Source organism: Cupressus sempervirens, chromosome 3 (assembly GCF_028749045.1).
Source record: "Cupressus sempervirens isolate cs-2001-9-10 chromosome 3, ASM2874904v1, whole genome shotgun sequence".
Classification (NCBI taxonomy): Eukaryota; Viridiplantae; Streptophyta; class Pinopsida; order Cupressales; family Cupressaceae; genus Cupressus; species Cupressus sempervirens.
The window spans coordinates 875,884,989-875,957,077 of NC_143120.1; the positions used below are offsets into that span (position 1 = coordinate 875,884,989).

At 34.1% G+C, this 72,089-nt stretch overlaps 1 pseudogene; it reads right to left on the reverse strand.

Moving 5' to 3' along the window:
* Positions 1-15,676: 15,676 nt before the first annotated feature.
* LOC149569584 (uncharacterized) lies at positions 15,677-22,563 on the reverse strand (annotated as a pseudogene).
* Positions 22,564-72,089: the final 49,526 nt, after the last annotated feature.

A 72,089-nucleotide genomic window follows, 5' to 3' on the forward strand; every position in this document is an offset into this window, starting at 1 on the left:
AGAGCGTTTCCATTCGGAGATGAACACATTTCATTTGTTGATGGGTGAGATGACGATTACCCCGAAGGATATATGGAGGATACTGAGGATCCCATTTCACGGTGCTTGGGTCGTCTAGGATACAGTGCCTTGATTAGGGACAGAGGCACTTTCCATTATATTCGGGAGAGAGCTACCAAGAGGCAGGGCCATCAGCTGGGATGAGCTAATGCATACTTATTGACCCATACACAAGTTGGCATCCATGCTGGGTATATTCTTGAGCTATTTTTTATGTCCTGACAGGGGACAGCATGGGTTGGAGTGTGGATGGGGTATCATGCTTCATAGGATGTTGGAGGCACCAGAGATCTTCGGGTGGGGTCAATGCATGCTTGCTCAACTTTTCCATGAGATGCACGAGGTCGTCTTCCATGAGAAGAAGACCATGGCAGCAAGAGTGTATGTTCTACAGATCTGGGCCTAGGAGCATCTCCTTGTATGTAGTCTGATTTTTTAGGATGCTCGAGAGCCGATGGAGCCCTACATATGCAGATATCGAGGGCATATTACCCAGGCCCACCTGGGTAAGACTGAGCACTGGCGGACACATCTTGATGACCTGGTGTCCATTATATGGCGATCCTGGAGAAAGATAGAGGACTGGGATGATGCCCCCAGAGAGTTGCCATGGATGTTTAGTTCTCAACCGCTAGTGGGCAGGATGACATCAGTGATCGAGAGATTTGTCATCTCACGAGTATGGCGGCAGTATGGTCAACCATAGGATATTTCACTTGAGTAATGTGCCTATGCCAGGGTGCAGAGGGATATTGAGTGGGGATGGCCTCCACGAATGGATCCGGGGTGATCTATGATAGATATCCACAGTTTAGCTACTATTTAGTGGGACTACCTGCCAGAGGTAGTAGATGCAGAGATGACGCCTGCATATCAGGCATTTTTGATGAGCCATTTGTTCCTATGCTTCACAGATCCACTAGGGATGGAAAGGCAGGTACAAGGATAGGGACAGGTGCCCCAGCAGTAGCAGGCACAGCCATAGATGCCACCACAAGTCCACCACTGGGTACAGTAGCTGCCTATTCCCCCACATCAGATGCGATCAGACCCAGGTGCTAGGGGCAGTGGGGCAGGACACAGTCAGCAAAGGAGGTAGAGGACAGAGGAGCAAGCCCCTTGGCAGGAGGTCCCAATGCAGTAGGTGCCTCCACAACCACAGGTGCCTCCACCACAGCAGGTACCTCCATAGCAGCAAGCACCAAAGATGGTTGATGAGGATATGCCAAATCAGTCAGCAGGTGGGGTACAAGATGTGGTACAGTGGTACCAAGAGCGGGTTAGTGCGGCCTCCTGACAGTTGGGAGAGTTGCAGAATATAGTGGCGGTCTGGGATGCACAGCTGGTAGAGAGATAGATCGTCAGAGAGAGCGCGTAGAGACTGCAGAGCGGAGGCTGGAGCTGGCACAGGATGAGATCTACTTCCAATCTGCTCGGGCTGCATATTATTATGCTGCATACACCAGCACCATGCCAGATGAGACATTGCAAGTGCAGCAATTTTCTCAGTACGCACGAGAGTTCGAAGGTGCATGACCTCCTGTTAGGCTAGATATGCCACCACCGCATCCGCCACTTGTTGCCTCTGCTCCTCCTTCTCCTCCTAGAGGTGAGAGTTCGGGATAGAGTTAGATGCTTTGTGTCTGATTTTTTATTTTGATCTCTAGCTATGTATTAATTGGTGTGCCAGCACCATATGTATCATTTTTGATCGATTTCTCTTGAGTAGCACCATTTTTTGTACTGACCCATTCTTTTGATATATATATATATATATATATATGAAATTTTGAGCCGAGTGTTCCTGTGTACATGTCATTGTCTATTATTTTTTACTTTGATGTACATGAGATTTATGTTGTACATAGATAGAACGCATATTGATGGACTATCATCTCATGTAGTGTTGCGTGTTTTGCTTGACAGTCACAGGTATTCCATTGAGGAGTGTAAATTGACAAACCAAACGCTTGTATAGTTGTGGAGGAATCTGAAATACAATGTATGTGGAGTATGAATACAATGACCATCGAATTGTGTGCTTATGCAAATGAAGTATGTAATGCAAGACTATGTTTGAATGCAACCCTAGGTCTGGTTACCAAGCCTCAATATTTAATCATCACTGGATATAAAATATAGCTCATATGTTATACAATTCCCACTAACATTGCAATCATGAAAATTTGAATATAACATACGTTATTGGGTTGTCATGATTAAATGTAAGCATTTGAGGCACAAGAAGCCAGAATGACCAAAACATTTGTCCCTTTTAATGTAGCAAGTTAACATAAGCATCAAAGCATAAATGCTAGGATGACCTAAATGTTGCTTGCATGACAGGCACACCAAACACACGGGAGATTCCTCTTATGCTAAGTATTTAGTATTCATTCTGTCTGCAATGACCCTTGCATTCGTAACCTGAGACAGAAGTGTGCTAGATATACTCACAGTGACCTGTACGTTCACTTAATAGGACGAGTATCAGTATGCACTATAGCATGAAGAGTTCACTCCAACAAACAAGGAGAAGAACCAATGTCATTGACATATCTGTATAAAAGGAGTCGAGGTACACACGGTCATTCAATACAAGATGGAGACTCTTATAGTGGACACTCCTCTTATAGGAATAGATCAACTTATTGGAACTAAACTGCAAATAGAAAGCAAAGAAAAAGATCATGTCCCTAGTCATTACTTCTCTAGTTGAAGATGACATCATCGAGTTGCTCGAGGAGATATGATAAAGCAAAACAAAGCAAACAAAGAAAATGCTCAACATATCCAAACAAGTATATCATTTTTTTTGAGTTTAATGTTTTCAGGATTGATGTCAAGTATTAATGTCCAGAATATGTAAGAAAGAAATCTCTTCAGTAGGGTGACAACAGTAGGCAGATGCAGTCAGAATGACTGGTGACTGATGTCAAAGAGGAATCTTCATGATGAAGAACCTAATAAGGACTAAGCGGCAGTAGACAGACACAGCCAAGATGACTGGTGACTGACGCAAAAGAGATCTTCCATAAAGGAATCTTGAGACATGACCCGAGCAACGCTAGGCAGGCACAGCTGAAACAATTGGTGATCGTTGCAAAAGAGATTCTATGAGGAGAATCCCGAAAAGAGTGACACTAGTGACAGTAGGCAGACACAATCAGAATGACTGCTGACTGTCACAAAGGAGATTCTATGAGAAGAATCTCAAAAAGAGAGTGACACTGGAAATAGTAGGTAGACGCAGTCAAAACGATTGGTGACTATCGCGTAGGAGATTCTATGAGGAGAATCTTGAAAAGAGTGACACTGGTGACAGTAGGTAGATGCAGTCAGAACAACTGGTGACTGTTGCATAGGAGATTCTATGAGAAGAATCTCAAAAAGAGTGACACTAAGGAGGAATGCCCCCGAGCTGTGACAAGACTGAATCCATGGATACATGAGCAGGAAGCAGGAAAGCAAAAATATGAAAGCAACTGTACAGAATAGCCAAAAGATGCACTGCAAGATGGAGCATTGGGAACAAGAGGTACCTTTTTACCAGGTTTTCACCTTCTTGGAAAGATTTTATTTTTTTGCTACCATGATGCCTATTTCTAGGTTTTCACCAATGGCGCTTTTCTGTTTTTCAAATTTTTTTGTATTTTTTTTATTTTTTGAATTTTTTTGTATTTTTGATTTTTTACTTTTTTTGGTGTTACCAAGGCACCTATTGCTAGGTTTTCATCAGGGTAACAATTTTTTTCAGGACTTTTTCTAACTTTTAGATTTTTTTCAGGACATTTAGATATGTACAGAGAGCTTGCCGAGATTGAATCAACTGTAAAACCGCTTCAGGTGGAGAGTGTTCATAGGCTCTTTAAGCACTTCTCCCTCGGTTGTGGAAAGTTAATAGGCACCAAATCCATATACTATAGTAATGATGTAAGGACCTAGCCAATTTGGTTCAAACTTTCCCTTTTGCATTCATTGTTGTTGATTCTAAGATTCTCTCTCAAGACGAGATCACCCAGCTAGAAGTCACATGGCCTAATTCTCCTATTTAGCTTTGTGTCATTCTTTGTTGATATGCTCGTAGATGATCATAGGCCACTTGTCATCATTCATCTAGCAACACAAGCTCTTGAAGCCGAGCTATCCTATAGTCATTATCAGTGATAAGACCTTTCATGGAGATTCTCAAAGTAGGAATCTCAACCTCTATTAGAAGTACAGCATCCACCCCATATACCAATGCAAAAGGAGTTGTGCCCATTGGAGTTCTAATGCTTGTTCTATATTCCCATAGGGCTAGATTGATCTGGAGATGCCAGTCTCTCCCTGACTTACTAATTGTACGATGAAGAATTTTGAGGATCGCCTTATTGGATGCCTCGGCTTGGCCATTACCCTGGGGGTAATAAATGGAAGACCAATGTTGTGTAATCTTGAATTTCTTGCACAGTTCCTTGAGGTCTTTATTTTTGAACTGTCCTCCATTATCAATAATAATTGAGGATGGTATACCATATCTATAGATGATGTAGTTTGTGATAAAAAGCGCTACATTTTTGCCATCAGAAATTGCGAGAGGGACTGCCTCTACCCATTTCGTGAAATAATCTGTAGCAGTGATAATGAACTTATGTCCATTGGAAGAGGTTGGGTGAATCTTCCCCACCAAGTCAAAGGCCCATTGTTGAAATGGCCATGTTGTAGTAGAGGGAATCAGCTCTCTGGCTGGAGCGTGAATGAGATTCCCGTATAGCTAACACTGCTTGCAGGACCTAGCATATTTAACAGCTTCTTGTTCCATTTTAGGCTAGTAGTAACCAGCACGAAGTAGTTTGCGAGCTAGTGTTAGGCCATTGGAATGAGATCCGCAAATGCCTTTGTGAATGTCAATTAGTGCACATTTGGACTTGCCGAGTTAAGGAGTGTTCTTTCGAGACCTCTCCTATACAGATCGTCAGCAATAATGACATAATGTGAAGCATTACGAATTAGGTAACATTTCTCATTCTGGGTTAGACCTTTCGGAATGATTTGATTACGAAGGTAGGAATAGATGTGATGGTAGCTGGATGATTCTTGTCCTATAATAGAATAGATCATCCTAGAATCAGGTGTGTCATAGGCTGGGTAGTGTAACGCTTCCATCAAGAACTTGTGTTGGAGATCATTTTTTGGCATTTGTAGAAGGGAGGCCAGAGTGGCCATGGCGTCAACCACTTTATTATCTGCGCATGGAACCTGTTGGAAGGTGATGTGTGCAAAATATTTCATCAATTCATCAGCCATGCGTTTGTAAGGAATTAGTTTTTCATCCTTTGTTTGATACACATCATTTACTTGGTTGATGACAAGCTGAGAGTCACCGAAGATATCCAACTAATCTACTCTCTATTTAGTTACAATTTTCATACCATTGATCAAAGCTTCATATTCAGCAATGTTATTTGTACAAGGAAATAGAATCTTGTACGCTTTGGGCAATGAGTATCTCTGTGGTGTGATGAAAATTAATCCAACACCTGATCCTTGTTGTGTGAAGGACCCATCAAAGAACATAACCCATGTATGGTGAGTGAGTGTTAGAATTGACTCATCTAGAAAATCAATGTTTATTGGTAGAAGACTCTGTATGGGTGCCTCGACCAGCTAGTCTACAATTGCCTGTCCTTTTATAGCTTTACGTTCAACATATTAGATGTCAAACTCACTTAGTATCATGACCCATTTAGCCAATCTTCCTGTGAGAGATGCCTTACTGAGCAAGTATTTTAATGGATCTATTTTAGCCACAAGCCATGTAGTGTGGGCAAGCATGTAGTGTCTCAACTTTTGGGAAGCAAAGACAACTGCTAAGCAAGCTTTCTCAATAATGTTGTAGTTTTTCTCATAAGAGACAAATGTTTGGCTCAAGTAATAAATAGCTCTTTCTTTGTTGTCATTGTCTTCCTGAGCCAACAGGATTCCCAAAGATGTTTCAGTGGCTGAAATGTATAAAAGCAAAGGCTTCCCATGCATAGGAGGCATCAGGATCCATGGATTGACAAGATATTGTTTAATGTGTTAAGCTTTGTTCACAATCCTGGCTCCAATTGAATTTCACACCCTTATGTAAGGTCTTTGTGAAGGGTTGTGATTTATCCGCCAATTGTGAAATAAACCTGCGAATAGATTGAAGCCTTCCCTGTAGTCCTCTCATCTAACTGATGTTTCAAGGTGGTGGCATGTCTATTATTACTTGTACTTTTCCTGGATCTACTTCAATTCCCTTTGCAGAAATAATATATCCTAACAGTTTTCCTCATGTGACACCAAATGCGCATTTCTTAGGATTGAGCCGAAGACTAAAATTTTTCATACGATCTAGGATTGGTCCCATATCATGCAAATGAGTATTGCGTTTAGCGCTTTTGACCAAGGTATCATCAACATAGTCCTCCATAGTTCTATGCATCATGTCATGGAAAATTGTAGTAACAACCCGCTGATATGTAGCTCTAGCATTATTTAAACCAAATGGCATCACATTCCAACAAAAGGTTCCCCATGCACATGTGAAAGCTATTTTCTCTTGATCTTCAGGTGCAATTTTTATCTGATTATATCCAAAACAACCATCCATAAGTGAGTACATCTCATAGCCAGTCGTCATGTCCACGATCATATCAATATTAGGGAGCAGAAAGTCATCTTTAGGACATGCCAAGTTAAGATCACGGAAGTCTGTACAAACTCTGATAGACTTATCGTGCTTGGACACAGGGACAATATTGGATATCCATTCAGCATAATCAATTGCATGAATGAAACTAGCCTTCAAAAGTTTCTCCAATTCGGCTTTGACTAGCAATGCAATATGAGGATGCATTTTTCGAAGCTTCTATTTAACAGGTTTGATACCTGGTGCTATGGACAAGTGATGCATGATAAGATCAGGATCCAATCCTGGCATGTCAAAATATGTCTAGGCAAAATTTATTTTCTTCTCCTTGAAAAAGGCAATGATTTGTTCCTTTTCTTCAGTTGACAATGACTGAGCCAGATGTATCACATGAGGATGTTCTTATGTGCCTAGGTTAATTGGTTGTGTCAACTCTATTAACACTGATGATCTCTCCTGAAAGTGACTGGGAAGGACATCAAATATCTCATCCGCGAGTGCCTCAGAGAGGTTTTCACCCTTGGATACGTCTTTTGTTTTTACTTTTTGGGGATCCAACACTGCCATAATTTGGTTTTCACCATCGGACCTCTTGCATTTTTTTCTTTTAATTATGTGACTGAGATATTTGATGTCAGCCTCAGTCATGTTGACGCTCTGCTTATTGGTGGAAGACATTACAGGTTCGATAGCGTTTAGGTAACAAGCAATAGCATAGTCATTCTGGAACATGGGGACTTTGTTAGATGCATTGGGGTTCCAGTCTATAAGCTCGAGATGTGCGAGTGAGAGAGTAGTGACTAGTTCAATCGCATTCACAGTATAGTCATTAAATGCATGGACCAGCAATTCGAGACCTATGGTGACCTCACTGATAGGTGTATTCAAATGCCTTGGAATACTAACGTCAGGAATTGACGACTCTAGGACACTTAGTTGGATCTGACCCCCGTGACCTATCCCTAGACGTTTCACTCACTTCGATTTGATTTTCATAGACATGCACTTGGTCAATGTCTTTATCAGTAATCACTTCTGAAAGATTGTCAAATTCATATTCATGAGAATCGGTGCTACATGGTGAGAGACTATAAAACTCCCCAACAGTGATAGGGACATACTCTCCTTCAGCCTCTGGATTCATACACAAATACTCAATATGGCATGACTGACTAGATTCTCCCCTTTCTGAATGATATTTGAGTTGCTCAGCATTGTCCTCAGAAGAATCACTAGTATCATCCATAGTGCTAACACGTGGCACAAAGTCATCTGGCTCAGCAAAGAGTTTAGCAAGATCATAAGAAATAGGATGAGGGTAAGAATCCTCATCATCAAATTCTTCCTCTCGAGTACCTGACTCAGATTGTGACTCATTTTCAAATGAACTCTCAGGTACGGGTATGAATTTATTGGATCCCAAATGGAAAGGGACCTTCTTAAACTCTAGGCCAGTTGTGTCACTATTGCTTCAAGCTATTGCTTTGATAGGATCTATTAAACCATTGTTATTGCACCCAATAGAGACAGTTCCCTTGTAACCAAAATGCTTCATAAGCTTAAGACCAGGCCCATACTTCTTAGGAGCGATTTCTCGAGCTTGTTCTGTTAGGTCTATTGGAGCCTCTTCTTTGTAAAGCCATGCAGCAATGGCTCTATTTTCACTTTCCTCTTCTAAGGGAACTATAGCTTTGACAAAAGAGCCACTAAACTTGGTCTGAGGTGTCAACACGAACAGCTTCTTTTCTTCTGAGGGTCTCCCAAAATGTCGAGGGGACTCTGGAATAGATGTTAATGACAACACTGGTTCCATGTGGTACTCTCCCATACCAGTTTCTCTCAATTTAAATGACTGCTCAATTTTTTTCATCTTATTGTTGTGACAATCAGTAGACTCACGGTTAGCAAGGACAAAAGAATCAGCAGCTTTGAGCATATTGTAGGTGTAGCTAGTAGTGGCAGGAATAGTAACTTCAGAGCCATGAAATGGGAATTTAATGCATTGGTGGTATGTGGATGGCACAGCGTGCATCTCATATATCCATGGCCATCCCAATAGAATGTTGTAGGCTAAGGGAATGTCAAGCACCTGACAGGTGACATCCCTTTCGACAAGACTGACACGAATTGGTAAAGTCACAAGAACTAGTGACTTTTGTTCTACTTCATCGTATGCTTTAATAGTGATCTTTCGTCAAGGATCAACAGAGTCCTCAAAATAATCCAATTGTCTAAGCAGAGCAACAGAAACAATGTCTAGGCCAATGTCATTGTCAATGAGTACCCGACGAACATGTGTCTGGTGGATCATAACCTCAATGTGTAGAGGCTGATTGTGTGGGTGATTCAGTGAGTTGTCATCCTCCTCAGAGAAGGTCATAAGATGAGGTCAAGTCAGGTGACCTACCATGGATTGAAATCGCTCAAGATCAAGATCTTGAGGAACATTTGCCTCAGTGAGGGCTTTGTCCAGAATTTATCTGTGAGCAGGTGAGATTTTAAGCAGCTCAAATATGGAAATGTGAGCATTGGTTCATTTCAATTGATCTAGAACACTATAACTGGTTGCAGTCAAGTTCGTTGTGTGTTTTGCACCTTTACCAGATGGACCAGCAAGGGTTTTGTCCTTGTGTTGTTCAAGATTTGAAGTAGGAGGTGTAGGGCCTTTGAGCACCAACTTCGCATGAGAGCGAGTAACAGCGTTAGCACAGTGTTGTAAAGACACATTATCCATGTTATTGGAAGTAGGGCCCCTCAAGACAAATGGTGTCTTGGGTTTATCATTATCTTGCTTCCCCTTTATAGTAATAACATCGCAGTATTCAGAATCTACAGGTTCAACCATGTGAATGACATTGTCATCATTGGAATATGTATAGTTGACCTTATTGTAGGGTTCTAGTTTCAAAGTCTCTCCTTTTTCATAAGCTGAGAAAGGCTCTTTGAACGCCTTGTGGTCCAAGTTTTTTTTATGTCCATCTACCACAAGTTCACTAGCATCAATCATGTCCTGGACTTTATGACGCAATTTTATACAGTTGCTAGTTTTGTGTCCCTTGTTTTGGTGATACTCACAAAATGAGGTCTCATTCCACCATGGTGGACGTGGTTGTGGATCATAGGGACGAGGGTTATCCATTGGTGAGATAAGATTGTGTTGTAGCAATGTTTTGTAAACCACATCCAAAGGTTCTCCCAAAGGCATATACTCTCGCTTGGGTCGTGCTGCCCATGAGTTTCTCAGTTTGTTCCTAGATGCCTTATTGTCAGGAGGAGGCTTCTCAGCATTTTTGGCCACTTTGAGGCAGTCTGTGAGGTTAAATGATGCTTTAGTAGGTTTTGGTGTGACATTATCAACAACCCCATCATGTAGAATTTCTTGGTTCTTGTTGACATGTTTGGTTTTATCCCTGTTGGAAGTGGAACCTTGTTTTGAGTCTCTCTGAAGAGTGAGCTCACCTTTCTTGACCATAAATTCTTTGATACAGATAGCCTGTGTAATCATGTCTTCAAAGGTACGTGGACCTTGTAGTTGGACTCTATACTCAAAATCAGGTAAGAGGTTATCAGTAAAATGTTGAGCTTCTCCGTTTCTGGGATTTTACGGGAATACTTAGTGTAAAGTTGTCTCCATCATTGGAGGAAAGTGAGAAAAGGCTCACCAACCTTCTGTTTAAGGTTGCATAGATCTCGAATATTTATAGGATGTTGAATGTTATGAGAATATTGCTAAACAAATGAACTAGCAATTTCATCAAACGTCTTGATACCAGGAGGTAAATGTGAGAACCACTCCAAAGCATGACCACCTAGGCTTCTAGGGAATAAATGCATGAGGTACGTTTGATTGTGTATAAACTCCATAGACAAAGCACCAAATTCTCACAAGTGATCTTGGGGATCAGTAGTACCAAAGTACTTGTCATATCTAGGTAGTTTTATGCCTCGTGGGAAAGGCGGCATGTTTATACTTTTGTCAAATGGGAATGAACAAAGAGTGTCTAATGTGTATGTCATTTTGGGTTTCTCTTTCTCATGCATCATCTGAGCCAATTGGTCTTGCATAATTTTTAGTTGTTTTTGGAGTTTAGCGGTCTTAGTTTCTTCTTCACACGTGATAATAGTCTCCACATTGAAATGTGTGGGTAGTTTAGCTCCCTCTTGGGCAAGTTTGAGAAAGTACTTTTCTTTCTCTTCATTGAGTAGGATTCCCATGACCTTCTAAAAGTTATTGTCTCTTCGACATTTTTCTATGTGTTCAGGAAGGATTTCCACCTCTTCCTATTCCTCATCAGTGTCATATTCTTTCTCTTTCTCCTTGTCATCCCTAGGTTTTTCTTGATATCGACTATGACTACCCCATTCAGGTTCATGATTAGTCATTATAGGAACTTATTCAATTTTCGTATGTTGTGTTTCAAAAGGGTCCGTGGAGAAAGGATCATACATTGTGTTTGGGAATGCAGGACTTCTACCCGTCTTAGTATCCTCTTGGTAAAAAGGATTTCTAATTTGTTGCAAATTGGAAAATGTTTTTTAAACTTGAGATGACCTTGCAGGTGAGGAAGATCGTGAAGACACCTCACTAGCCAAACTGGATATAGATTGCATAGCGAAAGGTAAGCTACCTCTGTCACGATTACGACCCCTAGCATGACCATGTCTAATGTTATCAGGATAAAACACGTTGTCGCTTCTGGTTGTGACAGTCATAGGCAAGGACAAGAAGCTAGAACCTGGACAAGGACTACACTAAGACTAAGTCTCAAAAAGGACAAGAGAATAGCAAGAATGTTGTTCACTAAGGAACAAATGGTCTGATTTAAAGGCTACAACAGCTAGAGATTATGACAAATGTGACACAAAGTATGACAAGCATTAAGATGAGGACCAAAATTACTTATGAGACGAGACTAGTCAAGGTATAAGACACAAGTCTTAGGCTAAGCGAAGTGTCGCTGTTTCAAGGTTGTTTGCAAATAGAGAGTGATAAATGGACGCAAAAAAGGACAGCGTGCAAGCCGCAGATAGCTAGAATAGACCCAGATTGTTAATGCTGATATAAAGTCTCGTGCAAAAAAACCTTTACGAGTCACGCGAAGAAGTTTTACGGGCTGCATGAAGATGTTTTTGTCTCACGCGAACGTCAGTAACAGTTTTTAATTTCGCGCGAGAATGTTTACCAGATCGCGCGAAGATGAACGACAAAAATTTAATTTCACGCGAGGACAAAATGGCTTCGTGCGAGAGCTAGATGATTTCGCGCGAGACCCAAATGATTTCTTGTGAAAGGACAGAATAGTTTCACAACAGCGACTAATTTTGACAAAAATTTTGATCGTTCCAATAACCAAGCAGATAAATAGGCACGTAGAACAGCAAGCAAGTGATTTCAAGCACGTCTGAAAATAATGAGCAAGAGAAAAAGCAACCTTGCGCATGAGCAATCAAGTGACTTAGTTTGTGCTAATCCATAGGAGAGCTATTTGTGTACATTTTTAAAGAGTTTTGCAATCATGCATACATCTCTAGAAAATAAAAGTTGGCTTCTCTAAGGTATTTAGTAATGGTTTGACTCTGCAACTTTTCTGACTCACAGGGGTGACCTCCAATTCCAGCGCACCGAGGTTTTGGCGCAGTCCAAGAACTTAATCTTCAAGAGTTGCTAGGGAGATTTGACAACCCACAATAAACCACACCTGTGGAGATTTCTTCCACAAGGACATTTATATAGTGGTTGTCACTACCATGGCGAAAATGGCTATTACCGCTTGAGGTTCCGTCAACGCAGTTTTCCCTATAAAGGGATTGTCTGCTACGGTTAACCCTCTTTAAAGGTGACCGACTCACAATAGTGTACCACAAGGGGACTTAGCTTCCAGATTCAAGGTTTTAAAACTTTTTCACCTTTAGCCCAATCAAAGCAGATAGATTAATATGACACGCTAAACTAAGAGTATCTCTTAAAGATCTATGATATCAACTCCCAGTGATCTATCAACCTCTCCAGAGAAAGGATGCCTTAATCAACAAGTTGAAGATTCATCTATCTGCGAGATGCTCAAAGTATCCTCCCCACCTACAAGGAATCCATCTTAGAGAGGAGTTTCACTAGGAACCCACTCCCTCAAGATCCACAAATAGTGTTCATGGGGGGCCTAATTACTATGTGTGTATAGATGTTAATTCCCGAAAGCAAATCTATCCAAAAGCAATCAAAAAGCACAAGGTGGTACACTTAACACTTTAACTAATGTGAGGTGAGTCCAAAGATGTGGAACATTTAACCCCTCACACAAGCCAAAAAGAGTCCACAACCCAGAAACTAGTCAGTTCTAGAAAGCACAAAAGGGTTGCCTAGTGGAGCATTTAACGCTTCTTTCCTATAGACCCCTCCCCTTTCATGTGGTGTTGATCTTGCAACCACAAGGTGGAACGAGGGGCCGGCGGATTAGTGAGTCCAATAACCCAAGATAGCTAATTAGATCTATCTCTAGTAACTAAGCCTGCTAGATGAAACTAATAGAGATCACAACCTAGTATCAAATTATGCATGTGTTGTAAAATGAAAACATGGAAGGAAACACACACAAGCTTGACACGAGAGATGTTTATTTTAGATCCAAATAAATTTTTATCAGCTAAGGAAGGTTACCTTGTGATTTTCACAACACACTTAGTAGATTTTACCTGATTTTTAACAATTCTTGTACTGTTTTTGAAGCTAGCAAAAGCAAGATGCATTTTTTTTTTTGCTTTCTTTTGTCATATTTGGATGGCCTTTCTTTCTTCCTTTCTGTTTTCCAAAAAAAAACCTGCAATAAAAATTATTGATTAAAATTCCAAAATTTGCATCATGAGTTAATAATTTTTTTATGAAAACACATAAAAAAATTATTAAAAATAGAATTATGATCCAAAAAATCTAAAATTTTTACTGTAATCTACAAAAAGCCTCCCAAACATTCAATAAAATTTTCAGATTGAAATTCTTTGATTTATGTCAAGAATTAATTTTTTTATTAAAATACATTAAAAATTTATAAAAAATCATTTTTTACTCAAAAAAATCCGAAATCTTTATTGTAAACTACGAAGCATGTCCCAAACCTACAGTAAAATTTTTAGTTTTAAATCCAATGATTTGCTATGCAAATTAATTTTTCAATGAAAAAACCATTACCGAATTAATAAAAATCCAATTTTGATTCGAAAATTTTTCAATTTTTACTGTACATGCCACACATTGTTTCAAATCTGCTGAAAAAAAATCAAATCAAAACGTGTTATTTTACTTGCTCAAATAATTTGGATATGACAAAATCATTAAAATATATATAAAATAAAGCTTTAGTCAGAAAAATCTGAAATTTTGCATGTGATTTGTTCCTATTCTCTAGAACCTTTAATAAAAAATTTAGACCAAAATTCATCAAGTTGGTCTACTTTTTATGATTTTTATGAAAAATCATAAAAATGATCAAAAATGATTTTTCTTAACAAACTCTCCCACGTATTTCCTCATTCTCATCATTGAGAAATTTGTAAAAAATATTGAGGTAACTATTTGAGTGAGTTTATCTGTGAATCTAAATGGGCCAACCATTTTCTATTGTGTTTTAATTTTTCTCAATTAAAAATCTGCAGTTTAGACCCAGTTCATGTTAGAGATCATGCAAGCCACTCTTCTTGTAGACATTTACAAAAAAACATCCACCATTCATTTGTAGGCTACCTGAAAATGTGCATGCCTTAATTGGTTATCCAAAGGTATTTTGTGTGATCCTGTCAATTGCACAAGTAAATACTAAAAATAGGAATATGAAAGAGAGTAGAAATAAGAGTAACAATTTATGTCTTCTACTTCAGTTTATTGTAATCATAAAATCCTATTCTCCATGCATACATATTCATTTAAATCAGATAACTTATGGTTCATGTTTACTTATATGGTACAGAAAGAATAAATCAATATACCTTATTAAAATTCATTTTCAACATTACAAGAGAAACGTCCTCTTTATACTCTCAGACTAGCACATCCAAATTTTGTGCAAAATTCTCTTTAGATTTAGAGGATTTGTCTGGGTACTTGGTCAAATATTTGTACATGTAGCTAACAAGATTTCTCAAAAATTGGTGAGATTAGCAAGCCTGTAATAAACCATTAGAATTCTAGAATTTCACTATACCCTCTAAAATGTATACTCTCAAAATAAAGATCTGAAAAAGTTTTACCTTATATGCTAGCAGCTAGTCTCACACAAGCTAAAATAAAGCTTCAAATGACTTACTTGAGATGCTAGACTAATACAAGCTAATTATAGTGGCTTTGGGTGCATAACTATTGTTCCTCACAATAAGGATCCTACCAAGATATCGATAATTTGACCAGTTCTAACAATAGGATAATAATTAATGATCTAGTAGTGGTAGTATTCATATATCATAAAATGCAAAGAAGCATATGGGATAGTTCTAGCAATACTAGCCTCATTTCCTCTAAAGCAATTATATAAGAAACTTTCAAAATTTCTTAACAAAACACTCATAACTATTGCATATCAAATTTAACACCAAATATTGATTGGCATCTACTCCTTCTCATTTGTTATGATAATGTCCAATGAAAACTCAAGGTGTTCATACAATGTAATAAGTAGCACAGCACTGTTGCCCTAGATGATTTTTTATAAGATGACATCCATGAGAATTCAACCATGATATAGTCAAAGAAATCTTTAGGTTAACTTAGTTGTAAAAATTACATTTTGACTTCTACTGTGTATTGATTAATTTATCACAGAATACTTGAAGATTTAAAAGTATTTACAGTATAATCTGAAACCATGACTAATCTAGTTCAACTTCATTTCTATAATAGATAATCTATCAGAACTTTCCTCCTCAAACCTCCAATATGTATAATTGCTAGTTATTGTTGAAATATGACCACTATTGATGCATAAAATTATTTCCCAGGAATGGTTTCCATTGTCCAGACAATGAATCACAAAATTTGACAACAACATCATCCATGACACTGTTGTATCTTGTTTGCCATGTCTTTACTCTTAGCAGTCCAAATACTCCCCAAAAACCAATAGCAAAACATATAATGCATCCAACATACCATTACCAAGGATCCCTTATTTCCTCATCTCCCTCATCACCATTATGCACAACCGGGATGGTTGTTGGACATTTGACATCAAGTGGAAAACCACAAAGACAGGGGTTATCGTAGAAATAGGAAGCCCTAAATATGGAGAATTGACCTTCCGTTGGTATTTTACCACAAAGTTTGTTGTTTAACACATTGAAAATAGCCAAGTAATGAAGTCCTTGCATTTCAATTGGGATCTTTCCTTGAAAATTATTATAGGAAAGGTCCAATGATTCTATTAGCTCTAGTGTTCCCAATGTATGAGAAATTTCTCCGCTTAGATTGTTTATTGAGATATTAAGGATTCATAGACTAGTAAGTGCACAATTGCTAAAGGAATGTTACCAGATAGTTGATTTCCAAATAGGTAAATACATGTTACAAGTAGCAAGATAGAATCCACATACACCAAATCATTTTCTTCATTAGTCACAATGATCTCCTCTCTATAGTAGGAGGGCTTTTCTTAAAAGGGTTGTTCCATTAAGCTCTTTAGTAGAACCATCCATGTTGCTAGTTTCTCCATCTCTGGTGGGATGGACCCACTCAACTTGTTCTCTGACAAGTTAAAACATGGAGATTAGAGAGAGAGGCTAGTTCTGGAGGAACTGAGTTCTGTAAAAAGGTTATTCTTTAACACAAGTATCATCAATCAAGAAAACCCTGATAACCAATGTGGTATTTTTCCAGACAAAAAATTATTTCTGATGTCTATGATCTCTAAATTGGAACAATTGGAAAGAGTGTAAGGTAGTTCCCCCTAAAGCTTATTGTCATTCAGGTGCAGTGTCTAGAGTTGATTCAACCCACCAATTGTAGAGGGAATTTCTCCTTCCAAATTATTTTTTGCAAGATTCAATCTTCTCAAAAGTGAGCAATTTGTTATAGTGGATGGTATTTTTCCAGATAATTGGTTATTTGATAGACCCAGCACCTAAATCCTAGGAAGAAGAATGCCAAATTGGATGGGGATAGTCCTAGTGAAGTTATTATAAGACAAGTTCAGTGTTTGTAGGGCCTTTGAGGCTTTGGATGGCAAGGGAAGAGAGTCGCTCAGGTTATTATGTTGTAGGTCTAGGGTCATATATAGTCCAATATCAAAATTCTTGGGAAGTAGACCTTCTAAGTCATTGTATGATAAATTGAGATTGCTTGTAATATTTAGATCACAAAACCAAGTTGGAATAGCTCTAGTAAGATTATTTTTGGAGATATCCAAACCCAATAATTTCTTTTGTGTGGACAAATATGTAGGAATGGGACCAAGTATGTTACATGAGGACAAGTGTAATACCTCAAAGTAAATTGGGAGTTCCCCTTCCAACCCTTAACTAGTACGGATAGTCAATTGATTATGTGAAAGATAGAGACAAACAAGCTTGGGGGTATTTTCAAAAACACCAAGAGAAAAGCTACCTTGCAGATAGTCAAAACTCAAGTCAATCTATTGTACAAGAGGGAGATTTCCAATAGAAGTAGGAATTGTACTATTCAACTTGTTGGACTAGAGTTTTCATGAGAGAAGAAAACCCATCTAGATGATAATGTTAGAATTAATATTCTTTTCTTGGTTGTATTTATTTATTTATTGAGATAAACCAAGGTATCCCTTATGTATTATTTATTTGTCCTCTAGTCCACATGTAAAGGACATGTCATTCTTGTCATATTGTCCACTTGTGAGGACAACTCATTTTTGTATTTTTTTTAATAAGGAAAATAGATATTCCTTCTTAAGAGAAACTTGACACTTTGCACACACCTTTTATAAATGTGGCATTCATAGAAATGGGAGTTACACATGCAAAGACATGCAACTCCTTTCTCATCTCTTTAAAAGAGGTGCTTCTCTCTCTCATTTTCATCTAGTCTTCATTATTCATATCAAGTTTTTGATGCTATTGTAAATGACCTATTTTGCTCCATTTCTTCTCTCTCTCTCTCTCTCTCTCTCTCTCTCTCTCTCTCATTCTTAGGCATTTGCCTCATTCATAATACTCACAAAGGGTTTTCTTTGCTTTCCCCTTATCAAATCCTTGTCTCTTGTGTTGCTTTCTCATTGGTATTGCTCCATTGATCTTATATCATTTGTATGGTAAAACTCTTTTTGCTCTCTTGGATTAAATCTATTATTTCATGCTATTTCATTTTATTATATTTTATCATTTCAATCACTTTTTCTTACATGGTATCAAAGTTACTAATCCTTGTTTTGAGCTTGTGTGAAGGGTTCATTAGAAGAGCTCGATATTGTGAAGATCTTGAAGTTTGAAATATTGAAAGTCTTATCTTATTCTTTTGCAGATTTTCTTCTTTCTTATTCATTATAACCCTCTTTGGAAGGCTTGCTGCCAAACAGTTATTCATTTTTTATTTTTTCTAACCTCCTTTAGAAGGCTTGCTGCCAAAGGATTCTTTATTTTTGATTTTTTTCATTGTATCTAACCCTATTTCTATTGCAGGCTTTTTAAATTTTTGAAATTCAAGTTTTTTTTCCTTTTTTTTTGTTTTAGAAATGAAAGTACAGTAGTTCATATTTTTCTTATATCTCATAATCTATGATCTGAGTTTGGTTGAAATTTTAATAGCATTTAGAAACTATAAAAATTAAAAAACCTTTTCAATTTCATTTGTATCAGAATAGTATTGCAAAAGTTATTTTACTATATGTGCAGTATTATTTATTTTTTCAAGTTTTAAGATGGCAGATCATATTTTTATGATATCTCTCAATCCGTGATCTGGGTTTGGCAGAAATTTTCACAATGTTTAGAAGACATAAAAATGAAAAAAACTCTTTAAATTTTATTGAAAATAGAGTTAAATAAAAAAATTTATCATTCTCTAAAGGTAACACTTTTTTTTAGATTTTCAAATTTTTATTTTTCCTGTTTCTTCAATCTGACCAGTGGCTTTGCAGGGAACATTTTAGTTTTTAATTTTGACTCTCTAAATCTCTTAATAATTATTTAACATTCTTGTGGATAATAAGTCTCACTTTTTTATTTCAAATCTATTATTTAAATTTTAAACGTAATTTTAAATCATGTCAACTTTAATTCCAAAAATTAAGTTAAATAACTCAAACTATCATGCTTGAAAAACTCATATTTCGTTTATATTTCATTTTAAACATATTTTAGATGTTGCTACTGACCTTTCTGTAGTTCCTAGTACCTCAGCTACACAAGATGAAAAAAATGCATGGAATACTAAAAATGAGGAAGCCTTGGGCCTCATTGGTATATCTCTTAACCCAGATTTATATGTTCTAATTTTTCATTGCACTAATGCCCACGAAGCTTGGGATATTTTAAAGCAAACGTATCATAGGCCATCTGAATCACGCAAGATTCAATTGCAAGACAATTTGGAAGACTTAAGGTATATTGATTTCAAATCCGTGGATAAATTTTTACTTAAATTTGATTATATTAAAAGTCAACTAGTTGGATTAGGCGTTACTCTCACTGATATTAGATTAATTACCATTATTTTAAAGAAATGTTTTCCTAGACAATTTCAACAATTTATTACTAATGTTCATTCTCAACTTGCTATTCTTACTTTGTCTAATCAATTAACATATAGTATTTTTTAAAATTTGTTGCGTCAAGAGGAAGCTAAGTTATTACAATTTGGTACTCTTAGATCTAATGAACATGCCTTTGTGTCTAAAAGTCAAAATCAAAATTTCAAATCTTCTAATAATGATTCTCCCAATACTCATAATAATAATAATCATAATTTTAATAATAATAATCCAAGAACACATTGTAATAATACTCATCCTAATCAATCTAATAAAAAATCCCACTGTACTTATTGTGGGAAAGATGGTCATGTAACTAATAATTGTTTTAAAAAATAAAAAGATTAGCAAACTATCAATAACAATAATCAAAACTCTCATCCATCTCGTCATGCTTTTACTGTTAGTTACAATGTTCTTAAAAAATTAGAATGGATTATTGATACTGGTGCATCTCAACATGTTACTTTTCATAAAGAAGTGTTTGATTCTTTAAATCTTGATCCTTCTAATATTCCAATTCAATTAGCTGATAATCATAGTTGCAAAGTTGAAGGATTTGGTAATGTTAGTATTCCAAATGGAAAATTACATGATGTCCTTTATGTTTCTGAGTTGAAATATAATCTTCTTTCTATTGTAAAATTATGTCAAAATTACAAAGTTGAGTTTCATAGGGACATGTGTTGTTATTGATCCTAACACTAATAAAATTGTTGCTAATGCTAAGTTAGGCCATGATAACTTGTTTAAATTTTCTGGGTTCACCTCTTCTAGACACTCTTTGCACAAAGATATTGCTTTTAATATGGAGTATGAAAGGCTTTCTCATTTGAAAAATGAGCATATCTCATCTAATACAGTTGAAAATTTACCTCCTATTGCTTCATCTAGGAATGCATATACAGGGTGCATGAGTGAAAACATGCAAAATACCAAAGGTTATCAAGCTTATAATCCTATTACTAACAAAGTGCATATAGCACGAAATGTTTGTCTTGCAGGAAATGGTGTGCATGATTCTTCTAATGCTCAAAATGAACAATTTAGTGGAAGCATAATTGTGTTAGTGGAGGACCAACCTCCTTCTCTAAACCCTACTCCTCATATATCTACCTTTATTCCTCCTATTCTCTCTTACAGTGGTAATGATAATGATGCATTTATAGATCATGGTAATAATGTTAATATTGATAATGGTACTAATGCTAATGTTGATACAAATAGTACATTCATACATCATGACTCTTCGTCTAGTGATAAATTTGTTAAGAGGAAAAATAAATGGTTTCAAAAAGTACTTAGTAAAAGAGATCAATTTCTAGAATGGTTGGGCTTTAACCTAGAAGGATTAATTATTGCAAATATGGTTTGATGTTAATGATCCTCATTTATCATCTTTGACATTTCTCCTTAGTATGTTGCTTAGAAATTATGTTCTATATATGATCTTAATTTTCTTTGCATGATTTCATACCATGATATTTTAGGTATATTTATTCGTGTATATATATGGGGGCCCACATATATATCCCGATAAATATACAAATTTTTGTGTATTTTGTGACTTGACAATTATGAGTGCATTTTTATATATTTCACATATGCAAAAAAAAATTCGTTGGGATTATGAGCTATTATAAACTATTGCCTTCAACATTTATCTTATTCTATTGATTGGCACGTAAGTGCAGTTTATGCTTTTCTAGCATCATTCTATTGCCATATTGGCACTTTATGGTTTATACCATTTATTCTTGGAGTTTCCCTCCAATTTTAATTAATTTGACCCATCTTGAAGGCATTTTACTCTTATTTGAAGGAAATCTATTGTTAATACTCATACTTCTCCCCTTTGATATCTTTGAAAACATGCCATATAATGTTATGTATACTTCATTGCTTAAATCATGAGTCATGCAAGTTATGGATTGATCACCCATTAACTTGAAGTAAAATGACTTATTAGTGGACTCTCTATATCCACGTGATTGAAGCATTGTTGATGTTGGATTAATTAGCTAGCCTTTTCTATGGTCATTTCTTGAAAGTTTTGATAACATATTTTTTCTTTGCAAGATATGACTTATCTTGATTTCTTTGCGGTACCAAGTTACACTTATATTTACTCTATGAGAGTTTACTTATACATAAAAAAATTCTAACTTGAATATAAGATGAAATTATCCTTGTGGATAGTTGCCTTTTTTCTTGTTTCTATGTTTCAAGTAATCCATCAAGGCACATACAAGACATCATTATTTGTTGTACAGATCCTATGCCACATGAATCCAATTGAAGATATAACACACTTGAAGGACTATCCACTTATCTTGGCTCTCCAACAATGTACTCACAATAATAAGAGACCTCTTGCACAATGAAGATATTTCAAAAATCAAGTTGTAATATTGTAAATTGGGTTTGATACCCTTTGATAAAATCTTCGGAAAGTAAAGATTAAAGGAGGATGTTAGAATTAATAATCTTTCCTTGGTTGTATTTATTTATTTATTAGGATAAACCAAGGTATCCCTTATGTATTATTTATTTGTCCTCTAGTCCACATGTAAAGGACATGTCATTCTTGTCCTATTGTCCACTTGTAAGGACAACTCATTTTTGTATTTTCTTTAATAAGGAAAATAGATATTCCTCCTTAAGAGAAACTTGACACTTTGCACACACCTTTTATGAATGTGGCATTCATAGAAATGGGAGTTACACATGCAAAGACATGCAACTCATTTCTCATCTCTTTAAAAGAGCTGCTTCTCCCTCTCATTTTCATCTAGTCTCTATTATTCATATCAAGTTTTTGATGCTATTGTAAATGAGCTATTTTGCTCTATTTCTTCTCTCTCTCTCTCTCTCTCTCTCTCTCTCTCTCATTCTTAAGCATTTGCCTCATCCATAATACTCACAAGGGGTTTTCTTTGCTTTCCCCTTATCAAATCATTGTCTCTTGTGTTGGTTCCTCATTGGTATTGCTCCATTGATCTTGTATCATTTGTATGGTAAAACTCTTCTTGCTCTCTTGGATTAAATCTATTATTTCATGCTATTTCATTTTATTATATTTTATCATTTTTATCACTTTTTCTTACAATAAGGTATGTTGCCACTTAGTTGATTGAATGACATTGATATAAATTGGAAATAAGCATATCACTCAAACCAAAGCAATAAAAGAAACTCATAGCTAAGCTTGATGAATACATGTATCTTAATTTTGCAAATGATATTGTAGATTCCATTTTCCTTATCCATAAATTATTTATTTTTACAGCTCTAGCCTCTAACCATACTTTTTCTTCACTAACTCGAGTCAATTTGAGCTTTGGAGTTTGCTTTAATTTCCTTACCAATGCTTGTGGCTCAATTAACCTCTGCTTACAAATTATTTTAAATTAATAATAAAATTATATTACATCACGAAGGTAGGATGAAGTTGATGTCAATTCTAAAGTTAACATCCAAAACTCTAGGAATACAATAAAATAAATCTTATTATAAACTAATTTCAAAAAAACATTACACTAATTTATAACTACTTTCACTTTCACAGGAGCATGAAATGGTGACAGTTAACTTCCATTTGCAGTTACTAATTACTTCACATGAAACTGAAAATTAACTGACTAATTCAATAAATATTAAAGCAAATAAAATGATTTAATTGTTAACTTAAATAGAACAAAACCTGCTCATGTTGATCATATTATCCTTTCCTCAAGGTTGGGTTTTTTCCACCCAATCATGGACCTTTCGATCATGACTAACTATCACTTATACAATTTCCAAAGGAAGTAGTCCAACCATTCTCAGGAGTACCAATTATGGTATTTATTTTCTTTCCATCTGAGGCTTGGTGTAGAACCCACAACCATCATAGCTAGTCAACCTAAAGACATTCTTGTCAAATTTTTTATTAGATTTATATGAAGTAGGAATTTCAAAATTTTAATCACTACTCTCCAAATGTATGTGTAGATTCTATGTGATATGTTGTTGTTGTAACTTGTAATAGCACCTATTGATTTCTATGTATTTCAAATTACTCTTCCAATGAATATGTATATGATATAAAGAGTCATATCTCCAATAGAGACATGTATCTTGTTAATATCCTAACTCACATTAGTTATTTCTTTAATATATATTATAAATTATATTTTCTCAATGTATTAGCATGATAATATATATATATATATATATATATATATAATATATATATATATATATACAGTGTGTGTGTGTGTGTGTGCGCGCACACACACACACATATCATTATCAATAATAATAATACTCCATGATAATAATAGTGGAGGATAGATATCAAATATTTAGGGCCTATAAGCCATTCAAACATTTGATTTCATCAATTGGAATCATTCGATCAAAGCTACAATCATTAAAAATTCTTGCCTACTAGGTGACTTTAGTTAGATGTTGCACAATTGGTCCTAGGGATAGATGTATACCACCTATAGTATAGTACTACTTTTGTCAAGTTTTTTTAATTACAAGTACATGCCCAGCGTAGTCAATATCGCCACCAATCTTATCCTGTGGACCTCCTGGTCTGTTTTGTTGCATAATACAATCCATATGGCTTACACCTCTATGCTGGTAAGTCTCTAGAAAGACAATATTCTACCCATCCAGGGTTGCTCTTAGATCAATATAGATAAGAGTTTTAGAGGTTCAACCTATCCTCAAGTTGCAAATTCTCATAGCAATCAGATTTGGCCCAGAGGAATAATAAAAATGGACCCAATAGGTAGACCATAGCTAAAATCATATGCATGTTATTTTAATCCTTAAGAATCTATCCTAACAATTTTTTTCATAGGTTTCATTTACTTAATCAAAGCCATTATTTCCTTAATGAGTGCAACTTGCATAATAATCTACATGATCCAAAATATCCAATAAGGTTGTGTACAAAAAGTTGTGGTTCAAATAAGAGATATTGCTAATATCAAGAATCAATCACATGATGACATGCAAGAAAGATATAATTTCTTGATACTTAAGTGCGTTGTTATGATGCAACTTATAATGCCATAATGCAATTGATAAAAATCTCCCCTTCTGTTGATATAAAAGTGTTCTACCTAAGGCTAGATGTTTTGTGTGGCTTACTTTGAAAAATACAATATTAACAAGCAATAGATTGTTGAAACTTTATATTGCACAACAATTTAAATGTGTATTATGCAATGATGTCAAGGAAACTACTGACCACCTATTGTCAAATTGTTCTTTTGCATATGAGTGTTGGTTTCTTGTGTTTAGTAAGTTGAATTTCAATCTGCCACTATCTCATAAGTTATTTGACTTATTTCAATCCTAGTCTACCTTATATTCTACTGCATTATTTTCATGTATCTAGAGGGGTATACTTGCTACAATGGTGTGGTCTATTTGGTGGGAAATATGTACGTGTAAGAGCAAGGAGAGGCCAAGCTACCGACAGCCATAGCCTTGCAAAGAGGGTAAGTTTTCCTTTTGCCGCATAATTAGGAAGGATTTTTTTGTGAAAGATTTTCTTTTTCATCTCTCTCCATATAATGAGCCTAAAATATTAAAGAATATGCTAAAATGTTGAATTACATCTGAAGTCTTTAGAGTTAAACACTTCAAAGTCCACTGCTTATATGATCATTGAAATCAATTTTTTGCTAACTGTGCATCTGTACTTTCTAGATATCGGATCCAATTAATCATTACATAAACTTAAAAAGTCAAAATAAATTCTCTCTGCACTCTGAATTACAAGTGAGAAGAGAAAAGATCAATGCACATATGAAGCTATTGCAAGATCTTGTTCTAGGATGTAGTAAGGTAGTCATGGCTAAAATTTGATCTCTTATGGGTTTTGTATTCTCTTTGATATATTATCAAATGGTTTGGCAGTTGGTATGTTGAAGTTCAAACTAAAGGAAGACTAATTTATTGTTTGTAGATAACTACTAAAACAATGATGTTAGATGAGATAATTAACTATGTCCAATCATTGTAGCATCAAGTTGAGGTGAGATCAAGAAACAACTGAAATAGTATCTTCAAACTTCATTTTTTATTGCAAATAATGTCTCCTTATTTTCCATAGTTCCTATCTATGAAGTTGGAAGTTGTTAATCCAATACTAGACTTCAACATGGAGAGGTTTATTTCCAAAGATGTGAGTTTAAAGATGGCTTTCATAGCTATCATAGTTTTAATTCCTTGTGTCAAACAAACCAATTTGACTTTTTAGAACTTAAAGACTTCTAAAATTTACAGCTTGATCTAAAATTTGAAGTTCACATGTAGTCAGGAAATTCATTGTGATATAGGCTCTTATAGGGCTTAAAATGTAGTACCCCAGAGTCTTAGTTGAGTGGTTATGAAAAAAAAAAAATTTGAGATAATCTTCATAAAAACCTCTTTTTTAATACCATTTATCGATGTTCTATAAGCCAATTGTAGATCAATATGTAGATCACTTGGTATGGATGTAGAGCTATGTTTAAGAAAAACCTGCAAAGAAGAAAGTGCAAGGCCAGAAGAAGTAGCCAACAACCTATTTCCTCCTAGGGCTATACATGTAACAGTTAAAGAGGATGCAATGCACCCCTAATTGGACATTGAAGAATTACCCAATCTATAGCCCTTAAATCAACAACGTTGACCAAGTTAAGATTAGAAACCTTGTTCAATGTGCTTTTACTTTTTTTTTTTTGCTTCGGCTTCTACATCAATACTCATATAGGGGATAGGAGCCCACAACAAAGATGAAGATCATCAGTCTATGGTGCAAGTTAATTAGTGATGAAGCAAACAATGAAGAAGCACCCTCTCCACAGCCCTTACAACCACAATCTTGACCTTGTGGAGATTAGAAACTTTATATTAATTGGTGGCTTTGACCCCAAAAAATTTGGCTACATCTGCATCACTCAAATAATTGATGGTGCCTTATGCATAAATGTCCATTTGTTCCATGTTGTATCAAGCAATTGTTTCTTATCCAAGCCATTTACTTTACAACCTTTTAAATCTCTGCAAAGATAAAGTTGGAGCAAGAGAATTTTTCTTCTCAAAGGTGTCCTCTAATTGTAAAGCATCCATTTCATTAGCTATTGAAAATCTTGTTGAATAGATAATGGAATGGATGCTTTACAATAAGAGGACACCTTTGAGAAGAAAATTTATCTTGCTTCAACTTTACCTTTGTAGAGATTTAAAGGTTGCAAATTCGATGGCTTGGATAAGAAACAATTGCTTGATACAGCATATAAAAAAAGTTGACCAAACATTGGTAGAAATTTTGACCAATTCTTGATAGTTTTCTACCAAGAATTGGTCAAAATTTCTACCAATTATTTAAAAAAATCAACCAAACATTGGTGGAAATTTTGACCAATTCTTGGTAGAAAACTATCAAGAATTGGTCAAAATTTTCACCAATTATTAAAAAAAATCAACCAAACATTGGTGGAAATTTTGACAAATTCTTGATAGTTTTCTACCAAGAATTGGTCAAAAATTCTTCCAATTTTTTATAAAAATTGACCAAATATTGGTGGAAATGTTGACCTGTATATGAGCAATGTTAGTATGCTAATAGAAACCAAATTTAAATAAAGCTTCTACAAACTAAACACAATTCATAAACTTCAAGATAGACTAAGATGAGCTCTTAATTGAGAATATGAGCCATTAATGAGATCTCTCAATAAGAAGCTCTCTTGTTGAGTGGCTTTGTCTAAATAGATAGGATGTATGCTCAAGCTTATGCTTCAAAAAGGGCTTCAATTGGAGTTGGAATTTGGGTGTGAGTGTATGGTTTTGATGTAAAATGGCTTCTTAAAATGGCATTATGACTTTACTTCATGGATTGTGTTATTTTGCAAAGGGGAAGGATCCAATTTATAGGCAAGAGGCTTGAGGGATTGAGGGCTAAGATGCAAGGATGGGAAAAAGCTCATGGAGGGCTCAGATTGCATGAGAAGAGAGCACATGGATTGTGCTTTCTTACAGCCAATCAGGGAGTGACATATGTCATAGGGTGAGAGGATGGAGGAAAGGGGAAGGATGAGTCAACAAAGGAGGCTCAAGGGATAAAATCTTCATAAAGACCCTCATAATGGCTTGTAAGAGCAATAAAAGGGCTTGGAAGAGTCATTTATGACCTCGTGGGCTTCATAAAGTTTTATGGTTGAGATATTTTGAGGGAGATGAGAGCAATTTTGACTTGGGCTTGATTAGGAGGGTTTTAAGCTTTCTTAGGATTGTGCAAATGATTAGAGGATGGATTAGGATGGTTTAGGATTAGCTTAGGGATAGGCAAGTGGATGGCATTTAATGAGGGTGGGTGAAGGAGGAGATATTTGTTAACTTTGGCTTGGGTTAGTAAGTTTTAACCCATGTACTAGTCAAAGCTAGCAAAAATTTAAAAAAATGATGAATGTACTAGTCAAAATTTCAACAAGAAAATTTACCACGAACTACTTGGTCAAAATTTTAACCAACCTGGGTCAAAATTTTGACCAAAATTCATCAAAAATTGAGTCCAATTTTACTAGTGAGCACAAGATCAAGGTGTAATTGGAACTAGAGAGGAAGAAAAAGACAAGACTGAAGAGTTAAGTTTGACATCCAAGATAGAGGAGAAACTAGCAATTCAAACACTAGTGATATTACTAGAATCTACTACTCCTAGTCAATCTCTTCAGAGGTCGAGCACAGATACTACTAAGGTAGAAGAGGTAATGACATGTGGTAATGTTAGCCTAGATAAAGAGATTGTGTTGCCTCAATTTTATTTGGAAACAATCATAGATGGGTATATTACAAGAGGCCCTAGTAAAGACAAAAAATCAATAACTACTCATAATAGAGCAGGAAGAAGCAAGCTTTGATTGACATCAAAGAGATTTTGTTAGATGCATTCAATCTATTGACTACATATGAAAATAATCCCAACATTGAACAATTAACCAATATAGTAGAAAGGGTTATTGAAATAGACCTAGATACAAATGTAAAACTACTTGAATGGTTTGAAAAGGATGTTTCAAAATAAGGTAAATGAGAAGATATCAAGTGCTATTGCACTAACACAAATTGAACTAGCAATGAAGATAGAGAGTGTAACTAGAGAATATTTTCTCTTTGTACACTAAATTATGTAATCCTACAATCCTCACACAAGAAATAAGGAATCGCATCTTAAGTTTGGAGAGTCATATATAGTCATCTAGCACTACATTTTCCAAGTCACCAACTCAGTGTGAGAAACACTTCAAGTACCTCTTGCAATCCCATAGTCAATTAGCATCTTTACAAGCAGATGAAGCCAACATCAGGGCTAAACTAATTAGGATCTAGTCAACATTGACTCCACATATGGAGATATTGCACAAGGGACTAGGCTTTGCTAAAATTCTTATGAAGAAAGATCCTCATCTTTCTACACTGGAAGTCTTAGTCCACCTTGCTATTGAGCTAGCCATCCAAATCAAGTCTCTAGAGGTAGCTTGTGCTAATTTGGATGCATCTCTAAAGATTATACTTGAGGTCCATGAATCATTTTTGGACAAATACACTATAAGTGTATAACCCATTGACATAAGTATCAAAAAGGGGGAGTAAGAGTAATGAGGTAGCTAATGAGGGAGCCAACAGAGTAAGAAAAATAAAGAGGGAACAAAACCCAAGGGGGAGTGAGTGAATAGAGAAAAAAAAGACCAAAATATCAGCTCAGATAGAAATAGAAATAGAGTATCAGTTTATGCAAATCTACTTAGCAAGAGAAATAATTTGATACAGAGTATAGAACTAAACTAAACAATCAACTCAAGGGGAGTTGTGAAATTTTAAGGTATGACTGATAAGTCATGTGTTGCAAAATTATGATATTCTGAAATTTTGTATAGAAGTCGGATAGATATCTATGTTATACTCATAAGGATAAGATCATTAATGCATGACCAAGTGTTTTTGACACTCATGTGAAAGTGAGAAATTTTTAATCTCATATTGATTTTGACAAGTGAGCATCTATACACTTAATTCATTTACTTAGTTCATGCCAAATAAGTAACGTATGATAACCACAAATTTTAAGTTAGAGCATGTCAAGTAAACAATGAGCATCGAGTCACTCATGTGCCAAGTCATTCAAGTGCCAAGCAGATAGTTTGTGTCGAGTGATTCAGGTATCAAGCAAGCAATGCATGTCATGTCATTCAAATGTCGAGTGACAACATTGAAGTTATAGTTAGTGCCAAAAACTAGGGACTTCAGATGCCAAATAATATAGTTTTGACATAGTTGTTTGTATTGGCACAAACTATTATATAAACCATTTTTAAGCTGACTTAAGGATTGATTTATGATCTTTTGTTGATAAGGATGAATCTTAAGTGTGAACCCTTATGTATTACATGCATCCAATCAGTAAAAGGGAAGGTTTAAGGGGCAATATGGGTGAATCACAACCATTGATTCATACCTAATCCTAAGTCACCTAGGTCTTCTTAAGGAAGAAAAACCCTAAATGTTCTAAAAGTAGAGAATAAGAGTTTTCATGCATAAACAGGACATTCATGGTGACCAAGGTATTATGATTTGAGTTTCGTTGTAGAATCAGTAGAGGAAAGGAAATAGTGGATAGTAGAGGGACATCTAATAAAAAAGGATCAAGTACACATTAGTATAGAGGTGATCTGACAACAAGCAATAGAGTGCTAATCATAGGATCATTGTTGAGATATTATAATAGGTGAATCAATTAAATCTCTTAAAAGAGTAATCCTAATAGGTTTTATTGAAATCCTCTAACAAGGTGCTTACTTAATTGTGAGTTAAAGTCCTTTAATCAGGTACACTTCTAATAGGGTAAGACCTAACAATCTTTGTAAGCTTTTAATAGGGTAGACCTTTCATAGGGTAGATCATGTTTCATGATCAAATACTGAAACCTTCATTGGATACACTTTATTACTATAGTAGTGAAGATTTGTGGGTATCATCCTTACCCCAGTCTTACCTTCTCATTAGGGGGTTTATGGGTAATCATATCTTGTGTCATACATGTGTGAATGCTTACTTGTTTACATACTTTAGATGCATATACTTTATCTGGTATTTTAGTTTACTTGTTGAATTGTGAGATGGATGTATGGTGAATGATTTTATGGGTAAAAGTTTGAAGCACTGATTCATCCACCCCACCCCAGTCAAAGTTTACCTTTCCTATTGTAATTCTAACAAAGAATTCAATAGAAAGGATGTGGAGATTGTGAATCTAAAATTTTAGAATGAGTGTTTGAAGAATGAACTAAAACATGAAAAGGAATTCATTGAAAGGTTGAACAAACCTAAAGAATCTGTGAGATATTATGAAGAGTTGATGAGATCAGAAAGAAGACTACATGACACATCTAGTCTAGGCTATGTCGAGCCCCTGTCATCTTCTAAGGAAGGATAATCATCAAAGAGTGGAGAACAAAGAAATGTAAAGCCAAAGAAAAAACCTATGTGCTATCATTATAGAAAGCTAGGTCATACAATAACTATCTATAGAAGTAAAAATGGCAAGAAAAACCTTAAGCCCAAATTTATTGGTAATTATTTTAATTACAAGAATAAAGTACATTGAACAGATGAGTGTAGATCCAAAGTTATAATACACCAGTTATAATTATGGACATAGAGCTCAAGAATACAAATCAAAGGCAAAACCTAACTAGATACCTAAGAAGAGTGTAAATGTGCCTAAGTAAAAAAACAAAATTAATTGGTATTAAAACACATGCTACATTTTTAAGTTATGTGGTGAGTATGGTCATGTTGTAGTAAATTGCATCAAGACACATTTTAAAGGAAAATAGAAGATTTGGATGAATGAAAGTTTAGCTTGTTATAGTTGTCACAAGATTATACATGTGAGAAAGAACTACAGGGATTAAGCACTAGCACCTAGCAATGAAAAGAATAAATGAAAAGGAAATTTTGATGTAGAATACACAAGAAATGAAATGAAACAAACATCAAGAAAGAAGGATGAAGGCAACAATAGTGGAAATGGTGCTATTGACATCACCCAATCCAATGGATCAGGTGATCACACTACCTCAAATTAAGAAAAGAAGGTATGTGAGGGACTATATTTCAAATGATTGATCATACATCAGTTCCTAACATGAAATGAGGTGAAATTTTAGAAATGTAATGAGAATCAAGTGACTAAGAGCAGGGGGTGAATCAGGAACCACTTAAATTTTTCACTTAGAATAATTTTGCTTTACTTCATTAGATTATCTAATCTACTATCATGCATGAACATAAGGAACTAAATAAGTAAATACCATAACATTTTGACACAATATTTGGTAACCTAGAAACCCTCCAAGAAGAAGGTAAAACTAGGGTGGGGATGATACCCACAATGCTCCACTACTACAGTAATAAAACTAGCCTATTAGGGCTTACTATTGATCACTTGTGGAATATACTCTATTAGGAGTATGAATGACTGTTAGGTCCACCTTGTGAAAGGATTTTACAATACAATGAAGTATGTACTTTATTAACAATTTTACAAAGGATTGTTAGGTCCACCTTGTTAGAAGACTTACCTGATGCAACTATTAGGATGCAATAAGTAGAATAATCATTGTTTGTAGCTAATTTGATGATATAGATCATTTCAATATTTCAATCACTTGATTGTGATAGATATGTCCCATCTCTACCCTTTATATTGCTTGGTAGCCTGCTTACTTAGTTTTTCTCTCTCTTCTCTTTATCCCATATTTACTTCATGTCTTCTTTAGACAAAACAACTCTCGTTCCTTATATATCCATCAAACAATATATTCATTCAAAGTCAGATCAAAAAAGAGATGTCTTCACAATAACCAAATTATACCTTCAAGTTAGCCAAATGTTGATGCTCAGGCAATATAGTGAGCTCAAGTGATAGACTGGCACTCAGGTAACACTTGATGCTTGGATAACACACTAGCACTCAGGTGACACTAAAGCATATTTGACTTGAACTAGATGTTTGGCAAATACTGTGAACTTGGTTCACAATGAGAAATTGGTGGTTTGTATTATGAGCTCAATTTACATTGGATATCCTTGAACTTCTTGGGCTACACAAGAACATGTTGACTAATGGAAAGCTGAGTTGTAGTGTTAGCTAACCTTCCTAGATTAATTAAGTGTTTTGTTACTAATTGATAATATGTCTTTCCATAGGGTCAACAATCTCCCCCTTTGTCATTAATGAAAAAAAAACTTATCATATGTAGTTGTATCAACAATCCAAATTCTCTTCATCAAAATTTTATGTCAAACTCCCCCTTTTCTATATCCTAGGATCTCCAACTCGGTTTGAGCTAAAAATTGTGCCTCGATCACAACTGAATAAATTTTTAGTTTTAAAAAAAAAATGTGTCTATCTATACATCTTCTATATATAGATATATACCTACATGTTTCCTCCTTATACATATTCCTCTACATATTGCCCTTGGACATTTTCTACTATATTTTCTCCCTTATTTTTGTTACAAATGCCACAAACATATCTTTACAAGGTTATACAAAAATGATTGAGGAAATCATGATCATTTTCAAAATTAAAGACATATTTTTATCCCAATTTTCTTTCAATACCTTCAAAATGTGCAATCCATTTTGAATTTTAGTTGATAACTCCATCATGAGATTGTAATTGAAAAATTTGTGTCATGAACTAGTGTCTTTGCATGTCCAAGACGTTTCTACATCACATCCATGTAAGGAAGCATCATACTTTGAATATCTAATAATATTTCCCTAACTTTGGCTTCCTCCTCAATAATTCTTTGTGTAAATATATCAAAAATTTGACCTTTACAAAAGGATTGGAGCTAGAACTCAGGTCAAGTGCTAACTGACTAGCACTATTCTTCAAGTCTTCATCAATCTTGGTCATTTTATCCTTTATTTCCTTGGTGAAAATTGAAGTATAACATAATTTTTTTAAATAAGGAGAAAAAATTATTTACAACTCCCTCTAGTGTACCAATGAGAGTGGACAATTCCACTTGATCAATCATAGTATTCTTTGCTACATTTTCCAAAACTTTATTCTCAAATTTTCTTCTGTCCTTTGCAAAAGTTTATCCTAGCCATCTATATCCTTATTGAATTTATGTACAATATCAATTAATTTCTCAATTATAGGGGACTTATTATTTACCTTAAATTTCATTACATCCAAAAATATGTCCTTCATGTCTTCAAGAACCTTTCCAATGCCTCTTTTTGCCTTTAATTTCCTCTGATGTGCTCTTTTCCTCCATAGTTCACTCAAAATCTCCATCTTTTCAGTAGAGAGATTGGATTGATCCTATTTTTGAATCACAATTTATGTATTAAGGTCAATCTCTTCACAAAATATTTTCCTTTGGCACTTGGATAAATTATGATTTCTTTGCCTTTATCTTCATCCTTCTTGTCTTCTCCACTTGGTTGACTCATAGTTTCTTCTTTGCTTCCTTTTTCAATTGTGACCTCATCCTTTTCTAATTTTTTCTTAGTTATGCTTAGCCTAGAGGTAATCAAAGTCTTTTTCTCGATTGATACTTGGGTGGATGGAAGACTTTCTTTCTCTTTCTCTTTGAGTTATATCTTCTATGTACTTGATGAAGCAATGGCTTGGCTTAGAGTAGTGGGTAGAGAGGCCAATACTATAGTTTCCATCATTTCTATATCTAATTCTTCTATAGTTTTAAAATTTGGTTCTTCATCTTTATCTAACTTATTCTCTTCCTCAAAAATGGTTTTCCATAAATTTGTTGTGGACTGAACAAACTCTATTGGCCAAAATTTGAAATGCTTTGAATTTAGGAGTTTTCATGTTTTCATGCTTAGACATGGCCTTCTTGATTTCTTCCTTGGTGAAGTGTGGCCTGACACTATTCAACGTGTGTTATAATGTCCCTCTCTATTTTTATAAGATTGGTCCATCTTTGTGTTATTGCCTTAAGCAATTTTTCAAGAGCTTGGCTCTTTAGCTCATTTGGATCATATTTCCATCTTGCCATCTTTTCAACCAAAAAATCCTTTATCTATTATTTCTACTTCTTCCTTCTAGATTCATATTTTTCATACTTGAATCTAGCCATACCACTTTCTTCCTTCAATCACTTCAATTGTTGCTCAAAGGATAGTGGCAGCTTCTTCAGTTGAATAATAGGAGTGGTTTCTTCTTCTTCATCATCACCTTGAAGCTTCAATTTTCTCCTTGTCTTCCTTGCTGTGGTAACCATAGGGATGGCTATCTTATTTGGTGTATCTTTCTTAGTTTCATACTTGATTACTTTCCCCTTCTTCTTTGGAGGTTCTTCATTCTCTTCTTCTTCTTCTTCATCTTCTCCTTTTCCCTCTATGAGCATAAGAGGGTCATCCTTCTTCTCTAATTTCTTCTTGATGCTTTCCATTCTCTTCTTTTCTCTCTTCAAAATTTTAGGAATCTCTATTTCTAGAGATATATTGGTTTTGGCATCTTCATAGATGCCAAAATATGTGGCTTTACGATCAACTAGCTCATTCAGTAGAGCCTTAATGATATCCTTAGTATCATCAATGTCCACTTCATATCCCAAGGGGTTTACCCATGTTTTCCTAGGTACAAGTGCTTGAATATGATTAATATCACACTCAACTAGGAAGAAAATTTCTTGTTCATACTACTCAACCAGTTGTTAAGGAATTCTAAACCTATTCTACATCTTTTCCTTAAAATTTTCCAAGTATGCATCCATAATGCGATCATAATTTTCTCCTAAATTATTGATGAACTCATTGATTTGGTATATAATTGGTCTATCCTTACTCTAGAACACATTTCCCTTAGATGGAACTAACTTTTACATAGAAAAATAAGCATACAAGAAGAGAGCCAAACTTACAAACATTCCTCTTTGATACCTAAATGCTTTCCATGTTGTTGCCTAGTTGGCTCAACTAAAACTTGACAAGGTCAAAGAATAAGTTATTCTTCACAACCTTGTAGGCTAGGTAAACTACCTCAAAGGGTACATTATTTGGCTTTATAAAACAATAGATTTTGTGCACAATTACATGGATTTCAAATTTGATCTCCATGTTTGAGATGTTTTTTAGCTTCATGCCCCTACTATCCTACTCTTCTAGGGTTTTCTTTTCAAGCTCACCAAAAGATAGAGTTTTGGTTGTCTTAGGTTTTTCTAGTATTGGGCAACACATAACTCGGTGAATCATCTTCTTAGTGATCTTAATAGGTTTCTCAAGCTAGAAGGACATGTCATGAACTTAGAATGTATCTAATCTAGTTTACTTAAAAATTCTATGGCATGTGCAAGGCATGAGTCAAACCCTTGACTTCCAAATGTCTGTACTCGGGCTTCAACACTTCATTCTCACATAATGTATTGTAGGCCTCATTCAACTTTATAGAACCTAATTATTGAATCATGCAGTGATAAAATGACATAATGTCATTGATTAATAGTACCTCTAGAGGAATGACTATGTGGGCTCCCAAAGGGTCTTTATGTTCACCTCCGCACGGGAGCTAGAAGTCATTTCACTTAGTGAATGAAGAAGTTCACTGATGGATAACCTTCCTAAACATACTACTATAATTTTTCTCCACCAACATAATAAATTTCTCTTGATCACCTAGGGTTTGAAGATTTCTTAGCTCAAATTGATCTCTAAATTCATGGTGAGAAAATGATCTTTCGATTTTATCTTCTATAAGAATTTCAACTTTTAGGGCCTCATAAATGCTCTATATATGGTAGGTGGGATAGCTTGACAATGTCTTCAAATCATATGCTTGATATGAATTAAGCATCAAAAAAATCCATTAGAACTTATTTCCAACTTGACTTTGCTCATAGATGATTGATGGCTTGGTTACAGCTCGGTTGTAACTCAATTAAATGTAGCTCCCTTGCTTGACCTTGTGCATCTAAATATGTAGGTTTGGACTACTCTTTTTTGCATATCTACAACTATTGTAGGATCTTTCTTTAATTCTAAGTTCCAACCATCCCCTTGACTACTTAGTTGGATGTGGATGCTTCACCCAACTCATTGGATTGGATTATAATAGCTCCATTTTCTTTCCTTGTGTTTTTCTCTAATTTCCTTACCCATTTCTAATTCATCTGATTTTTTATCTATTCAACCTTGGATGTTCCTTTATTTTCTTCACCAAAAATTTGTGTATCTCAATTCATGGAGTTTCTTGCAAAATGACCTATTTCTTTCATACATAAAATCTTGCATTAGTATGTCTTTCTATGGAGTGAATTCTTACACAATTTAATCCAATGTGACCATATTCTCCACATAAATGACATATTCCCCATGTGTTGTAGTCTCAATTAATAAATGCTCTTTGTCTGGTTTTTTTGTGTTAACTAATTGGATTCCATTGATTTTATCTACACTCTAAAGATTTGTGACCATGCTTGTGGCAGGTGAAACAATTCCCTTCAAACTTTAATCTGAATCTACATTCATTTTCCTTGTGTCCATATTTGTTGCAATTATAGCAATGACCTTTGAATTTAGGTTGCATAGTATTACTCCAATAGACATTTGATGTAAGACCTATTTTTCCATAATTGTTGCATGTGGGCCTTTTTTTCTTTTATGCTCCATGTTGTGATGATTCTCCTTGATTAGTATACCCTAAGCCAATAGTCCCTTTAGGTCTATTCAAAGTTTGTTCATATAATTTATCCACACTTTCTTGTGACCTCAATCTTATTTCATTGAGTTCCCTTTTAGCTCTTAGTTCATTGTAGAGTCTATTATTTTTTTCTATTAGATTAGTGATTCCATGATTTGCATCATCTAGCTAATTTTCCATATCTACCTAATGTTGTGATAGTTATTGGACTTCATTGATATTTTCTTCTAATCTTGTTGCAAGTAATCTTTTGTCTTCATCTACCATTTCTTTTTCATTTACTATTTTATTCTTTTGTTCCATAACTTCACATAGCCTGATCGAGTAACTTTCCTGTTCTCTTTTCAATTTTCTTACTTCTTCTTGTAGAGTATAATTCCTTACTAGTAGATCTTCTATGGCTACATCTACTTCTTCTAAACTTCTTTCTCTACAAAGGTCTTATATTCTTTCTTCTATGTATAGATTGGAATTTATCTATATAGCCAATTATTTTCTTCTCTTTAGAGAGTGAGTGGGTTTCTCCTTGAGTTTCTTGACTTGTTCAATAGCCATATGTAGATCAAATCTATCATTATCAATAGCTTTCTCTAACTTATACACTTCTATTTCCTCATATATTTACTCTAAAGTAGTTTTAAAAATTATAGGAAAACATCGCTTTGATACCAATTGCTGGAAATGTAATGACAAATAGGTGATTGAGGGTGGGGGGGTGTAACATTTGGTTTTTTTGAGTCTAAATTAACATCTAACATACTCAAAGAATAAAGTTACTACTTCATTTCATAGTAAGACAATTATATCATTCATGTTCATGTGAATAAGATTTACTATTAAAAATCAATTAGACAAAATTTCTTAACTAAAAACTTGAAATACCATAAAATGAAATTACTACAGAAATTAAAAACCACATACCTTGGAAAATTGAGATCGAAATCAAACTAAGGATGCTTCTGCAACCACCTGAGTTAGACCACAAATACACTATAACAATTTCACATGATGACTATCATCTACAAACTGTTATCTTAAAATCAAATTATAATTTCAATTAAATAATACTATATTTTAAATTAGGGCATCACATACCATTGTATCGATTAGGGTTCTAGTCATCTCTCAATCAATTAGGGCTTCAAATTCCTTTCCTTGTGATTACTTAACTGTGATAGTATCTCAAGATTAGAAATGTGCTTATATTTGATATTTATATAAATGAAAAGAAACCCATAATTCTATCTATTGCATCTAGGTGTAACAATGAAATAAATTCAATTAATCTTACCTTCTTGCATATTAATCATAAAAGTGATAATACCTATTTTTGACAACCAATTGAATGTATAACTTATCTTTGTCAGATGCACATTCAGTAACTTGTGGAGAGATGAAACATTGTTAGGGGCTTAACCACCCAACCTTGGACCAAATCTTATCTCCACATGATCTCTAACCAGAAAGTCCCTCCCTACCCAAAACAGATAGAGGTCATCTTGCCATCCACTGGGCATCCTAGTATTTAACTCACCATATGTCTTGGTAGCAAGAGATTACATTACAGGAATATGCATGAGCTATGATAAACATTGAATTGTCATATCTAATTATTGATTCATGTTATTATAGATTCCTCTTTTTCACCTCATCACCCTTTTTCTTGGCTACAGAGTTGGGTGAGTCTAAGGTGTTAGGAATTCTTAGAACAACTAGTTCTATCAACTATTCAAGAAGATTACATGCATCTAACATCTAACAATCTATGATTAAAAGATTCTATAATTTGATTGTTTATTTCTAATCTCTATTGGTAATAAGATTATGGATTCATACTATATTTTTCTTGACTTCTCTTGCCATACATAGGGCTGAATTAAAGAGATTTTAATTTGTAAATTCAACATGACATCAAACTAGATATCATCATGTTAAATGCTAAAACTTTCTACAAACTACTTATGCAAATAATGTGTTGATTGGGATACTTATCATAATTGTGGCCATAAAGATTATGATCATTCTATTTATTTTACACCTCTTCACCTTTTAGGGCTTCTTTGGTGGTGATTTCCTCAGTGTTTGGACTTTATGAAATTATTATCATTTCAGCATGATTGAGAAAAGAAAAGATCTTGACAAACATTCAAGCAAATTCAAAGGCTTTCATTATTAATTCATTTTCCAAATGCTTGACTAAGATTATATATTTTTAGTGAAACAGAGGGTGGCTTAATTACCGAACCCCATGGATTTCATTTAAAATATAGCTAAGATAAAGTGTCTATCAACATAGTAGATTTAGACCGAGATTGTTTTTGCACATTATTATCTTTTAATGGAAAGGGATATTTAAGTATCTATACTCTAAAATCTATATATTCTTCCCTGAAATCCGGTCTGAAAATAAGTAGATATCAATGTTATGAATTTGATGCAACATGGCACAAGATATAGTTCATGTGATATGGAAATGAATAAAAGATTACAAGTCTATGTATTATTATCAGTTCCCAGATACTTTATGATTTTCGACAAGCTTATCATTACAAAGAAAAAATAAAAAGAACACATACACTAGTTCAACGGCAATCTGACTTGACACTTCAATTTTTGTTCAAGAAGCTCTAAGATTGAGTTTTGGGCTCCACTACTAGTTTGGATTCCCACAGCAAGAAACATGAAGGAGAAATAAAACAAAGGCAATAGACTCAATTGAAAATTATTCATAGTCAGATTAAACCACAGACAAAACTATTCTCAATTTCCTTAGAGACACCGACAGCAATGAGTAAGAATAAAGATCTCCTAAAATACAATTATAAGACTCTATAATATAGAGATGAGCTTGATTCTACAGCTTCCTTTAGTTACAAGAATCCATTTGAATTCTCAAGATGACCATTAGGATTGCAATTATTAAATTGATTATGAAGAGAGAAAAGAATAAAAGAAAAATAAGAAGTTGGAAAGAAGAATTGGAAGATTATAATTTGAAATTTATAATAATTTACTTATTGTAATTCAAACATTATTATAATGTACAACTAAACATCACTCTATTAAATTATTAAATGATAATGGTGCCAAGTCATTTTTATATTATATTAATATGCACGTATATAAATACTTATTAAAATAATATGATGAAAGATAAATTAAAATACTTTAAGATACATTTTATATTTTAATTAAATTATTTATTAAATAACTCATGCAAGTCTTGTAGATGTATTATATTCCAAATCGCTAGGTCCTCTACCCATCTGCTCAATGATGGTGATGCTCCTACCTAATTCTTTTCTGACAATGCTTCCACCCCACTAACATGCTCCCTACAAGGAAATTCTCCATCGAAATTAAATTATCATAATAAATTATTTTAAAAATCACAATGGTTAACCATCTTCTTAATTCCATGAATTCATGATTAACGATCAACTAACATATCTTCACTTGAAATCATAATGACCAACTATCTTATCATTTCACCAAATATAAGAAATTAAAATACCAACTAACTTCATGAAAACCTCATAGGCTATATTTCAAGTTAGGTCAAAGATTGGGATGTAACAGGGAGGTTGGGGGGAGTCAAGAACCACGTAAAATTTTTACATAGAATAATTTTTCTTTACTTCATTAGATTATCTAATCTACTGTCATGCATGAACATAAAGAAATAAATAAATCAACACCATAACACTTTGACACAATATTTGGTAATCTAGAAACCCTCCAAGGAGAAGGTAAAACTAGAGTGGGGATGACAACCATAATGCTTCACTACTACAATAATAAAGTTGGGTTGTTAGGGCTTACAATTGACCACTTCTAGTGATCTACTCTATTAGGAGTATGAAGGACTGTTAGGCCTACCTTGTGAAAGGGTTTTACAATACAATGAAGTATTACCATGTTAAGATTTTTACAAAGGACTATTAGGTCCACCTTGTTAGAGGATTTCCCTGATGCAATTCTTAGGATGCAATTAGTAGGATGATCCTTGTTTGCAATTGATTTTCTAATATGTTTCCTTTGAAGATTTCAATCACCTGACTGTGATAGACATGTCTTTTTTTGGCCTTTATACTACTTGGTAGCCTACTTACTCAATTATGCTCTCTCTTCTTTTTATCCCATATTTGCTTCATGTATTCTTTAGCAAAACAATTTCCCTTCCTTGTATATCCATCAAACAATATCTTCATTCCAAGTTAGATCAAACAAGAGATGTCTTCACAATAACCAAATTATACCTTCAATTTGGCAAAATTTTTATGTTTAGGCCACATTGTGCACTTTGGTGTTATCCTAATTCTTGAGAAATACGGTGAGCTTGGGTGATACTCTAGCACTCGAGTAACATATTGATACTCAAGTGATATTGAAGCATATCTTACTTGAACTAGATGCTCAATTCATACTAAGAACTCGATGAATACTATGAACTTGGTTCACACTAAGAACTTGGTGTTTTATACTATATTGAGCTCAGTTTACACTGGATATCCTTGATCTGTTTGGCCTACACTGAAACATGCTAACTAGTGGAGAGCTTGGTTGTAGTATTAACTGACCTTCCTAGATAAATTAAGTGTTTTGTCACTAATTAACAATATTTCTTTCCATAGGGTCAATAATTAAGTCCATATCTACATGAGATAAGATACATTAGGACAATTATAAAGTGTGAACTGAACAAAGTGCACATATATTGAGTTGAAGCATAGTTGATGTTGAGCATCAGTATTGATGTTTATAGTGATTGAGTCACAATGTTTATTGAGCTAAGATTGAGAACTAAAATTAGGTTGTGATAGGGATAATATATCAACTAAGCTAGTGAATGAATAATGGACACCAAGTTGTCACTAGATGCTGAGACAATTGTTATAGACTATGTGTATACCTAATATATGTACAAAACATTAAATGCAAGGTTATTTTGATTGTTTGAGGTTATATAGTGAATTTTGTGTTCATTTCTTCACTCACCCAATAATTTAGAGTTTTTAGAGTGATTCCAAGGTGATTTAAAGTAATTTTTACGAAGTATGAAGAGATATTGTGTGTGTTGTTGGCAAAAGTAAGAACAAGTAAGTAAAGTATGTGAAGCATATTTGAACTGAGTTCGGTTGCTTTGTGAAATTATTTTTAATTTTCAAAACCTTGGTTCAAAATGGAATCTTATGTGTCTATAAGTGAAAAGGAGGCATTAAAGGATAGTAATGGTCAAATTGTAAGAAATGATACATGCCCCCAACCAAAGCTTAAGGCTCATCCTTAGATCGTGATGATTGGAGATGCATCTTGCACATTGTCATCTATCCCTTTACATGTCATTATGGTACATGATGTACAATATTATTACATGTGAAAGATAGGAGAAATTGGATATTTTGAATTGAGGAATGCTTACAACAGGTTGTGTGAAAATGGAGTTCTAAAGGAAGAAAATAGAGAAGTTGCCAAGCAAGGGCTTACACATGTCCTGGCCTTTTCAAACTTCTTCAAGGTCTAGTGGGTCAAAATATTTTTGAGAAAGATTATTGATATGAGATTGTGGCTGGAAAATGGGCTAGTGAAGATTATAAAAATTGATCAATCATCAAGACACTAGTTACCCTACTATAGACTAAGTGAAGACTGTGCAGTGTTCAATCAGGAATGTAATTGAGGAACTTACAAAGACTAAATGGAATGGTAGTGGGATGTCAATTTATGGTATTGATGATCTTGTTATATGGCTTGTAGTAAGGGTAGTTTCTCATAAATTCTACTAATAAGATGACTAAATAGTATACTTTGTGTAGCTTTTGATATGGATTACAAAATTGTCACGAAGGACCCTAGCTATGATTTTCCCGAGTTTCAGTTGGTTCAACTGGCAGAGAATATGCGAGCCATAAGAAAAGAAAAGAATGCAAATATCAAGATGTTGATGTAGACCAAGGTTCTAAAGATGGAGATAAAAAGAAAGAAAATGATTGAAGATTTACAAGGAAAAGTTTGTGAGGCACCCCTACAAATCATTGAAGGTAAAGGGGAAGACTAGGATAGTCAAGGTGATGAAGACATTGAGTTTAAGGGAAAAGAGTTAGTGGTTGTCAAGCCTCAAGCACCAAAAGGAAAATTGATAGTAATTTTTGATCCTAAGGTCAAGAAGATTTTTAAGAAAGTGGTTACAACACCCTCCTTTGTGCAAAGAAGAGTCACTAGACAAGGATCAAATGTAGTATCTCTTGTCTCTATCGAGCTCAAGAAAGGAACTGTAAATATCATGAAGCTAGCAATAGGAAAATCACCTAAGAAAAGGAAACTAGAGGATAATGAGACTGAGAAAGGTCAAAAGAAGATACCAAAGAGGAAGATGATTGTAAGTCTTGATGATGAAGAGGAGGGTGATGAAGGAGAAAGGACATAATTTGATGATCTGAGTAAATTCCATATTATACCCAGGCAACCTCCTCAAGATATAGACAAGGTATGTGAAAATATTTGAAGTTTAGCAAGCTTTTATGGGTTTAAGCATGTAAAATATAATTCTTTAGACAAAGGAGATAAAGAAAAGTTACAACAAGTATTTTTGGATATGATGGAAAATTTCAAGTATACTCCCATTGAGTTAGGTAGGTAAAGCACTACTTGAGGAGTTCTATAATAAAATGGAATATTTATGGGTATTTTCTACTAAGAGACAAATAAGTGAAGCAACTCTAGCCCAAATTATGCTAGATTTAGGGAAGACTCATGTTTCTATAACCCTAAGAGATTATGCAAAGAAATTTGTGCCCAAGACAAGGGCTTATAAAATTTTGAGAAACAAAATATAGGAAGTAGTTCAAGAAAGTATGTTGGTGTCGAAGAAATCATTTGGATTGTTGGTGTTGATAATAATTGGTTAGTTGTGTATTGTCCTTGATGTTACACAAAATGTCATATTATTGTCAGTTAGTGTATACCAAGCTCACTCTGAAAATGAAGATAGTTTCCTATGTCTATCGAGCATTCCAAAGTTTGTGAAGATCAAAAGATAGTGTCTACCAAGTTCACTCGGGTGATAAAGTGAAGTTCATAGAAGTTGAGTGTTAACCAAGCTCACTTGATTAATGAAGGAAAAGTTGGATGCAACTAGTGTTAACCGAGCTCCCTCGATTACTAAAGGAACTTTTTGAATATGCAGTGTTAACCAAGTTCACTTGGTTAACATAGAAAAATCATTTATGAGTTAATGTCTACCAAGTAGGGTTGGCTAATGAAGAATTTTCTTGTTTTGGCATATTGAGTTTAATTGATTTGTTTGTTGGTTCTAGCTGAATAAGGAGATGAATATTAAGTATTCTAAGTTGTATTCACGATGACTTGATAATGTGTATGATATAAAAATAAGTTCAAGTTAAGGATTGAATGGGTGGGGGTAGGGTATGTACGCCTCATTTGTAGCACCAAGTGCCTCTCGAAAAAGAGTATGAGGTAGTCCCATATCACTGTCACCATATGTAAACCCAAAAACTATGGCATAGTGTCGTGGACTATAAAACCCACTTACTTACTTACTTTTTTAGTATTAGAAGATTTTAAGATGCTTTGAGGAAGCTAATTAAAAGGATAAGAAGAATATCCTTGTTGAGCTCCAAAGATACATTTGATCAAAAAGGATCAAGTATACAAGCCAACATTGAGATCTGTAATTAGCAATATAGTTGCATCAAAAATCAATTCTTTTCATCGTTACTCTCTAACCATTGTAGCAATGATCTAAATCTCTTAACAGAGTTAGCTTAACAACTATTTGTAAATCCTTTAACAAGGTGGCATTTCTAGATTGAAGTGTCTAAAGACCTCTAACAAGGCCACTCCTAATAGGGTGATTAAATCCTTAAATAGGGGCACACCTAATAGTGTGTTTTGTAACTTCTAATAGGGTTGGATCCTAACAAGGCTCACTTTAGAAGAGTGAACACTAGCAACTAGTTGCAATTGGTGGTTTTCCCAAATTGCATTTCCATGTTAAATCTCAATGTCACTTGTGTTCATGTTATTTATTTTATGTGTATACAATTAAGTTAAATAAGGTTATCACTAATAATATCCTAATATTTTAACTTTCTGAGTTACTATTGTTATTTCAGTGTTTCTTGAGTTATAGCATTTACTAGTGTAAATTAACTGCCTATGTATTTACCAAGCATCAATATTTTTAGTGAATTTTATGTTATGTACTGACTTCTAAGGGATCTAGGATTTATTTTAGTGGTAACTAATTCACACCTCCCCTCTAAATTACTCATCTTATATTCCCAACAATTGGTATCAAAGCTTCTTGGTGCTTGTAGAGAAAGGTTTCAAGGACCTAAGTTAAAGATTAGGATATCTTACAAGAGATTTTCTCAAACTGAACAAAGATAACTTCCAGGCATTGTAGGAACTTATCAAGTTACACTTAGCAACCACCAGTGATTTAGGTTTGAAATACTTGGAAAATTCTTACAAGGCTTCTACTAGAACTTTGACTATAGAAGATATTACTAAAAACAAAAATCATAACATCATGATGATTGACATTGCATCAGCCCTCAACTGTGTTGAGTTTGATGAGGTCAAAGGATGTGCTACTACCTATGACATGTGGACCAAACTAAAGGATGTCTATGGAGGTGATGATAATGTAATAAAAGCCAAGGCAAAAACTTGAGAGGTCAATTTGATTAGATGAAAATAAGAGAGGATGAAAACATTGCAAAATATGTTGAGAGAATCCAAGCCAGTGTCAGTGCCATCAAAGCCTCTAGAGGAACAATTAAAAATGTAACACTGGTAAGCAAGGTACTCATAACCTTTTTTCCTATCTATGCAATTAGAGTGTCTTTTATTCAAGAAATGAGATGTGATCTAAATAACAAGATAACTTTGGATGCTCTAGCTGGAAGATTGACTACATTTGAACTAGGTAACTATGATAATTATACTCCTATTTCTAGCAATCTTGAGTCTGCATTTGAAGCCAAGCTATCACTCAAGAAGAAAGATAGAAAGTCTAAAATTAAACAATCTAAAAGTGAAGAGGAAGACATTTGTGATAGTGATCTTGAATCCATTGAAGCATTGCTTGCAAGGAGGTATCCCAAAGGCAAAGGAAAGTATAAAAGTAAAATCCCTTTAATCAATTTCTCTTGTGAAGAAGTTGGACACATTGATGAAAGATGCCAAGCATAGAAGACAAAGATGAAAAGATGAACAACACATACAAAGGCAAGAAGGATTTCAAGAACTTCAAAGACTACAAGGAAAAAGGTAAAAAATCATGTTTTATGGCTAAGGATCAGATAGTAGTAAAGATAATGAAATGGTTTATACTATTGTAAAAGATGAATCTGATGATGAAGGAGATAAAATGGCAAGTATCTCTCATGTTAGTGAAAATGATACATGGATTATTGATAGTGACTCCTCACATCATATGACTAGTGACAAAAAAAATTTGAACATGTGGAACATTATGATGGTGGAAGTGTCAGGTTTGGAAATAATGAACCATAATGTATAAAGAGAAAAGGTTGTATCTCACTAACCAATGAACTTAGATGTGACAATGCTTATTGGGTTGAATGACTAAAGCATAATCTACTCAATGTGGCACATTTGAATAACATTGGATTCAAGGTAGAATTCATGAATGTGAATGCCAAGCTACTAGATAGAAAAGGAAATATGGTTGGGTCTGGCAAACAAACAAAAGGTAACCTATTATACCTAGATCTCAGTGAAAGTTCATGTTTTATTGCTCAAGTAAAAGAAAGTTGGTTATGAAATAAAAGGTTATGTCATGTGAAATTTTATAATCTCATCAAGATAAGCAAGAAAAAAAGAGTAAGAGGTATTCCTAGTCTAAGGAAACATGATATGGGCCTATGCAAAAATTGTCAAATTGGCAAGATGAGAAAGACGGGTTTCAAAAGAAAGGACTATCATTATGAAGAAGTCTTAGAACTAGTTCATACAGACTTATGTGATGCTACTAGAATAAAGAGCTATAGTGGATATAAGTATTTTATTTTTTTTGTTGATGACTATTCTAGAATGAGGACTATAATGTATGTGAAAGAAAAGTCTGAAGCATTACAAAAATTTAAGTGGTATCTAGCAAGAGTAGAGAAAGAAATTGAAAAGAAGCCGAAGTTTTTGAGATCAAACAAAGGTGGTGAATTCATTTCTAATAAATTCAATGAATTTTGCATTAAAAGTGGAATTAAGAGAAAAATATCAGCTTTTGGTACACTACAGTAGAATGGTATAGCCAAAAGAAGGAACATATCCATCATGGATTATGCAAGAACTTTAATGATAGAAAAGAGTGTTGCAATTAGATATTGGAAGAAAGCAATTAGTACTGTAGTGCATACCTTGAACAGAGTACAACTAAAGAAAGACTCAAATCAAACCCCTTATGAACTATGGTGTGGCTACAAACCTAATGTAAGTTACTTGAAAATATTTAGTAGCAAATGTTATATCTTGAAAGAATCTAGGAAAGGTAAATTTGATGTCAAAGGTGATGAAAGCATATTCCTAGGATACTCCTCTAGAAGTAAAGAATATAAATGTTTGAATTTTTCAACTCATAAGATCATAGAAAGTGTATATGTAAGAATTGATGAGTTTGTAGAAAAGAGTGAATAAGAGAGTAGCAAAGAACCTAAAGATTACAAAAAATTTGTCTGCTATGAACTTGATACATTACCAAATCAAATTGGAAGTCAATAGACTTCACCTCCCAAATCCCCAAAACCTCCAAAAGCTACTGAGTTGTAACAAGTACAACTTGAGTCGTAGTTTGAAGGACCCAAGTTGTAGTCAAAAGCTACCAAGTTGTTGCCAAAGTAAATCAAGTTTGATGGATCCAAGTCATAAACAGTGGAACTGAGCATGATACAGAAAATCATGACAAGGTTAGTGGAACAAATTCTAAATCTAAAGTACCTATGTTAGCAAGATATGTTAGAAGGATCCATGCACCTAATCAAATCATTGGAGACAAGGTAGATGGAATAATGACAAGAAACAAATTGAAAGGTATGTGTTTTCTTGCTAAATTTGAACCTAGATTAGTAAAAGATGCTTTAGATAATAAAAGTTGGATTGAAGCTATGAATAAAGAAATAGAATAGATAGAGAAGAATAAGACTTGGACTCATGTTCCTAGACCCAAGGATAAAAATCTAATAGGCACAAAGTGGGTTTTCAAAAATAAGTTGAATGAAGATGGAGAAGTTTCTAGAAACAAAGCAAGGTTAGTATGCAAAGGTTATTCTCAAGAAGAAGCTATTTACTATGGTGAAACTTTTGCTCCTATTGCTAGATTAGAAGGTGTAGAACTTTACTTGGATAAAGGATTTAGAGTTTATCAAATAGATGATGTAAAATCTGTACTCTTGAATGGAATTCTTGAAGAGGAAGTCGACATAGAACAACTTGAAGGTTTTTTGGATCCTAGTAAAATGGATATGGTTTGTAAATTACACAAAGTGTTGTATGGTCTTAAGAAAGCTCCCAAATCTTGGTATGAAAGACTTCATAACTACTTGATAATTATTGGTTTTGAAAGAACAAATGGTAACAAAAGAATATATATCAAAAAAGGACTAGACAAGAAGATTATGTTAGCTAAAATCTTTGTGGATGACACTTTATTTATGGAAATGGTGATTTATGTAAGGAATTTTTAGAAGAGATGAGTAAAGAATTTGAGATATCCATGTTTGGAAAGATAAGATTCTCTGTTGGATTGTAGATCTAGCAAAAGAAAAATGGTATTTATATTACTCAATCCAAATATATCAAGGAGATACTAAAGAAATTTGGAATGGAAGATTCAAGACCAATTGGAACACCTATATCTACTAGACATAAGCCTTCCAAAAATGATGATTCCAAAGAGGTATATCAAACCACATATAGATCAAAGATTGGAAATTTGTAATATGTAGTGCACACAAGGCCTAAAATTTCATTGACAGTTGGTATGGAGGCAAGATTCTCAACAAATCCCAAAGAAAATCACATTATGGAAATCAAGAGAATCATGAGGTATCTAAAGAGTATTAAAGACTATATATTATGATACAAAAAAAGAGGCAATTTGAATCTAAAAACATTCATAGATGTTGATTGGGTAGGAAGTGTTGATGACAGAAAAAGCACCAGTGGTAGAGCATTCTTTCTTGGTAAAAGACTAGTGTCTTGAACAAGCAAGAAGTAGAATTGTATTTCTCAATCTATAGCAGAGGCAAAATATGTGGCAGTAGCAATTAATTGTTCCAATGTTATTTGGTTCAAGCAACTATTGGCAGGCATGAAGATAGAAATCAAGGATCTAGTGGTTATATCTTGTGATAACACTAGTGCAATTAATATATCAAAGAATTATGTGATGCATACCAAAACCAAGCACATTGCTATAAGATATCATTTTTTAAGAGAATTGGTACAAGATAAAGAGGTAATATTGGAATATGTGAATACTAAAGAACAAATTGCAAACATATTCTCTAAGCCATTAGCTAAGGATGCATTTTTGTATCTAAGAGGTAAGTTAGGGGTCATTCTCCTATTTGAAGCTCACTAAAATGGCTTTTAGTGATGCATCAACCAAAGCATATTCAGGATTGTCCAGTTGATGCAATATTGAAAAAGGCATATTGCATATGAATCAGTACATGAGGTACACTTATATTCTATAAATATTGTTTTTGGCATGAGATGTCAAAGAGGGAGAGTTTTTTGTCACATCACATAAATTTTTTTAAAGATGTCAAAGAGGGAGAGCTTGGTCTGATATCAATAGGAAGAATCTGCTATCAAAAGAAGATGTTGAAGAGGTAGAGTTTGCAGATAGAGAGAGTTCACACTAATAGAGGGAGTTTTCATGGATGAGAATTAGAAAAAAACTAAGATATGTTCCTTACTTTATTCTTGCTCTAAAATTTAATTGTATTATGACATGTTTTGTGTTGCCATTGATGCCAAAGAGGGAGATTATTGAAAATAATTGTTTAATTGTATATTGTTTTGATGTTACACAAAATGTCATATCATTGCTAGTCAGTGTATGTTGAGCTCACTCGAGTGATGAAGATAGTTTCCTGTGTCTGTTGAGCATTCCAAAGTTTGCCAAGTTCAGAAGACAGTGTCTGTTGTGTTCACTCAGACAACAAACTAAAGTTCACAGAAGTTGAGTGTTAACTGAGCTCACTCAATTAATGAAGGAAAAGTTGGATGGAATTAGTGTTAACCAAGCTCACTTGATTACCAGAGGAACTTTTTGAATATGCACTATTAACTGAGTTCACTTGGTTAATAAAGGAAAATCATTTCTAAGTTAGTGTCTACTGAGCAGGGTCGGCTAACGAAGGATTTTTTTGTCTTGGTATATTGAGTTCAATTGATTTGTTTGTTGGTTCTAGCTGACTAAGGAGATGAATATTAAGTATTCTAAGTTGTATTCAAACTAACATGACAATGTGTATGATATAAATATAAGATTAAGTTAATGATTGAATGTGTGTAAGCAATAGAAGATTTGAAGATGCTTAGAGGAAGAAAATTAATAAGATAAGTAGAATATCCTTGTTGAGTTGCAAAGATACATTTGACCAAAAAGGATAAATTATACAAGCTAGAATTGAGATTTGTAACCAAAAATTTAGTTGCATCATAAATCAGGTCATCTCATTGTTACTGTCTAACCATTTTAGTAGTGATCTAAATCTCTTAACAAAGTTGGCTTAATAGCTATTTGTGAATCATCTATCAAGGTGGCATTTCTATATTGAAGCATCTAAATATCTCTAATAAGGCCACTCCTAATAGGGGTGATTAAATTCTCTAATAGGGCCACACCTAATGGTGTGTTTTGTAACCTTTAACATGGTTGGCTCCTAATAGGGCTCACTTCAAAAGAGTGAAAATCAATAACTAGTTGCAGTTGGTGGTTTTTCCCAAATTGGGTTTCCACATTAAATCTTGGTGAAACTTGTGTTCATGTTATTTCTTTTATGTGCATGCAACTAAGTTAAATAAGGTTAATCATTGATAATATCTTAAGATTTTCATTTTTTGAGATACTGTTGCTATTTAAATATTTGTCAAGTTACAACATTTACTAGTGTAAACTAAGTGCCTATGTATTTACCAAGCATCAATATTTTCAATGAAGTTTATGTTGTGTAATGACATCTAAGGGGTGTAGGATTTATTTTAGTGGTAATTGATTCACCCCTCCCCTCTTAGTTACTCCTCTTATATTTCCAACAATTGGCACCAACTATAGAGGAAGAAGAAAAAGAAGATGAGAAAATAGACTTGGATAATACAGAGGATTTGCATAGTGATGTTGAATAGTTTGTAAAAATTATAGAGAAGATGGCTCAAGAAAAGCTAAAATAGACAGAGACAATCACCATTGAGCATGAAACTCTTGATGTGACTCCAGTGTCAATTGAACCAAAAAAGGTAATATATGGTGAATTTGAACAATGAGATTGAGCTCCAAAATCTATCAAGGACACTTTGATTGATACGTCCAATCTAATATTAGTTCAAATAAAGGAATATCCTAATATTGGAGAGAAAGGAATGGAGCAATAGGTAACTATAACAATTACTGAAACACCTATTGTTACTATTTACTTGAATGACCAATTAAAACAAATAGAATATAAGACTTCAGTCATAGACTTCGAGGAACTGAGTGTAGAGCTCTCTACACAATCTAAGACTAAGGAAAGTGGTACACCTAAACAGCAAGTGATTATTGTTAGAGAAAAAGGTTAATTAAATTTCATTAATTAAATTACCTTTTCTTCATTCTTAAGATTTCACTTTATGCACCTTTTGCATTCTCTATTTAATAAATAATTAGTAATTATTAAATATATTTTACCTTTTAGGATACCATTTGTAACTTTTTAGGTTACCCTTTAGGGTTTTGATCTCCTTTTATAAGGATTGATCTATTTGTAATTTTATTCATTCACTTTTGATAATAGCAATCTCTTTTTTTGTTCCTCAAGAATGCCTCATCTATGGATCTAGAAATTCCAACCTCCATAGCTTTTGCTTCTCTTTTTCTATGATAGGTTTTTGCATGCAAGTGATTATTGGGAGCTATGTAGTTGATCTTTCATCAACTTCAACATGTATTAGAGCTTCAAATCTTCATACCCATGTTTTGTTCATAAGAAGTTTGGCTTGGCTTTCATATTTGTCTTTTTTTCTTTCAAAGGGTTTTATTTTTTAGAGTTATTTTGTATTGAATATGGGGGGTCACCATTTTTTGGTGCACTTTGAGCCCAAACAGACATTAATGTCGAGCTCAAAGCACCCAAAAAGCCCTATTTTCATTTAAAATTTGTCCAATTTGGAGATAGTTAGAATTTGAGACTAAAAAATATTGCTTCCAGATTGGCACATTTCATGAGGTGACAATGTTCTAATTTTTTGGTACATTTCCTGAGGCAGTGATTTTCAATTTTTGGACACAAAAATTGAGATTTTTTGGCATGTAAGCTGAGATTTTTTTGGCACACAAATTGAGATAGTTTTGGTACAAAATTGACACGCTTCCTAATGTAATTTCTAGTACTGGTTGTTACATTTTTCAAGACATTTTGACATTGATATTGAGGCAATGATTTTTTTAACTTTTCTAGCACTTTTTTGACCCATATGTGGTTTCTTATCCATAACTTACTCATCCAAACTCTATTTTTTGATCTAAAAGAAGTGCTAGAAAGATGATTCTAAGCCAATCATGATGGTGAGTTTTATTTGGATTTTTGATAATGTTTGGTGACCTATTTTGGCTATCAAACTCATAAGTTATATTTCACACTCTGAGAAACATTTTGAGACATTCTATTTTCTAGATTCTACTCTAGGCACATCCCATTTAGTTTTTTGTTTTTCTACATTCTAATGGATATCTTGGTTGTTTCAAGTCCAAGGATCATTTTTTTTGTTTCAAATGATTTTTCATGGGTTATATTATCTATTGTATCAACCTTATGTCGCTTTTGATCTTTGTTGATGTCCTTTTGTAGTATTTTTACAAATGCACTAAGATAAAGTGCCATATTGCATCTATATTTTCATTTCAATAATTTTTCCTTATTTTTCCTTTTGATTCAAGTAGTATCATCTAAGGACACTCATGTAGATTATAATATTCTTGGAATTCACCATATCTTATGCCTTATTGTACATGCACTACTCATGATTAAAGTGCCATGGGGGGTTGATGTGTTGTCTTTGTTTATCATCTTCCTTTGTCTAGTAAGCTTCCCTTCTAAGACATCAGCCTCATGATGTATCTAAGATTGATCACCTTAGTACACACATATATACTCTTTTATGCATCTTGATCATGGTTCCTTGACTTGCAGTTATTTTGGCCCACTTTTCTAGTTTCCTATCACCTCACCCTTATTTGCATTAGGGGGGTGGTTCTATTATTTCTCATGCTTCCTTGGTTCGATGGAGTGAGCTATGTATTTAGTTTTTGTTCCTATATACTAGGTGGATGTCGTGGCTAGGTACCTATGCATCTTAGTGAGATGGATCATTTACCATATAGACACTCTTCTTTTCATTCCTAATTTGGTTGCAACCTTCCATGTTCAATTGATTAGCTCTTCAAGCTTTGATGTTTCATGTCATTTGTATCTTCAAGTTTAGTTGTTTTCCTTTCTGTGCCTCTTGATTTGATGCAGATAATAGTCTTCTCTACCTAGTTAGGTTCTATTTCAATGGAGGTTCTTCATATCAGCAGTTACTTTTGACAGAGCTTTGCAGCTCTACATGCTTCAATGGTTTTCTTCATGATTGCTCTTTGTTCCTATTTTCTATAACAATCCTCTAGTTGGAGGCTTCTATAGTCCTTCACTAGGTTTTTAGCTATCTCTTTTTGGAGTAGAGTTTTTTCCAATGGGTTTTCTATATTTCTTTAATTCATAGAGATTTGATTGTGAATGGGTACCTCATCAAGCCTTGTATTCGGGGCCCAAGTTTGCTTTAAACATAGTATTGCAGTTTCCTTACTCTTTCTACATTATTTTTAATTACATTATTACTCATCTTAAGGGGGGTGTTGGAGAAAAAAATTACCTTTTCTCCCTTCTTAAGATTTTATTTTATGCACCTTTTGCATTCTCTATTTAATAACTAATTAGTAATTATTAAATAGCTTTTACCTTTTAGGATACCCTTTGTAACTTTTTAGGTTACTTTTAGGGCTTTAATCTCCTTTTATAAGGATTGATCTCTTTGTAATTTTATTCATTCACTTTTGATAATAGAAATTTCTTTTTTTTCTCATCAAGAATGTCTCCTCTATAGATGTGGGAATTCTACCCTTCATAGCTTTTGTTTCGCTCTTTCTATGATAGGTGTTTGCATGCAAATGATTATTGGGAGCTGTGGGGTTGATCTTTAATCAACTTCAACAATTATGACTCAAAAGGAGTTAGTCTAAACAAGTATAGATACTAGTGGAGCAAAAAAGCCACAAAAATTGAGTGTTGATATTTCATCGCTCACTCTAGCTAGCACTATCGAACATCAGCACATTAAGGAAGAAATTTTTGAAGAAGAAATAAAGGTCACATTTAAGGCTAGTAACATTAGACAAAGTCATTTTCATACCCAAATTTGACACTGACAATTTGACATTTGAATTGATACAAATTTTGCAAGATTTGTTAGTGAGAAAAACTCACAAGAAGAAATGAGGAGAGAGATACAACAAAGGCAAGTGCAATAAGAGATTAAGGATATTTTCATTAAAGCATTGGATATACAAAACCTTGATGATAATTCTCATATTATAGTTGAATTGGTTCATATTGTGGAGAAGATAAATAACGATGATATTGATGCAAATGAAAAGTTTATGGAGTGGAGTTCTAGAAAATTTGAGAAGGAAGTCATTGAAAAGGTCTCTACTCAATTGCAATAAGGAAAATACACTTGTCAAATCTAATCAATACTATCAAAGACATTGTAAAGAACATTATTTATTTGTACAAAGAGTTGTGTGACGTTGAATTCTTTACAAAGGAGAATCAATATTTTATTGATAGACAGTTAGTAGATTTGAAAGCATTAGCACATTCTTTGAACATGGACCCAAGTTCTAGTTTTAATTATTTCAATAAATTAACTATTGACCAAGGGAAATTAGTTGAGCTAGTGGCTAATGATGAAAGAATTAGGGCTAAGCTCATTTCTATTCAGACAATGTTATTACCTCATTTAGAGGTAATGCAAAGAGAACTTATAATAGCCAAGGAGGTAGCACAAAGAGATCCAAATATCTCAATAGCTAAAAGTTTAATTGATCTATCTACCACACTAGAGATCAAGATTCAATTACTAGAATCAGCCAGAAATAGTTGGGGTCATGCACTAGCCATGATAATGTGACTTCACAAACCATTTTTAGACAAGTATGGTTTGATCCCTACACCTCAACAGTCATAGGTGACAAAAACAAGGAGGAAATATATATGTATGGGGGGAATATGTCATGATGGAGATATGAATACAGAAAGGTATAGGTACGATTCTTTTTTAGCATTTTTGAAAATAGCTTTTGTCAAATTCATGTATATATCTTGTACATATTGAAGTCTTTATGAAGACCAAGTTATAGTCAAAGAGGGAGTACTAATTTTCAAATTTTGAGATGTAATGATCATGAAAAAGTGTTTTTACCACTAATATCAAAGGGTGGGATTGTTGATCCCTATAGTTTGTTGTGTATTAGTGTCAAACACTTGGTTATTTATTTGGCATATTTATTTGGTCATCTCTATGAATAATCTATCCATTGACGATTGACCAATGTATTTAGAATTATTCATATTTTAATTAAGGTCAAGAAATTGTTATTACCAAGAAATTATATGGTTGCCAAGGGCTCTTATAAATTATAAGTAACACAAAGTAAGTTCATGCCAAGTTATACAATGAATGCCAAGCATTAAAAAATTGAGGGACAACATAAATACTAGTCATGACCAAGTGTCAAAGTGTTCATGTGCCGAGTAAACCAATTTTAACATATTTGTTTGGAATTACACAAACACTGAGGTAAATAGTTTTGGCCCACTTATTGCATGTTTTAATGATCAAGGAGTAATTTAAGGAGTTAATTACATGTTTTGAGATGGATCATTAATCCCTATGCAAGGTGTTTAACCAATCAAAAAAATGGAGGGTTTAAGAAGAAAAAGGGAGAAATCTAGATCATTGATCTTGATCTAGAACCTTCTCCAATTAGTTATATAAGGAGGATTTGAACCCTAATTTTTAGTATGGTGAAAGTATATGCATGAGAAGTAAAGTTTAGATGCTTAAAGAAATGTTTGAAGGTGAAAAAAGGAAGAGAAATTGATCAAAGCAATGAAGTATAGAACAAAGTTATATCAAATCAAAGAAGGATCTACTAGGAATACAAATAGGAAATGTATACTTCTAAGAGTGGGCATGAGTCAAAAGTACTAGTCTCTAACCAATAAAACTTTTAACTTTCAAACAAAGCATGCATAAACATATTGGAATAACATTTAAAGTGAATGCATCCACATAAGCAGTTGACACCAAATATGATTACCTAGAAACCCTCCAATGAGAAGGTAAAACTGGGGTGGGGATGATGCCCACAATTCTTCAATACTACAGCAATAAATTTCACTTGTTAAGGTTACATAGTTTAACCATTTTCATGATCTGCCCTGTTAAAGGCTTACAAAGGATTGTTAGATCCCACCCTATTAAAAGTGTTCCTAGCTAAAGGACTTTAGAACACTCACTTGGAATTTCACCCTATTAAAGGATTTCACTATGACTATTAAGTCAACTTTAGTACAAAGGATTTCATCCTGTTGATATAGTTGTTAGAAAGCACAGTAGAATGTTTGATCTGACTACTTATAATCTGGTATTGCTGATTTCAGATCTCAATTCAATCCATCTTGATCCTTTCTAATCTAATATGAAATTTTTGTATGCTCAATCCTCTATTTTGCAAATTTATTCTGCAATTTTGTTCTTCTTCTAAGTCACCTTGAAACTGATCAATTTGCCCTTTCATTTTCTTCAAATCTTCACTACCATCACCTCTTAATTCATATGCACACACTATGAATTATGGAGCTTCATCTCCCTTTAAAAAGAGTTTGGTGGCTTAGGGTTAGGTATGAATCTACGATTGAGATTCATTTATTTTTCTTGCTCAATTCCTTCCATTTTTTTGATTGGTTGCATGTTGATTTCATAGAGAATCCAATAGATTCGATCTTATCTTCAAAGCTTTGAGATCTATCCATAAGTCAGCTCCAAAATGGTTTATATAGTTGTTTCTGCCATCACAAACAACTAGGTTCATTATGTGATGCTTGGCACTTGATAATACTAATGCTTAACACTTACTATAATTTTGTCTTACTTGGCACTCTAACTTGCTCAACATCTACTATTCACTCAACACTTGAAGTTGTTCAGCACTTACTATTTACTCAGCACTTGATTTACTCGACACATGAGTGACTCGGCACTCATTACAACTTAGCATCTATACATATTATACTCGAAATATGTTATTAGCTTGGTATGAACTTAGTAAATATCTTAAGTGTGTTGACACTCAATTGTCAAAACCAATCTAAGATCAAAAATCTCCCCCTTTGACATGAATTTTGTAATGGACTATATAACCCAAAATTTTGTAACTCCCCCTCAGTTGATGTGTCTTTTCTGTATCCAAAATCTCTCTTAGTAGATTTGTCTCTTGTTGATACTCTTTTTCTTCAATCATTCAGATACTCTTTATCTGATATGCCCTATTTCTACTTTTCTGCTATTTAATCCCCCTTTGTTTGCTCTTCTCTCTATTTATTTTATCTCCCCTTTTCACATGTCTTCCCTTTGCATATTTGTCTCCTCCTAGATTTTATCTCCTCCTTATGTTTATCTCCCCCTTTTTTGACACTTATGTCAAAGGGTCTATACACTAATTGTGTATTTATTCAAAAAATTCTTATTGACTTCCAAATATAATCTTTAGAGAAGCATCCCAGTTGTTTAATGCAACATCTAAGAATTTGATTTGTATGGTTATCTCTACCAAAAGGTGAACTAAGCCATCCAAAGTTGAAATATTAGGATCTTTCTATAGCACTATTTCAGCATAGGCTAGTTCCTTCTATAGTATTTCCATGTGGGGGGTAAGGGAGGCTTGAATGTGAACTAGCTTGGCTCTTGTGTTAGCCTCTTCTGTTGTTAGTACAGCTAGTTCCTTTTATGTGTGAAGCATTGTATATAAATTCTTCTCACCTTGAGTTGGATTTTGAGGTAGTTGAGTACTTGAAATCTTAAAATTCCTTTCTAGACTCAAAATCCTATGGCTTGTCTCTTGTGTGAAGAGTGTGGGGTGACACAATTTTGTGTATCGTGAGAATATATTCTCAAGTACCTTCTTCACTTGTTCAATCTTTGTAGCCAATTCCACTTGTGATAGTGTTATTCCATTGGATATCTTCTCATTAACCTTACTTTGAAATTTCTTTTCAAACCATTCCATGAGTTTTACATTAGTTTAATGGTCTTCATTTGTCACCTGCTCAACAATTTCTGACAATTATTCTAATATAGGCTTGGTTTCATCAGATGTTTACAAGCTAAAGGCATCTAAGAAGATGTCTTTGATCTCATGAAGTGCTTGCCTTTGTTTATACTCTTTCCTAAGTATTTCTTGGTTCTTCTTCCTTTCCAATGCCTCTTGCATGATATTGATTTGTTCTAAGTTCATGGTTGCATAGTCATATTTTGGTATAACTATTTCTTCATCTAGTGTTGGGTCTCCATAGTGAAGTACCCTTGCAACCTTTGTTAAGCTTGAGCCTGGTGTACAAATCTAAAGTGGCATTGTGTCAGTGCTCAACTCTTGAAGGACTTTGGTAGGAGTGCTAGTTGTTGGTAAATTAACCAATGTTTGTATGGCTTCCTACTCCTTTTCCTTGGGTATGTTCTTCACTTCATTAGATCTACCTTGATCAATGATGATCAATTATGGTACACCTTGTGCTTGTGCAAAAGGTACAGAAGCATATGTCTATCATGCTTGTTCCTTTGTGGGCTCCTTTGCAGTCTAAGTTTATTGTTCAATCATAACAAATTTTCTATGGTATCAACTTTTGTTGATGTATCCTCTAATGTTTGTACTAGAGGTTGACCATTGGTAGTTGTAGGGATGGTAGAAGGTGGTTCTTGTGTTTTCACCTTGTCGCTAGTTATGTTAGGTACTACTTTCTATAGTTCATCCACACTGACCAACACTAGATTATCACACAATTTAGCCTATAGTGTGGATTGATCAAGGATCTTCTTTAGATCCTTTGCAGTTAGTGGATTAATGTTCTGAGCTGAGCTGTTAGGAACATCTTTCACTTTTATTGTCTATGCAGGTGTGTTTGTATCATGTGGAGGGCTTAATGGTGGCAATTGTTTTTCTTGCACACTTTGTTCTGTTTGTTTCTCCTCAGATGTTACCATTCCATCCTTTTTCTATTATGCCTCCTTCATTTTGTTATCTCCTTTTTCTTTCTCAGTTTTGCCTTCCTTATCATCCTCATCTTCTCCATTATTCCTCCCCTCAAAGGGATCCTCTTCTCCTTCCTTGATAGTAGTCAATCCATATGTCAATTTCCACATTTGCGTAGATTTCTTTACAACATCTTCAATCTTGTTTTGCAAAATGCTAAAGGCTCTATATTTGGGTGCAAATTTGTTGCCATGTTTCTTATTTGCCTTTGTGATTTTCTCTTTTGACTCTATTATTTCCTTCTCCATATTTAGGCAATAGTGCCATTTATCCTCAACAATTGAATATAAATCTTTGGGCAATGTATTATCAAACTCAAGTGGGGTATTCTTGAATTTTTCCATCATGGCATACACTGATTCTTTAATCATATTCAGGTCTTCTCAACTCAATTTATTAAATTCAATATTTTTCAATCTAATTAAGTTTGCATTGTCCCTAAAATTATCACAAATGTTTTCAATATCAGACTTGGGAGTATGACTTACCACTCTAAATTGGCTTATGTCTTCTAACTTAGTCCTTTCATCATCTAATTCTAGTTGTGCCACATATTTTCTCCTTAGTTTCTTCTGCATAGGACCTTGTTATTCAGTAGCCTTTTTCTTTTCTCTAACTTTCTTCTTGGCCTTTTGAGTGGTGGCCCTTGTGCTAGCTCTTGTAGCTAGAGTAGTAGGCTTTGCAGGATTTGGTTTTACAATTTTCTTTCATTTTGGTTGAGCTGCAAGCTATGTCTTAGCCTTTCTCTTCTTTGGCTCTTGTCTTTTTGGTACTTCCTCAGCTTGTTCCTCCTTAGCACCTTCTTCTTCTACATCTTCACCGATGCCTTGGGTTAGGGCAAGAGGTTCTTAGCCTTGCTCTTCTTCTTCCTCTTCCTCTTCTTCATCATCTTCTTCATCTTCAACTCCTCCAAATTTAGCTTTTAGCTTCCTCACCGTTTTATCTTTCTTTTTTAGAGTTGAGGCAGTTTTCAACTCCATTTCAACCTTTGATTTGACAACATCATAGTTACCAAAGATTTTAGTTGACTTGTCAACTTCTTTTTCAAGAAGTGTAGTGATGGTAGTTGATGCTTCATCTATGTTGATTTCATATCCCAAATACCTTAGCCATCTGACTTTAGGTACTACAGCCTGGATGAAGGTGTAGTCAATGTCTACCAAGAAAAAAATATCATTGTAGCCACCTGGGAATTCTCAACCTCTATTTTATTGACTGCTTGAAATCTTCAAAGTAACTAGTCATTACTGACTCAAAATTGTCTCCCATTTGTTCAATGTACTCATTTATTTGCACAGCCACAAACCTATTGGTCTCTCATCCTACTCTACTGAAAGATGGAAATTCATTTAGAACATAGAAGAATATACATATCAATATGGAACCAAACTTACATTGAGCACTTTTAGACTTCCTTATTGCTCCTAAGTTTTTCATTATTTGCTGCAACTATAGTTCTACAAGATCATAAGTATGATGTTTCTTCACAATCTTATATCCTACATCAACTGCTATACAAGGAACACTATTTAGTTAGCTTGACTGATAGAATTTGTGTGATATGACTCTTACTAAAAAATCAAGAAGTGGATCTTTGATAGTATCAATTGTCATTCCACATTTGTTTCATTTTGCCCTAGTATTTCACTTAATCACCTCTTTAGAGTCACTTCTTAGGGTCTTGGGCCAATCTAGGGCTAGGTACCCTATAACCCTATGTACAATTCTCTTTTATAGTTTGATGGGTCCACCTTTCAGCCATAAAAAATCATCGTGTATTCTACACAGGACAATTCTAATCCATTCAGTTTTCAAGACAATGGAGAAATCTAGGGCATGGGTTAGTCCCGTTCTCTTAGCAATCTTGAACTCTTCCCTTAACACTCCATTTTCACATAATTTATCATATGCCTAATGTATTTCCATGTCTCCAATTCCTCTAACCTTTTAGTTATAGCACTTCCTCAAATCTTGTACTATTATGACCTTAGGCAAAATTACAGATAATGCGCCTGTTGGGTCATTTTTGTATGCAACCTCTAGTATGGCCATAAAATCTGGTTGCTTTACCTCATTACTAATTAGTTGAACTTTAAATGGTTCCTTATCTTTTGGATTCTTTCATGACACCTCCTAAAGAGAATCCTATAATTATAATGGGATAAAATATAATAATAATTCTATTATTGATTATATAAAAATAAATAAATATTATAATTATATTATAAACCTATAAGATGACGGTATATTTAAATATTATGACATTTGAGTATAAATACTATTTATAACCAAAGCTTAAATAAATATATTAATCGATATAAATCTATTAATAAATATGGTACAACCATATAAAATGATAAGTACAATGTGAATATATAAATATAAAAGTAAATAGTCTAATATTATATAATAATAATAATAATAGGGATAATATATTACAAAATATATAATGACACATCTATAATGAACTAATTAAAAGACGTGACTACTAGAATTGAAAGCTATATATACATAGAGGATTTTATCATTAAGAGATAAGGAAGGAAGGAAGGAAGGAAGGAGAAACATAAGGGAAATAAAAAAGGAATCATTCGCAATCTGAGATAAAAAGGAGAAAATGTATACTGAGCAATTTTTTAACGCTAATGTCCTCAAAGGGGACATTACAAGTGGTATCAGAGCAGGTTTTCCTGCCAGCCTGTGCACAAAAATAATATTTACATGTCAAGTTGATTTGGAAGTAAAAGTTTTTATCAGATGATATTAGTGGGCAAATTTGTATGAGTGCTTTAAGAAATATTTCGTTATTGTCATCATTATCGTGAATAAAGATAAAAATGACTTTAGAATTATTTAAATATTGTGATCCAAAAGTAAAGGTGACCCATCAATATATGCTTGAAAATTTTGATAAACTTTCATATCATTCTGTGAAGTTTGGTGTCATGGATATATTTGGTGAAGCATTAACTAATTTTTTTTCCATAGCCCAACTTTATAACAGAACCTGATAGACTACGGTTATGAATAACAACTAGAGAGTAGGTACAAAGAACAGTCATTATTGATGGGAGAGCGAGCATCACCGTACTTATAGCTATCAAACATTATTTAGAGAAAGCAACATAATGGCTGAGATGGAGTAGTAGCTCTTGGATTTTGGAGCAAATTAATGTTTATAAACAACATAATCAGCTTTAGTAGCACCATCTTGAACTATTACCAATATAAGATACAATGGACAATAATTATATCAAACTATTTCAAGAGAATCACATCATGTGAAGTAACACATGGGAAGTATAACAAATTGGGATAGACTTCTGGGCAACATGAAGGAAAATATAGGCAAAACATTGAAATGGAGGAATGAGTACCTTCAAGTACTACTGCCACCATTAGAAATGCAAGAACTCCTATTTTCAGGATTGACTCACCATAAGGAAAGATTCGAGATACTAGAGAAGAACCAAGTGATGGATAAATAATATATCTATTTTAGTGGTCATGTACAAGAAGGCATCAAAACCATCGGGTAAAGAAGACCACGTGAAGATATTGTGGATAAGACAGCAATAACTATTGTTCTAAGTGTTGGGCCATGTCAATAATATCATTATTATTTCAAAGCAATATTTATCATGTATTAGATGCTACACAGCGAAAGAAAAAAATACAAGTATCATGGAGAAAATGTTACGATGGTAGATCTAATAAAATGCAAAACACAAAAGTCCAAAATGACAAGAGAGAATAATTACTATGGTTGTTGGTAATACTATTATTCATAATCCTACAGTATATCACAGATTATACGTTGCTTATAGATATCGATAATACCATTGCAAGGGAAAGCTCCATCTCCATTGCTGGATACGGATAATGTTTTGTTAGAGATATTTTTGAAGCCTGCAAAGACATGGTGAAGGGAGAAGTAATAGGATATCCCATATGAAACAAATAAAATATATTTTCTTTACCTTCACAAGTGGTAATAGCAAGAAGTGAAGGATTTAAGAAGACCATGATGATATAACGAGGTCAAATTAACAAGATGATGATGATTATTATTATTATTATTATCTTACTCTATCAATGGAGATGGAGTTAGAAACTATGAGAATTCATTAGCAAGAAAAGTATTAGGTCTAAAGAAACTATAAAGGAATAAATATTTGTATGAAGATGCAAGTTATTCATAAGTGGGAAAAATAAATGCAAAAGATAGCTCAAAAGCTATCATGATGAACTAAAAGAAAAATTTATGCTTTTATTGCAAGGAAAGTTGGGGACTAGGACATATATGTGAGAAGCGAAGGTCAAAGAATGGATGCCACATTTGATGAGGATTATTAAGTTCATACAAAGGAAAAAGGGAAAATATATGCATAGTCAAAATTAAAACCCTAATGTCCTAAAACAGGACATTATATACATAGGACATTTTTCTAAATGAAGACAAGTCCTATTTCCCAAATTATTTTACATTGAATATAAATATCTTTACTTAGAAGATATTGTAATACCTATTTTAAGTCAAAATTACTATTAAATCATTTTCAATCTTATTTGACAACATTATATAACTTATCACTAATATAAATTTTGCAAATAATATTGTGCAGACCTTGATTGGAAGGACTCATCCACCCTCGAATTTGAAGGATGACAAGATCCAATCTTAAGGCATTTGATTTTGTGAGATAGTAAAATATCAAACTAGAGAAGATATAAAGTGGTGAATTAGATTACCTCCTAAGTAGACCACCTTGATGGATGTCATTGGCTGCCATCAAGGCCAAGAGGGCCAAAGTTCCACTCTTGGACTTAGGCAGGAAGAATAAGATTACCATCTAAGAAGGCCACCTTGATGGATGTCACTAGCTACCATCAAGGCCAAGAGGGCCAAAGTTCCACTCTTGGGAATAAGATTACCTCCTAAGTAGACCACCTTGATAGATGTCACTAGCTACCATCAAGGCCAAGAGGGCCAAAGTTTCGCTCTTGGGCTTAGGTAGGTTCCACTCTTGGGCTTAGGTAGGAAGAATAAGATTACCATCTAAGTAGACCATATTGATGGGTGTCAATGGCTGCAATCAAGGCCAAGAGGGCCAAAGTTCTGCTCCTGGGCTTAGATTGATTAAGACTTGACATCATGTCAACTCTATTTAGTCAAGAATTTGCCAAGTAGACCACCTTGATGGATGTTAATGGCTGCCGTCAAGGCCAAGAGGGCCAAAGTTCCACTCTTGGGCTTGGTAGGATATTGATTTAGAACTAATTTATCATGACTAAACTCTTCTTTGGACCTATTATATACATGTACATGCTAATAATTATTTGTGTTGTAGGATCAGATCAAAAGATGTACTGGGGAACTATATGTTATAAATCATTCCCTTTACTCTACATCATTGTGAAAAATTATAAAAAAGTATGATGTGTCTACATCGTGTTTGCTTCGTGTCTTCATCTGTCTGCATCATGTCTTCTCCGTGTTTTCATTCATTAAAGATTTATGTTTTATAAAATCTTCTAGGCCTTTTATATGAAAATATGTTTCTTGTCTATGAAAGAGCTCGTGTATGAGTGATATTGCTTGAGGACAAGCAATTTTGAGAAGGGGAGACTGTCATGACCCCTCCTAAAGAGAATCCTATAATTATAATGGGATAAAATATAATAATAATTCTATTATTGATTATATAAAAACAAATAAATATTATAATTATATTAAGTAAACCTATAAGATGATGGTATATTTAAATATTATGACATTTGAGTATAAATACTATTTATAACCAAAGCTTAAATAAATATATTAATCAATATAAATCTATTAATAAATATGGTACAACCATATAAAATGATAAGTACAATGTGAATATATAAATATAAAAGTAAATAGTCTAATATTATATTATAATAATAATAATAATAATAGGGATAATATATTACAAAATATATAATGACACATCTATAATGAACTAATTAAAAGATGTGACTCCTAGAATTGAAAGCTATATATACATAGAGGATTTTATCATAAAGAGATATGGAAGGAAGGAAGGAAGGAGAAACATAAAGGAAATAAAAAAGGAATCATTTGCAATCTGAGATAAAAAGGAGAAAATGTATACAAAGCAAGGTTTTAACCCTAATGTCCTAAAAGGGGACATTACAGATTCTTAGAACTCGATGCCATTTCACAAACTAGGATTTTAACAAAATGAAATTATGTAACTCAGCACGTGAAGAATACCTTTAGATCAATGAAATGATACTTAATCATTGCTTGAGCCCATGCAAATGCTTCACTTTTCCTTAAAAATCTCTTCTTCACTCTGCTCACTCTTGCTCTATACTTGTAATGACAAAAAATGGTTGAAAATGACCTTATACCCTTCCAAACATCACATTTAATGCATGGTGCATATATAGTTGTAAACTCGGCTTCTATAGAAATTTCCTTCACTCAATAGCTACTATTGACTCAGCTTCAACTGGCTTTGGTAGAAAGCTTAGCACACACTAGAATTTACTCGACAATTGAAGAGGATTTTTCACACTCGGTAGTAAGATGAAAACTTAAAGATTTAACCTTGGTTTTTCCTTGTTGACTTTCATCTTTATTCATTCTAATTTATCCTTTTCAGCACTAACTTATCTTGGATTTGATGTATGATGTAGCATTTAAATATTAGTAGTCCCATATACCTCCTTTTGCTTAGTTTTATGAGATGTGACCACTTGACTTATCAGGTGAATTGATCTCTTCATTTGATGTACTACATCCATCTTTCTTCCTCCATGTTTTGTTCATCTCTCCTCTAATATGCTCAACATATACCTTTCCTTTTCCTTTGTTGCACTCTAATTTAAGTGCCTTTGTCCTCATTGGGAAATGCCTACTAATATGACTAGTCTTCAAATAGCTAAAGCATGTGGTTTGATTCAACCATCTATTGTAGTTACCTATGTAGTGTGTTCTTATGCAATTTTCAAGGATGTGTCCATACTCTTGACAATAATGATATCTTTCTCTTGTATTTTAATCCAATTTATAGGAATTTTCATAGCTTCTTCCCTTTGTTTACTTTTTTGATGACCATGTGGGCTTGGATCTACATGCAAAGGCTTTGTGTCCAAACTTCTGAAAATTGTTGTAGTGTCCTTCAAATTTTGGTGCATGCATGGTTCTGGTTTTGCATTCATGTGCCTGATGACCTTGTTTGTTGCACTTGTGGCAATGAGTCATGTTCTTTCACTTAGCATTATAACTAGTATTCCTATTCCTACAAACATTAGCTATATGTCTTTTCTTTCCACAATGATGACAAGTAGGTTTAGAATTCTTACCTTTATTATTTCTTTCCTCAGCAGCTTTAGATGATTCTCCTTCAGTGCTTCTGTAGCCCAATCCTAATCTATCTTTACTAGATCTAGGGGATTTTAGTAGTTGCCCAAATTACTTGGTGGCTTCATTTCTCTTTTTGAAACTTTCAGCAAACTCCTTTTCTCTTTTCAGGTCATTCTGCAACTTTAATATAGTTATCTCAGTGTCCTTGACATTCAACTCATGATGAGCATTTATCATTTGATTTAGGGTGTCCAATTGCATGTTTGAGATCCTAGATAGCTCTGCTAATTTTTCTTCCAATCTATTTGCCAAAATTCTTTTGTCTTCTTTAATCATGGTCTTGTCTTCTATAGCTTTCTTCTTTTGTTCAATCACTTCACATAGCAATATAGCTTGTGATTATTGTTCCAACTTGAGATTTCTGATTTCCTCAGCTTGTGCTCTATTCTTGTCCATGAGATCTACAATTGCTACATCAAATTCATAGGATTTTCCATCTACAAATAAATTTTTGGTGTTAATCTCTTTTTATTGTGTGTCATTTTCTACTATAGCAATCTCTTTCCTTCTCTTTAGCGAACTTCTCAAGGCATCTCTAGCGTCATTTAGTTGTTGTAGTAAGAGATGTATTTCAATCTCCTAATTCTCAATGGTCTTTCCCAACTTGTAGACCTCCATTTCAAGATATTTTCTCCAAGTTGTAAGGCTTCTCCTAATGAGAACTCAGCTCTAATACCATTTTTTGCGAATACAAATGGGAAATGTATACTTCTAAGGTGGGGTTAATCAAAAGTACTAGTCTCTAACCAATAAAAATTTTAACTTTCAAACAAAGCATGCATAAACATATTGAAATAACATGTAAAGTAAATGCATCCACATAAACACTTGACATCAGATATGATTATCCAGAAACCCTCCAATGATAAGGTAAAACTGGGGTGGAAATGACACCCATAATTCTTCAATACTGCAGCAATAAAGTTCACCTATTAAAGTTACACAATTTGACTATTTTCATGATTTGTCCTATGAAAGGCATGCCCTATTAAAGGCTTACAAAGAATTGTTAGATCCCACCTTGTTAAAGGATTTTAACACCCTATTAAAAGTATGCCTAGCTAAAGGACTTTAGAACACTCACTTAGAATGTCTCCCGATTAAAGGATTTCACTATGACTATTGAGTCAACCTTAGTACAAAGGATTTTGTCCTGCTAATATAGTTGTTAGAAAGTACAGTAGAATGTTTGATCTGACTACTTACAATCTGATATTGCTGATTTTAGATCTCAATTTAGTCCATCTTGATCCTTTCTAATTTGATATGGAACTATTGTATGTTTGATCCTCTATTCTACAAATTGATTCTACAATTTTGTCCTTCTTCTAAGTCACCTTGAAACTGAGCAATTCACCCCTTTCATTTCCTTCAAATCTTTGCTAGCATCACCTCCTGATGCATATGCACACAATGAATTAAGGAGCTTCATCTCCCTTTAAAAAGAGTTTGGTGGCTTAGGCTTAGCTATGAATCTATGATTGAGATTCATTTATTTTTTCCACTCAATTCCTTCCATTTTTCTAATTGGTTGCATGTTGATCACATAGGGGATCCAATAGATTTGATCTTATCTTCAAAGCTTCAAGATCTATCAATAAGTCAGCTCAAAAATGGTTTATATAGTTGTTTGTGCCATCACAAACAACTAGATCCATTCTATGATGCTCGACACTTGATAATACTAATGCTTGGCACTTACTATAATTCTATCTTACTTGACACTTGAACTTTCTTAGCATCTACTATTCGCTCAATAGTTAAACTTGCTCATCATGTACTATTTGCTCGACACTTGATTTACTCATCACATAAGTGACTCGGCACTCATTGCAACTTGGCATCCATACATATTATACTTGACATATGTTACTAGCTTGGCATGAACTTAGTAAATATTTTAAGTGTGTTGACACTCAATTGTCAAAACCAATCTGAGATTAACAAGATCAGATAGTGGAAAGAGGAGATCTATAATAAAGCATTATAGTGCTAACCAAAGGATTAGGTACTATTACATTTTAGCAAAGTAAATCAAGCTAAATCACTTAACATTGTGGTCCTAATAGGCCTAGGAAAATCTCCTAATAGAGTGCTTACTTTGTTGTAAGTTTTAAATCCTTTAATCAACGTAGAATGAATAAGTCTTGTAAGCTTTTAGCAAAGTAGACCCCTCACAAGATAGATCATTAGAAGTGATCAAAATTGGAGCCCTAATAAGTGAAATTTTATACTATAGTAGTGAAGATTTGATGGTCTCATCCCTACTCTAGTTTTACCTTCACCTTGGAGGGTTTCTGGGTAACCATATTCTTGTGTTATGTTTTGATCATTTACTTTCATGTTTATGGTTGTGATCAATAGATTAGATCTGATACAGCATTGTAATATATGTTTAAGTGATTTTTTATATTGATGAGATAAGGTTTAGTGGTGAAAGATATATGTTTGATAATTTCTTAGAAGGTTAAAGTTTTATAGATCCTAATTCACCCCTCACTATATCACTTTCTCGATAGACTTCCAATAGTAAATATGTAGTGAGAGCAACCTGTGTTTCCCACAGTAGGTTCAGAGACCGCTTGGTGCTAAGTGAAATCTTGACTTGTCCTCTGTGGCCAACTTGTTGCATAATATCCTTTTTTTTCATAGGGAAAAAATCATGTATTCTTTCCATAGTTATGGATAGGGGTTTCATTGGATTATTGGATGCTCCCTTTGATGTCATTCTGAGAACCTTTCCAAGATTTTTACCTTCTATTGAATTTTTCATGGGAATATCCACCAATTTTTGTTACCACATTTTTATCTACTAGAAATGCCTTAGCCATGACATCCCCAAGTTTTTTTGGTTCAAACACTATTACCCCACTAGATATCGAATCACTAAGACCCCAAATGAAATGTTGTACTAATGTAGGCCTATCTTCCTTGTATCTAGAGAAGGGTTTAAGCTCATAGGATTTTCTTTCATGTTCTTCTACTATCATATCTTTTTGTTTTAGATGAAGAAATTCTTCGTCCCTACCTTGTCTCCATTGATCAGAGAGATATCTATCCCTAAAGGATTCTAGGAACAATTCCCAAGATATGTCACCTATAATTATTTTCAACCTCTCTTCCTCTTAACACCATTGACTTTAATTCATTTTTATCAAGTGCATTATGACCCTCCTTTGTTGCCATAATACTTAGGTGCTTAAAATCTCATTAAATCTTTTATTTGAGTGGTGATATGTATTTGATGCTCCTCTACAACCCTTTTTTAGGGATTCTTTCTCATTCTCTATAACCACTGGCATGGGAGTAGTTAGCCCTTTCCTAATTCATCCTGACTTCCATTTGATCTAACCTTTGCATCATTTTTTGCATCAATCACCTAAGTTGATCTGCCTCATTTTCATCCCTCTAGCTCTAGTATCTTGGCTGCTAGATTGTTCCTCTTGCTCTCTCTGAGAGGTTAAGTATTTAGATATCAAGGGTGAGTTGTCTACCCCTTCATGTCTTAGGAGGCATTCCTAGAATTTACATGTCTATTAATTAGGTGAGGGCTGCTTTATTTTTCCTAACATAGTAAGCCCTAGAGCTCCCAATGTAGAGAGCTAGGGCTCTAATACCAAATGTAATGCCCCTCTTGGGAATCCAAAAGGACTAGCTAAAAGTTGCCAAGATTGCAAGTGAATTTTTTGTTTAATGATGTTTTACTTGATTTGTTCACTTAATCAAAGATGTAAAAGTCCTAATAGGTTCCCTAAAGTTATCTTTAAACAATATTACTTGATTTTCCTTTTCTAATATTCATCCTTACTACTTAAGTCAATCCATTCCTTAGTGATTTTCCTAATCATATTATCCACTGACAAATAAGGAATTAATGTTTAATCCTTAAAATTAACTATAATTATTTAACATGCAATAAAAGTAAAAGATAGATTTTAACCAACGTAAGCCAAATCCTAGAATATTAATTTGATAATATTATGAAAAGTGCATTGTTCTTTTATTCATCATACATTCATCTAAATAAAAAGAAATATACAACATCATGGCATCATCATAGTTGCATTCATCCTTAGAAATAATATAATATGTTCATATTTCCCTTTATTTCACCTAGAGATACCCTTTATAGCTTTTGATTTCATCAACAAGTTTCCTTTCTTTTGAATATATATTTAATAAAACATTAGGTACAATGTTATGGATCATCCTTGAATAAAGCATAAGCATCCTCACAAAAGACTCCAATGCTAAGCCAGATACAAGCCTCAATTGTTTCCACCCAACCATGTAGTACCATAAGGAAGCACTTCCCTGAGCTAGGAGAAAAACCATGATCCTATTAGAATAAGGATATAACTAAGGCTCATCCAAAATCAAGATGAGAAGAGTAAAATTAAAAGAAAAGCAACCAAGATCTAGAGTGAAGAATTCAACCAAATCTAGGTGACTGGCATCATAGATTCCCACAATGTTTGGATCATTCCCCTTATCCAAGGACTATATTGGTGTAAAAAATTTCCTTTCATCGAGTACTCAAATGGGATATGCATGGCCTAGTAATGTTGGGATCCTTCCCTTGAGTTAGGGACCATGATTTGCATAGACTGTCCCCTCTCTGAGTACTCCAATAGTAATCCATCCTAATCTTGATTAATGTGTGAAACCTATCCCTAATTCATTTTATTATGTTATCACTTGCTATCCAACTCACATATAAAGCTAACTTACATGGGGTATTTCTCTCAATGCATAAGATCCTCTAGTAGCCACTTCTAGGCCCCAACACATATGTTGATCCACTCACCTAGGGTTTCCTACCCTACTCTGAACCAACATAACATATC